At 43.7% G+C, this 65,467-nt stretch overlaps 3 protein-coding genes across 12 annotated transcripts; 2 read left to right on the forward strand and 1 right to left on the reverse strand.

The window, feature by feature from the left end:
- Nucleotides 1-10,300: 10,300 nt before the first annotated feature.
- Nucleotides 10,301-27,968, reverse strand: Zmym3 (zinc finger MYM-type containing 3). 10 transcript variants are annotated; one of them, XM_060375464.1, is made up of 25 exons: nt 27,830-27,968; nt 25,539-26,221; nt 24,538-24,581; nt 24,148-24,214; nt 23,404-23,698; nt 22,992-23,169; nt 22,418-22,636; nt 21,976-22,126; nt 21,650-21,765; nt 21,403-21,489; nt 21,138-21,288; nt 20,719-20,891; nt 20,349-20,514; nt 19,782-19,879; nt 19,515-19,674; nt 19,170-19,282; nt 18,841-19,015; nt 18,532-18,678; nt 17,307-17,410; nt 16,820-16,988; nt 16,353-16,504; nt 15,382-15,496; nt 13,248-13,502; nt 11,847-11,961; nt 10,301-11,747 (listed from the first exon to the last, which is right to left on the reverse strand). In XM_060375464.1, the coding sequence occupies exons 2-25, from the start codon at nt 26,206-26,208 to the stop codon at nt 11,555-11,557; spliced, it is 4,113 nt and encodes a 1,370-aa protein (XP_060231447.1). In that variant the 5' UTR covers nt 26,209-26,221; nt 27,830-27,968; the 3' UTR covers nt 10,301-11,554. The 10 variants fall into 10 exon arrangements, with proteins under 10 accessions (XP_060231447.1, XP_060231446.1, XP_060231453.1 ...); XM_060375463.1 differs by having other exon boundaries at nt 24,148-24,220; XM_060375470.1 differs by having other exon boundaries at nt 26,064-26,221; nt 27,830-27,964.
- Nucleotides 27,969-36,796: 8,828 nt separating this feature from the next.
- Nono (non-POU domain containing octamer binding) lies at nt 36,797-54,473 on the forward strand. The gene is made up of 12 exons (XM_060375076.1): nt 36,797-36,943; nt 37,657-37,716; nt 45,063-45,231; nt 46,107-46,300; nt 47,805-48,106; nt 48,911-49,006; nt 49,280-49,476; nt 50,428-50,512; nt 50,992-51,094; nt 51,567-51,606; nt 52,236-52,345; nt 53,486-54,473. Exons 3-12 carry the CDS (start codon nt 45,072-45,074, stop codon nt 53,618-53,620), a joined length of 1,422 nt encoding a protein of 473 aa, XP_060231059.1. The 5' UTR covers nt 36,797-36,943; nt 37,657-37,716; nt 45,063-45,071; the 3' UTR covers nt 53,621-54,473.
- A 134-nt stretch (nt 54,474-54,607) lies between these two features.
- On the forward strand, nt 54,608-59,615 carry Itgb1bp2 (integrin subunit beta 1 binding protein 2). Its single transcript, XM_021627161.2, has 11 exons — nt 54,608-55,133; nt 55,382-55,431; nt 55,522-55,578; nt 55,657-55,802; nt 57,615-57,709; nt 57,813-57,871; nt 57,978-58,048; nt 58,143-58,242; nt 58,505-58,618; nt 58,859-58,921; nt 59,198-59,615. The coding sequence occupies exons 1-11, from the start codon at nt 55,070-55,072 to the stop codon at nt 59,429-59,431; spliced, it is 1,053 nt and encodes a 350-aa protein (XP_021482836.1). The 5' UTR covers nt 54,608-55,069; the 3' UTR covers nt 59,432-59,615.
- The last annotated feature ends 5,852 nt before the right edge of the window (nt 59,616-65,467 follow it).

Consider the following 65,467-nt stretch of genomic DNA (forward strand, 5'->3'; position numbering starts at 1 on the left):
TGAAAATGGACTAAACCGACCAGTGTGGTAGCACACTCCTTTAATCTCAGCACTTGTGAGGCAGAGGAAGGTGGATCTCTGAGAGTTTGAGGCCTGCCTAGTCTATAAAGTGAGGCCAGGACAGCCAAGGCTATGCGGAGAAACCCTGTCTCAAAGAAAAAAAAAAAAAAAAAAGAAGAAAGGAAAAGGGACTAAACCACCAGGTGGCGATGGTGCACGCCTTTAATTCCAGCACTCTCCAGGCAGAGGCAAGCAGATCTCTGTGAGTTCCGGGGCTGTTACACAAAGAAACCGTCTCACAGGACAAAGGGAAAAAAAAAACAAAAAACAAAAAACTAAACTTAACCTCTACCTCTAAAATTACAGGCAAGCTCCAAATTAAATGCATTCTCTTTTTTTAATTTTTTAAATTAATTACACTTTATTCACTTTGTATCCCCCCTGTAGCTCCCTCCCTCCTCCCCTCCCAATCCCTCCCTTCTTCCCCCATCTCCACGCATGCCCCTCCCCAAGTCCACTGGTAGGGGAGGTCTTCTTTTCCTTCCGTCTGATCCTAGTCTTTTAGGTCTCATCAGGAGTGGCTGAAATGCATTCTCTTTTTAAGAGTTGCCTTGGTGGTCATAGTGTCTCTTTACAAAAATAAACGGAGATCAAAACATGGGAGATGAAACACACGTTAATTCACCTCAGATAGGGAGCCCATGACAGAGCAAAGTACAGACACCACCAAAGTCCAACTTAGTGAACTCATGAATTTTATTGGGGTTACAGGAATATGGGTGAAGGGTTGGTCTCTAATGGAAGCAGATATTAAATTACTCAAAACTGCATCACCAAAGCCCATTCCAGCACAGGTACAATTCTCACAAAGCTGGGAACCCGGAGCACAACTTTTGTGCTGCCAACAGCTCAACAAATCAGAGAGTGACCTTTCCATGTAACTCATTTGGCTGAAGCCTCTTTCACGCAGCTGTTTTCAGAGTCTTTTTTGCAACTTGGCTTGTCTGGGAGTGCCTTTCAGCAGCCTTTCTTATTTATTATTGTGAGCGAAGGACCTAGTGAATCTGGTCAGTTTCAGGAACTTCTTGCAACTAAGTTGAGTTGTTTACCTTCTGGCTTAAGAAGCTTCCAAGGTCAATTTCAGAGGAGACAGCTAAGTAAGAGAGGTATGCTAGATAAACACATTAGCATCTGATACATCCTTAGACTTTGGCTATAATTCTTAATGTAATCTTCATGAAAGCAGTGTGTCCTAATTATTATATAGTCTAAAACTTTATTACCAGATTTAGAAGTGATAGAATGGTGGTCACTAGAGACAGAGCAGAGGAGAGCAGAGACAAGAGGGGTTAGATAACAAGTACGAAAATAGAATTTGATAAGAGAGTTTGATTCTGGTGCTCTGTAGAAGGATAACGACATTCTACAACCACTTCTGGTATATTTAAAAAATATCTAGAACAGCCTGGTGTTGTAGGGCATGCCTATAATGTCAGCACTTGAGAGGTTGAGATGGAATTATTGTGGAAAGTTTACAGACAGCCTGGACTATATAGTGAGTTTCAGGCCAGACAGGGATACATGACAAGATCTTATCTTTAAAAAGAAGAGGCAGCGGGAGAAGAAGCTGTGTCTGGTTGCACAAGACTATACTTCCGGTACTTGAGGTATAAAGGCAAGGGCCAGAAGTTCAAGACTAGCCTCAATTACATAATATCATGTTGTCAGGATGGCTCAGAGGATAAGGGCACTTGCCTACATAGCAGAAAGAAAAGATCTGATACCTACAAGTTGTCTTCTGACTTCCACACACACTGTGGCACATGTGTGATCCACAAACACTGATAAATAAGTGTAATATTAAAAAAATACCTCTCTGTCACTAAAAAAGGGGGCTGACTGTTAGGACCAATGAAATGATGATGTGCACAACAGATTTTATATGAAAGTGGTTTGTTAGATGGAGATGAAGAGAGAGTGTGAAGGAGAGAGCAAGATATGATGGGGAAAGGGAGGGGAGCGCCCCAACAGAGAAAGAGGAGAAAGCAAGACAGTAAGAGAGCAAAAGTGCAACAGAGTGGAGGTTTGGTCCTTTTAAGGAGAAACTTAATCACACCTGCCATACCTGGTTGCTAGGTTGCTAGGCAACCCAGAAGCAGGCTGCCTAAATACTAACATTGACAATGTAGCTCAAATGGTAGTGTTTGTCTAGTGTGCACAAATCCCTGTGTTCAGTCCCCAGCACCCTTTAACAAGGCATTGTGGTGTCTGCCATAATCCCAGCATTTGGGAAGTATAAGCAGGTAGATCAGAAGTTCAAGGTCATTTCTTGATACATAGTTTAAAATCAGCCTGGGATATATAAGGCCCAGTCTCAAAAAATAAACATACAATACAACTCTCAACAGACACACACAAAATCTCCCATATCACAACTTGTCCTCTTACCTCCACACATGCTCTGTGTCAAATGTGAATCCACACATATACAAAAACACGGAATAAATAAAATTTAAAAATACAAAGAAATGACTTAGGTAGATTTTAAAAAAAAAGGGGGGGGGGACTAGGTACTGGTAAGATGGCTCAGTAGGTAAAGGAACTTGCTGCCAAGCATTAAGCTGCATTCTATTGCTGGAACCCACATGGTAGAGGAGAATTAACTTTCTAAAATGCATGACTCACACAAAATAAACAAAAAATTGCTTATAAAAAAAAAAAGAACATGAAGCTGGGGTCAGTGGCACTCCCCTGTAATCCCAGTACCCGTGGAGGCAGAGGCAGCTGGATCTCTGTGAGTTTGAGGACAGCCTGGTCTACAAAGTGAGTCTAGGACAGTTAAGGCTACACAGAGAAAAACCCGGTCTCAACAAAACAACAAATAGAAGTAGGAAATAAAGAAAGAAAGAAAAAACCCTGTCTCAAAAACAAAACAAATAAACAAAAAAGGACATAAGCATGCAGTTTGTGTCATACTTATTGTTAAATTAAGCACATAATCTCATTATTTCAGTTCTGGCAAAATAGTTATTACTATCCCAATACTTAAAGAAATGGTGGCTCAGAAAGGTTAAGTAACATTTTCAAAGGTTGCACAGTTTAAACTGGGCATGGTGGTGACAGGTCCAGGCCTGACACCCCCCTCCCTCCCCCAAAAAAAAAAGATATCAGTCCCAGGAACTAGGCCATAGGTCACCAATCCAGAAATAACAAACCATAACATTCCCTACCCAAGGAACAACCTGAGGATAGCTACAAGAATGGGAGAACATCTTATCTCACAGTGGGGCACTTGTGCTGAGCAGCCCACCGACCTTGTAGTAGAACGTTCATGGCACAGAAAACACCTAACATTTCTGAGCTCTATAGATAACTCACTCAATGTTATGTTATTTAGCCAATTACTTTGTAACACCCTTGCCCTTGCTGAATATCATCCAATAGTGTAACTGCTAAGCTGGGAAGTACCAGTTCTTGCATAAACCCTAATAAAAACCCTGCCATGCAGCTGCTCTGCTCGGGGCTCTCCTCTCTGATCCACTTCATTGGTGATGATGGAGAGACCAAGCTTAAGACTTAATAAAGCTCTTTGCTCTTATATACATGGTCTGGCTCTTGGTGATCTTTGGGGACCTTAATATCTGGGCATAACAGTGGAACACCCTTTAATCCCAGTTCAGGGGAGAGAGAGGCAGGCAGGTAGCTCTCTATGAATTTGAAGACAGCCTGGGCGGCCTACCAAGTTTTGGCCAGGGCTACCCAGTGAGACCTTGTAAGAAAAAAACAAAACAAAACAAAACAAAACAAAACAAAACAATCAAAAGTTTGCACAGTTCAAGACCGTAGAACTAGAACTGAAACACAGGCAGCCAGCCAGGTGTGGTGTTGCTTGTCTAGAATCCTAGCACTCAGGAGGTTAAGGAAGGAGAATAGATGTGTTTGCTGCCATCCTGAGCTATATATAGTAAGACACTGTTTCAAAACAATAATGACAAAACTTTGACCCAAATTTGTACTATTTCCTTTCTATAAATCTCTTTTGGGAGAGAAGGGGTGCTGAAGATGGATTCTAGGGCCTTATACATGCTGAGCAAGTGCTCTACCAGTGAAAGCCACTTTTGCACCATTTCCTCTATCCTGGTGGAATCACTCTTGATGCTTGAAGAGGCACTGCAGTGTGTGGCAGATAACATGCAGAGTCACTACAGTAAAATATCCCTAAGTATTAACCTGTTGAAAAATGTGTATTTGTTTCCTCTAGCTCAAGAAAGAAATGGTGTACCTTAAAAACAAACAAATAAAAAACAGCCACTCTGTTCCCCAAGAGTGGGGTTGCAGGGGAGAGGCCATTCTGGGATGCTCTGCCCAGAGTGGGTTGCAGAAATTATCCATCTCAAGTGAGGTAATTGGGGACTGAGAGAAGGTGGAGAGAGACATTTATTTAAAATCCCTACCTTCAAATGTCTAAGTTAAGATAAGCTTTTCACGTTTACTTTATGTTATGTGTATGGGTGTTTTGCTTGCATGTAGGCACACCACTTTTGTGCCTAGCATCCACAGAGACCAGAAGTGGGCCTCAGATCCCCTAGAACTAAAGTTATCAGGTGGTTATAAACTGGGAATTGAACCCGCAACTCCTCTAAAAGAGCAGCCAGTGCTCTTAACCCTTGAGCCTTCTCTCAAGATAATCTTTTGAAATTCATCCTTTCTTTCCTCAACTGAGTAGTGACCTTTGATAGTCCCTTTTATGCTTTTCTGCCCTCCCACCCCCCTGCTGAGGAAGGAACCTAGACTTTACTCATGCTAATTAAGTGCTCTACTCTTGAGCTCCAGCCTTCCTCTTGTCTTTTTTTTTTTTTTTTTTGGTTCCTCATTTACTTCCCTTGAGGGTACAGAGCCTTTCATTCCCCAGATACCTAGGCTGATAAATTCAAGAAAGAGTGGCCTGGGCAAACTTAGTAAGACTCTCTGTCAACATAAAGGTTAAAAGGAGAGGGTGGGTGTGCGGTGGGAGGCACTGAGGACAATGTCACTGAGTGGTAGAGTGTCTGGCATGTGCAAGGTCCTAGTAATCCTCAGTAATCTTGGCACCTCCGACAAAAATACCTGGGAGAATTAGCTCCAACCTGAAGTCATTCCCACAAAAATATAGGCGATTTGCCTGACACACACACAACACAGGCAGCTGGTAATTCTCTTCAAAACTTTCTCAGATCCCTTTCTTCCTCTTCTCTCTTCTTTTGTAGTCATCAGGTTCTAAATGATAAGGTGTAGCACGGGGCTTAATACTTACTAAATCTGGCGTTCCAGGCCAGGCACCTGTGTTAAATATTATCTTCTTTAATCTTCACCCTTCCTTTGGGTGAGCACCATACTGTTCCCATTTTACAGATGAGGGGACAGGCCCACGCAGAATAGATAACTCATCCAAATCACTCAGCTAAGAAAGAAGGAGCCAAGCTGTGGAACTGGAACTCGAGCTGGACAAAGAACACTACCATTTCTGGGCCATGTACTCCCCTTTGACTGGGCATCAAAGCTTCTTTAGTCCCTGTCACCTTAAAACATGAAGCTACTGGGCCTTTAATCCCAGCACTCAGGAGGCAGAGGCAGAAAACCCAGCTCCTGTGTCACTTCTGGAGAAAGAATGAGAAATGCATTCATTGGACCCTGATTAATTTTGTTGATATGTGAGTCTTTCCCAGAGTTAGAACAAGGGTGAGCGGTACTCTGTAGAATGCAAATTTAAAGGAGGTACTCATTCTCATGGATCAGGCAGATAACAAATCTCAACTTCTGTTCCCCCTCACACACAAGAGCCTTCTAACTTCTCGGCATTGCCTCACCGTTGATCCAGCCTGGTCTTCTATCAGACTAGAGCACTTACAAGTGGGGAAGCCAAGTTCTTATTTAGCTTTCCATCTATCCATAGTGACTAAGACAAGGCCGGCCACCAAGTCGAAATATAGCTGAATAAATGACATCAGATTTGTCCTCCTCTGTTCTAACAGAGGAGAGGGAGATACTGTTGTGAGTGGAGGAAAGAGAAAGCAACCTGAGCAGACTCCACCTCAGCCTGAGCTGTGAAGACAGCTGTCACATGCTATGCCTGTGGCATCTTAGACTTGGAGCTCCTTTTGCTCTCCTCTGTTTCTTTCTTTTTTAATGAGAGTCATTTGTCAATGGTATCATTTTGTTTCAGTTTGGTTTTTGTTTGAGACAGGGTCTCTTTCTGTAGCCCTGGCTGGCCTGCACCTCATTATGCAAATCAGGCAGACCTCAAATTTACAGAGATCTATCTTTCTGGATCTCCCAACTTGTAGCAATCGATTCTCTCCTTCCATCATGTGGATCCTGGGGATCAAACTCAGATTGTCAGGTCTGGCAGCAAGCGCATCTTGCCAGCCACTGGCCTACCCCCACCACTGAGTTTCTAAATGCTTAGTATATATGGTAACATCATAATTTGTTCTTGTATCAATTATTTTTCTTTATATTATTTTTAATTAATTACTCTTAATGTCTAAGATTTTTCTTTCAAGAAAAGGTCTTGCTTTGCACTACTGACTGAACCTCAAATTCAGAGCAATTCTTCCTGCTTCAATTTAAATGCTGGGCCTTCAAGTCTGAGCCATCATACCTGGATCATATCCTTAGCCTCTCTCTTACTTTACATTTGTGTGTGTGTGTGTGTGTGTGTGTGTGTGTGTGTGTATGTGTGTGTATCATTCAAGAAAGCAAGTAAGCAGAGGTTGAGGGCAGCTTACCTTCCATTTTGACAATAAGTGCCCTTACTGGCTAATCATCTTGCCAGCCCCACTTCCACATCTTTCTCTGATCTCCTTAACCCGGGAGAAAACCCAGATAGATCTGGGTCTGCTGGTATGGACACTTGGGAGGGTGAGGCAGAACGGTTGAGTATGAGGCCAGCTTGTGTTACACAGTAAACTGTCATTAAAAACAAAACAAAACAAAACAAAATAAAACACCAGCCGACCGTGGTTCCAGCATCCGGGGAGGCAGAGGCAGACAGATCTCCAGGAGTTTTCAAGGGCAGCCTGGTCTTCAAATTGAGTCCAGGATAGCCAAGGCTACACAAAGAAACCCTGTCTCAGGGCTGGAGAGATGGCTCAGAGATTAAGAGCCAAGGCTACTCTTCTAATAGGTCCCCTGAGTTTGATTCCTAGCAATCACATGGTGGCTCACCACCACCTATAATGAGATCTTGTGCTCCCTCTGGCAAACAAGCATGCATGCAAGGCAGAATACTATATACATAATAAATAAATAAGTCTTTTTTTAAAAAATAATAAGAAAAAAGAAATCCTGTCTCGAAAAACCAAAATAAATAAATAAATAAAATAAAAAAATAACAACAAAAGCTAAAGTGAATTATGAACTCATTTTTTTTAAAGGAGAATCTAAAAAAGGTAGATATGCCCATGTTTTTACGGCACAGCTAAGACTAGGCATTTAAGTTGGGGCATTTGTTCTACAATGCCTTGTTGCTTGACCCATAATGGCTATTTCAGTGGAGTCCCAAACTCAGCATTTATCACCAGTCTCCTCCTGTCCATAACAAAAAGTAAATACAAATAACAATGAAAAACCTGTTATCATGATTCAAGGTCTCTGTCTTAGTTACTGTTCTATTGCTATGAAGAGACTCCATGACCAAGGCATCTTATAAAAGAAAGCATTTTATTTGAAGGCTAATGGTTCCAGAGATTAAGTTCATGACCATTATGCTGGGGACCATAGCAACAGCCAGGCAGCTATGGGGCATGATGCTGGAACAGAGCAGAAATTTTATCTGATACACACACACACACAGAGAGAGAGAGAGAGAGAGAGAGAGAGAGAGAGAGAGAGAGAGAGAAGCTGAGAGAGACAGAGAAAGAGAGAGAGTAACTGGAAATGGTGTGGGCTTTTGAGGCCCCAAAGCCACCCCCAAGTCAATGACACACCTTCATCAATTGAGAACAAAATATTCGAACATGTGAGTCTACGGGGGTCATTCTCATTAAAGCCACCACACTATCTCACATTTTGTTTCAGAGATTCATTTATAGGGCGGGGAGATGGCTCACCAATTCCAGTGTGTATGATCCTTTGGAGCTGGAGTTACAGGCGTTTTTGAGCCACTTGTGTGGGTGCTAGGGTCTGAATTTAGGTCCTCTGATAGACTAATAAGTACTCTTTAAATTTGTATTATTATTATTAGTGTATGAGTGTTTCGCTCACATTTATGCCTGTGTACCTATGTATACCTGGTATGCTCAGACACCAGAAGGGCATCAGGTCCCCTGAGACTACAGTTACAGATGGTTGTGAGCTGCCATGTAGGAGCTAGAAATCAAATGTCAGCCTTCTGGAAGAGCAGCCATTGCTCTTAACCTTTGAGCCTTCTCTTCAGCTCTACTGTTTTGGATATTTTTTGCTATTTTAATGGACAGGCTCTCTCTAACCCCAGTACATCTTGGAATTTGGGGTGACTCTCAGCCTAACTATACTTACTGGCTTTGGTTAAGGATAGCTCACTCTCCCAACCATCAAGCTTCATGCTCAACTCTCTGCCAACTCTTGCTTCCAAACTCATTTACCAGATCCTGTAGACTTGACCTTCAAAATATCTTAATTTTGATGTCTAAAATTTATCTTGAAGTCAGGCACAGAGTTACATACCTGGAATCCCAACACTTGGAAAGCAGAGGAAGGTGGCTCTGAGTTCAAAGCTAGCCGGAGCAACATACGTACATAAAACCCTGTGTTTTAATTTTTTTTTATTTTAAAGTATTTTATTTTAGATTTATTTTATATGTATTTATGTTTTGCTTGCTTGTATATCTGTGCGCCATGTGCACGCCTGTTGCTCTCTGATGTCAAAAGAGGGTACCAGATCTCCTGGAACTGGAAATTAACAGATGGTTGTGAGCCACCATGTGGGTGCTAGTAACCAAACTCCAGGTCCTCTGCAAAAACAGCAAGTGCTCTTCATCAATTTACTTCTCTAGCTCCTGTATTTTACTTAAAATATTTTATTAGTGGTATGCATGCACAAAATGAGGCCAGAGGGAATGGGTGGATTCTCTCCTTTGATCATAGGCTCAGGTCTTCAGGCTTGTGTGACAACTACTTTTACCTAACAGGCCTAAAATTTTATTTAATGTTTTCCCTTCCTCCTACCAAAAAGGTTTCAATCCATGTTTTATCATCCTCATCACTACAGCCCTTGTAATAGTGCAAAATTTCTCAAGCATACTCCTTGTATCCATCTGCAGGATTTCAGGCCTTCCCTTCCACTTTTTCATTGTTCTAGGGATCAATCATCTCCTTGAACAAATCTGAGCCTGTCACTGCCTAGTTGAAAAAATTCCAGCCTTGTACTCCCACCTCTAAACCAGTGTTTTCCCAGTTTCTCCCACTTTGTCTTTAAGGGCCAGGCAAAATGATACCTCCCCAGTGAACTCTTATCTTCAATATAACCTTGAAAGGAAGTCTATAGCACTATTTACTTCATTCTGCCTGTACTATAATTATGTTTGTTGATCTCCTAGACTGAAAGCCTACTGGATACAGGTAAGAGGTTTAATGCCTCCCCCCTCCCCCCTTTTTTTTTTTTTTTCACTGAGACAGGGTTTCTCTGCATAGTCCTGGCTGTCCTGGAACTCACTCTGTAGACCTGGATGGCCTTGAACTCAAAGATCTGAATGCTTCTGCCTCCCAAATGCTGGGATTAAAGGCACATACCACCAGAAGCACCACCCGGCCAATATCTTTCTTGAAGCACATATGCAATCTAAGTTCTTAAACCTAAGAGATGGTTAACAGGTTGTTATTAAAACATCTTGGTTTGTTGTTGTTGAGACATGTAGCCCAGGCTAGTCTGAAACTTGTTTTGTAGCTAAAGATGACCTTTAAAGAATGCTGGGATTATAGACATGTGCTCAGTTTTACGTGATGCTAAGGAATGGATCCATGGATTGTCCCCATTTTGAGACAGGGTTTCACATAGCCCAGTTTGCTTTGAACTTGACTTGTAGCCAAGGATGACTGAATTCCTAATCTTCCTGCTTTTACCTCCCAACTTCTGGGATTATAGACATCAGTCACTCTAGCTCAATAAATGGCTACTGAAAATTTTTTTTGATGTGTCTTAAACTGTACAACAAAAAGACCAAATTCCTGATATTCATTAGATGAAGTAAGACTAATTCTCAAGGATCCACAGTTAGTGTTATTCCTTTTATCTTTGCACTCCTCCAAAGCCAGCTCTGCCTCCCGCAGTGAAAGCAAAGGACAATTTTAACTCTTTATTTGAAACAAACAACTCCAGAGACAGGTTAGTTGTGACAATAGTTTCTCACTACAACACAATGGTGGGCATGTCTCACTGAATGAACAGGCCAGGCACCTCAATACAATATATACATTTTAACAGTGGCTAAACTGGTGACAGTTATAAAAACACAAAAAGGCGGCTTGGGGAACAGCAAAGCCAACAGGGAAAGAACGGGGTGCTCCCTCTGCCAGACACTAAATTTTTCTGGGCCCACAAAGGTAAAATGGGGAAAAAGAGGAGATGTTGGCAGTAGGAGCAGGACCCTTGCCCACAGCTCCTCACTTATCTTTTGACCACAAACCCCCTCCTGGATGGCCTAGGCCCCCATAGGGTGGGCCTGGCTCTGATGATAGGGGAGATCAACATTGGGGAACCCAGCCCCAATCCAAGTGAGGTCATTTTTTTTCTTGGGAGCTATGTTCATAGGGCTAAAGGGAAGCAGTTACATAGAGGCTAAGCATGTTGACACCATGATTCATGCCACCCTAAGATGGCAGAGAGAGACAAACACATAAACCAAGGGGACAGGAATCTGCACAATAGGAGTCTGCTCCCCATACTGAGTCATTCTCTGCCTTTGAGGAAAAGAAAGCATTTGGAACCTTTGAGAAACTGTTACGCCAAGGAGTGGTGCTCAAAGGGTAGGGTAAGGGACATGGTGTAAGGGTGCCAACAATCACTTATTTCAGGGAGGGTAAGAGTGTCTGAGCTCTGTGCTTTAGGTAAATGGTCCCCTCACTTCTTTCACACCTCTCAGACAAGACCCTTTCACATGGTACTGGGGAAGAGGGTAGAGAGAGGACACAGGGCAGAGAAGGCAGCTGGATTCTTCCCTAGGTCAGACCTAGGAACACAGGGCTTCACCTACATATATAGAGGTCAGGAAACCCAAAGTCAACAGGATCACCAGAGCTATCATCACTCCATCAGAGTCAGGCCCCAGCAGATAGGGTATACTGTGAAGCATAATGAAAATGGGCTACGTGGTTCATGTCCATCACTGGGGGACTGGCCCCTGAGTACAGATTGGGGACCCATGATTATCAAGTGGTATGGAAGAAGGTTAAAGGCAGGGGTTCCTGGAAAGGCAGGGAATGAGAGAATAGAAAGAGGCAGTCAGGGCCCTTCAGAATGGATAGCATTGGTTACTGGGCCAGTTACCTCACAGGACAGACACTGATGTGAAAGATGGATACAAAGTACCACATGGGTTCAGTCTAGGTCTTCTTCCCCAGGACGACCAAGTTCTTCATAAATCTCACGCACAGCCAGAATGCGATTGAGCATGCTCTCCAACATGCTTCGGTCCATGGGAATCACAGAATACCAGAGAGGTGACTCAGCAATGCAGGACCGCTCAGGCTGCAAGTAGAACACATCATTTCGAGTCCGGAGGCTTTCAGGGCTGTAACAGTGGGGGTGGACATGGGAAGATGAGCATTAGTAGTACCAAGCCAAAGCAGGTCTTTCAGGTCTACATGTTAAGTCATTCTTATACACTCACCATTTTGAGAGATAGAACTCATAGAATTTGACAGGGCAGCGGAGGGGATTCATGCGATTTTCACGCTGCTCTAAGATAGTTTCATCTTCTCTCTTTCGTTTTCCAGGACCTGTGTCTATAGTAGGGAGAAATGACCCAGCCTCAGTGGAACACAGACCCAATGAGCTACCTCCCAGAGCACAATCAAGCGCATGGAGATAGGGCCACAGTGTCACAAAATATAGCTTCATAAAGAAATAAAGAGAGAATGAAGGAGGGCTAGAAATATAGCTAGGTGGGAGAGTGCTTGTCTAGCATATACAAGGATCTGTGTTCTATCTCTGTTACCACAAAAGAAAAAAAAAGAAAGAAAGAAAGAAACGGGGAGGGAGGGAAGGAAAGCAGAAGAGTTTTAGTCTTTCCATATTAACCAAAAACCCTACAGGTGTACTATTCTGCAACCCTCTCCAGTTCTTCCTGCCAAAGTGTTAACAATCACTCCCAAGTTGATACCTTTAAGAGGTGATCTCACAAGGTAGACAAAATAATTGGTCAAAACAGACTGTTGGAATGTTGCTCTTGCCTTCTAGGTCAGATTAAAAAAAAATGATGGCCACAACTTTTGTACGTCAATCTAGGTAGAGGTACACAGAAAGGACCGGGTATCACATACAGACAGGATAGAATTCCAGGGCTAAAGGGAATGGAAATGTGTAGTTTTTCTCCATCTGTACAGTTCTTATTTTATTGTTCTTTTGGTATGTATATGTGAATTCATTCTTATGTTGTACATATGCACATGAGAGTGCAGGTGCATATGTGCCATGTGGAAGGCAGAGGTTGGCGTTGGATGTCTTCCTCTATCCTCTCTACATTATGTTAAGACAGAGTCTGTCACTGGGCCTGGAGCTCACCAACTAGCTGGGCAATGAGCTCTGGAGAAGCTGCCTACTCCAGCTTTAGGTTGTAGACATAGGCCACCCTGCCTAAGTTCACATGGTTGCTAGGGATCCAAACTCAGTACCTCCTGCTTATGTAGCTTATACAGGTATGTTACTGACTGAATCATTTCTCTAGTCCTTGGTATGCAGGTTTTGAATCATAGAAAGTTTGTTACTTACTCTCAAGTCTCCCTGACAGTCAGACACAACTAACAGCTTACTACCTGCCCATCCTCATTCTCTCAACATAAGACAAGCAAAGTAAACTGCTTAGAAATTATGAAAGTGAGGAACAAGCAGTTAACTGCCTTCCTATTAGGAAATAGCCAGCCACTGTCTACCAGAAAGCCTGTTTTCATCTTTTCTGCAACCACAGAGGAAAGCTAATGGCAAAGCAGAGCAGCAACCTGGCAGGTACTGTGGAAATGCCAGGAAAAAGAACATGCAGAGGCAAAAGCAAAGGATAGGGATAACCTCATACCTCGTCCTTTCCTCTGTTGGACTGGGGCATAGTAGCGGATGCTCACCACCTTTGTGGTGCCCCGAGGAGTGGTACACTTGCGAGACTGCCGTACCACATTAGTGAAAGAGAGCTGCATATGCTCTTCAGCTGTCTGCAGTCCAAAAAACTTAGTGTTGAAGAACATGAGGGTGTTGAGAAGGACGAAGGGAGAATAAACCCCCAGCTGCTTGCACTCCCAGAGGTGCTCTTCCTCCACACGGGAGAATACAGTATCTGTGATGGACAAAGAGAAAAACAAGGGGGATCAGCTTCCCAAACCCACCTGAGTTCCTAACATACATACATCTAACTGTATGCTTCTTATTGCATATAAACCTTGACACCTGACCTACACAGTAGGACTGGGCATTTGGAGGGGGGAGGTGGAGGTCATGAGACAGGGTTTCTCTGTGGAACCTTGCCTGACCTGGAACTGGGCATTTTATATACTTTCCATCTTCATGTAACACTTCTCTGACCATCTCTAACTTATACGCAGGTAGACATAAAGCTAATCCCAAATCTTGCTTTCTTTTAACTTACCACCCAAACTTGGACTGTCTTTTCCTGGTTCCAGAGATAAGTCTAAAGATCTGAGTCTTTTTTCTTGTTTTCCTTTTTAAGAAAAGATTTTCCCACTGGGCAGTGGGGAGGCAGAGGCAGGTGAATCTCTGTGAGTTCAAGGCCACCTTGGTCTACAAAAATGAGTCCAGGACAGTCAAAGCCACACAGAGAAACCCTGTCTTGGGAACAAAAAAAAAAAGGTTTTCCCTATGCAGCTCAGGCTAGCATTGAACTTGAGATCTTGTCTTAGTCTCCCAAGTAGCCTGAACTCTATAGGCTCATATCATTGCACCTAGATAAGAGTTAAGTCTTGACCCATTCCTTAAGATCATTTTTTAGTGTTTCCATTTTTAATACAAAACAAAACAGAATTTTCTTTGTAGCCCTGGCTGGCCTGGAACCCACTCTGCAGACTAGGCTAGCCTAGAACTCACAGAGATCCAGCTGCCTTTGCCTCCCAAGTGCTGGGATTAAAGACATACACAACATGCCTGGATGTCCATGTTCTTTTTTTAAATGATAGTGTCTCACTATATAGTCCAGGCTGTATCAGAACTCAAAATCCTGCCTCAGCCTCCCTGGTGCTGGGATTATAGGTATGCATCACCACATGTGGCTTCTTTTTTTTTTTCCACGCGGGAGGTTTATTAGGTGAAGGGGGTTACAGGGAGGGAGATAGAGAGAGAGAGAGAGAGAGAGAGAGAGAGAGGAAGAGAGAAGGAAGGGAGAGAGAGAAGGGGAGAAAGGGGAGGGGCCCCAGTTCTCTTATAGGGTGATCCAGAGCATGCGTGGGTGGTTCCAGGTGGTCAGCAGGTGGTCTGGGTGTCTTTCCAAATGCCTGATACCCGGTCTGCCAAGCCCCAGGGGCTGCCTGTAGAAATGCCTGCTTGCTGATCCCAACATTCCCCCCTTTTTCTATAATTAAAAATAGGGAGCTTGGGCTGCCTTTTATAAGGTAAGTTAAAGTATATAAATTTAGGCTCATTGGAAGCAGCATTCTTCCTGGACTTGGTCAACACTTCAGCCTTTTGACCTCCCTACATCGCCCCCAGTGTCAGCAGGAAGTAGCCAGAAGAGAATCTACGCCCGTTATCCACCTGTTGTTAACAAAAGGCTAAAGTGGTGTGCTTCAGGACCAGGACAAGCAGCTCCAGGTTCTCCCAGTGTTCCCCAGTCCTTCCCCACTGCCTTGCATGGCTGGCAACTCTCTCTGTTGACAACCCTCTACCCTAAACCCTCTGCCCTAAATTTTCCAGGGCAGAGACTTCTCTTATTCTTAACCTTACAACCTGACCATTTGTTGCTATAATTCCCCTCTCTCTCAACCTCTTACATGACAACCAAGAGCTGCTTCCACATGTGGCTTCTTTACTCAAGTTCAAGGACAAGTACTCTGGCTCCATTAGCTTGAAACCCAGAGGCATCTACTCCTACCCTTGAATTCTTAGTGAATGAAGAGTAACAGGCTGGACAGCACAGGACTCTGTCAGTGGGAGATTAGAAGAAGGGGAAAAATGGGAGAAGGGGTTGCTAAGTTCCTGTCCCTTACTGTTGGGAAGGAGTGTGGGCTGCCAGGTACTCAGAGACTTGTTGAGTTCTTGAACGAAAGTCAAGTAGTAAAGGTCCGTGAAAATGTTCACCATTCGGTTATTTTCCAGCAAATACTAAAGAAAGGAAAACAGACATACATGAAGTCAGACTATAAGTCCTAGACTCTAGGACCTAGAGGAAACAAACAAAAAGATGATAAAAGCCGCACTCATGGTCCTCCATAATTAAAGGAGGATGTGGAACAACTGCTTGAGCAGCTAACCCTGAGTGCTTTCCCTCAGGTGTGTTTCTACACTGCTGATGCACTGAGGCTTGGCTGAAAGGGGTGGAAGCTTGGGGATGTCCCTCTCAAGCCCAAATACTCTTTATCTGGTCAGAATTGCTAACCTCTCCAAGGGAGAACCAAACTCAAAAGAAACTTAGCCCCTGGGGCTGGAAAGATGGCTCAGAGGTTAACAGCACTGGCTGCTCTTCCAGAGGTCCTGAGTTCAATTCCCAGCAAACCACATGGTGGCTCACAACCATCTATAATGAGATCTGGTGTCCTCTTCTGGTGTGTAGGCATGCAGGCAGGCAGAATACTATACACAATACAGAAATACATCTTTACAAAAAAAAAAAAAAAAAAGAAACTCAGCCCTGCCCCAACATCTTTCCTCAAGATACAATTCAAGTGTGACCTAGAACATCCAGAAAGCATTGAAGACTGATGAGACTTGTTGAGTTCAGTAAAGCTGTATGAAAGTCAGAGACACACCAGACACAAGCTACTATTTGAACAAAATAGTACTGAAATGAAGCACCGATTTCAGGAGACCATTGACATCTATTTGTCATAGGAAATTTAGGCAAGCTGCCTATTTGGGGTCTAAGACAAGTAACAAGAAGGAGTGGGCTAGAAACAGTTCCAGTGGAATGCAATAAACGGTGTTGAAAGCGATAGAAAACCAGGTGGTATGCAAAAGTTACCTGCTGAATGCCAAGACACAGATAGTAGATACTGTCAGGCTCGTATCGTTCACCGTTGGGTCGAGTAATTTCTCTCACAAATTGGGCCAGACCATAGTTGAGCTCAGCAGCTGAACAGGCGAGAATATCCTCTTTGATACGCATGGGTTTGGCTGTAGTGATATGTAGTAGAGGTGAATAGGATTAAGAAAACTCCATGTGGAGAATTTCACTTAGCTCCACCAACAACCCTTTAGTCATAACCAGCTCCTGAAAAAAACCATTAATTAGAAAAGGAGCCCTCAGCCTTGAACTGAGACAGGATCTCCTTTTAGTCTACAGCTGTTCACTGTCTTTACTGGATAGGGAAGCCCTAAGCGATCATACCTTTACCACTCTTCGACATCTTCAGTGGATCCTAGGTATAAACCCCTTTCCCTTTCCCTTTCCTTTTCCCTGCCTGTGCCTTCTTCATCCCCAGTACTTACGGCCAAAGCGTATCTCATCACCCTTGCTGGTTTCTCCATTGGCATATTTTGACTGTACCCAGCACTTCCAAGCATTGACACCGTATGAATAGTTGAGGCCAGTACAACTAGGCTGGCTGCTCAAAGAGTCCCGGGAACAACTTTCAGAAAGCATCAGCCTCTTTTGGCCCTGGAAAGGAAGCCAAAAGGTGGACGGTGGCAAAGGCATGCCAGGGCACCATGGAAGCTAGTAGGGACAGTGCTTACCATTGGGGATGGAAGCACTTATATAAAAACACAGAAAGCTTCCATGGCAGAGAGCCCCAGAATAGCTTTGATGACCTTGTGGACTGAGAGAAAAGCAAAATTTGGCTTGATCTCAGTGCTTCTCGTGTTGAAGAAAGGGGGCCAGGGAAGGTTTCATGCACAGCTTTCATGCATGGATATTACAGCTGCCTTCCCCCTTCAGATGTCCATTTTTCTTTTTATGGATATAGTAACCCCTCACCTTCCTCATGGATCGTGGAAGGTCCTGTTCAGTAGACACATCATCAGGCCCTACAAGGCCACAATCAAACAGGAAGTCTACACTTGGGTTAATGTCCAAAGGATCTAATAGAAGGGAAAGGAAGAAGAAATCCAATTTCTTTAGGTCTCAGCTCTTTAGTCCCCTTATCCCATCCTTGCTACTTGCTCATTCAACTTAACACAAACCATGTGGTCAGCTTCACTGAACTCAACAGAAACCAGTAAAGCTGTATGAAAGTCAGAGACACACCAGACACAAGCTACATAAGGTGGCAAAGGACTTTGTAGGCAAAAGACCTTCTAGAATGAGTTCAAAGCCAACCTGGGCAACTCAGACCCTCTCTCAAAATAAAAAGCAAAAAAACAGGGTTGGGATGTAGCTCAGTAGTAGAGCTTACCTAACATACATGGGGCCCTAGATTTAATTCCCCAAACCAACCATATTGAACACAAATATTCACAAATGCAAGCAATATGAATATGCTTAACATGACAGAACTGTACACATAAAAATGGTCATAATGGGGACAGTTAATAAAGTGCTTGGCATGCTAGCATGAGGACCTTGATTCCCTAGCACACATGAGAAGCCAGGCATGGTACCATGCACTTGTAATCCCAGCACTAAAGAGACAAGGACAAGTAGATCCCTGGGGCTTACTGACAAGCAAAGCCTACCCTACTTGGCAAGTTACAGGACAGTAGAGAACCCATCTCAAAAAGGAGGTGAACAGTGCTTGAAAAATGACACCCAAGGATTCCTCTGGCCTCAATGTGGACCTGAACACACAGGAACATCCACACATACCCATATGCGCACACATCCACACACAAGTAAAAATTAAAAACAAAGGCTAGAAATGTAGCTTAGCAGACATATACCCACTATACATGAAGCCCTGTGTTCAATCCCCAGTACCATACAAAGTAGGAGTGGTGATGCGCACCTATTATTCAGTCAGGAGGATCAGAAATAAAAGGTCATCCTCAGCTATAGAGTAAGTTTGAGGATAGCCTGGGTTACTTAAGTGTCTGCCTCAAAAAAACTGAAAACAAAACAAAACAAAACAAACAAACAAAAACAGTACCTTGTCCTATCTTAATGAGAATGCTTTAGAGTCATACTTAGGTTTCTCAAGAAACACTCCTTTCCCAATAACACAAATGCTACTGCATTTGGTGGGTATGCCTTAAATCCTACTTACTCTTGGGGAAATCTGCCTCCAAGTCTTGCCCAGGCTCATCTAAGACATTAGCCATCTTAACAGCCATGGCCAGGACATCATCCCGAGCTGTCCCAAACAGGTCACAGTCTTCCAGAAGTCCCTCTGCACTCTGGTTGCTCACAAGATCTAGGACACAGGGAAGTCAGCTCAGTCACTGCAGCTCTTGTCCAATACCCACACAGGCTTTTAGGGGTTGATCCCAGCCACCCCAACTTAGCACCAAGAGCACACCTCCCACCCTCAGAGGCAGACAGACCGGTAGCACTCTTTCCACTCTCTACCACATACCACAAAGATCAGAAGAGGCCTTGTCTAACTCTTCAGCCTCTGCAATCATTTCTGCCATGGCCAGGATGTCAGCCTCCAAGGGGTTGGATGGGATCTTCACCTTCAGCTCCTCAATGGTCTCCACAATCTTGTCTGTGCTCTCCAAGGTAGTGGGCAAGAACATGGGCACAGGCACCTGGAAGCACAAATCCCCAGTAAATGTAAAGAATCACTAGTGAATAAGGGTACCAGCTTATGAAATGAAAAACAAAACAAAACAAAACAAAACAAAACAGAGAAGGTAGGATTCAATCTTAGAAGTATAAAGAAGGAAGAAGAAGGACACTTACCGGGATAGGCATTGAGAAAGGCACCGGGACTTTCTGGCAGTATAGATGCATAGGCACTGGCACAAATATGGGCACTGGGATGGGCAGCACAATCATCTGTGGCTTCCACTCTTCTGCAAACAAGAGAAGTCTTTTTAACACTCCTTCTAGATGAGTGGCATCTGATCTAGGACCGGATGCTTATGTCATCCCCCAAAGCTCTAAACATGTGTTCAGTGTCACAAAATTGCCCTTAAACAGATTGAAAGAGAGCTCCCTAAGTAATGTCCTGGTCCAGTTCCGAGACATAAGGCTAGAGGCTTAGGACTTAGGAATGCAGTGGAATGGAGTGATCATGGCATTCACCTGTCTGACTTCCTTTGGACTTCATTTCCACCTTGCAGGAGACTCCCCGGTTCTGCATCAGCGGCTTACACATGGCAGCTTTGTTTTTTCGGGGTGTTGCTGGGGGTTGTGGAGGTGGAGGGGTGGGCACAGTTGGAGTTGGCCGAGTCTTCAGAGGGATCTGTTGCATAAAAGGAACATTAGTTCTGCAGATTAGAGTACCCTCCTCTGAAATAATCCTCCCTCTTGTTTTTTTTTTGTTTGTTTGTTTGTTTGTTTTTTCCTGACCTTGCCCAAATTCCCATTTTCCTCTGGGGTCCTCACTGTGTTGTTGTTTTCCACTTTGGTTTGAGAGGGTGTCTGGGGCTTTGACTCAGAAGACTGACCTGTAGAATCAAACAAATAAATACTCTGGCTAGAGGAACTAACTGTTTTCCTCACAATTTTTTTCTAAGGAGAGCTTTATGAAAGAGCATACTAAAAACAAATAGGTAGTCTAGGATTTCTCTTCCTTCCTACCCCAGGTCTACTCTTCTCTGGGGCCCAGAAACAGTAGCCAAGAAGATTCTTTGATTCTGGCTACTAAAAAGAATGAAACACTCTCTGAAAACTAACCATAACCACTGCAAGCCCCATCCTACCTGAGTATACCTTAAACTATATATCCTTACAGGGAACCAGTAGACTCTCACTCCAAGAAGATTTAAACAAGAATACCCAGAAGAGTCCAGAAGATAAAAAGGAGCACAATACCAGGCACTCTGGCCAGGGTAATGGCAAACTGAGGAAGGGGATTGACCCAAAATTGGAAGAGCCCAGGCCAGTTCTAACAGTGTCACACTGTCCCAGACTCACTGTTCAGGAGGCTTTCTGGCCCACTCTGGGTATCCAAGTTGGGCTGGTTCTGCTGGCTGTAGAAGCGCAGCAGACACTGTTGGTTGCAGAAATGACGGATTTGCCCACGCCAGTGGATGGTTTCCAGCAGCTTCCCCTGGCGCTTACAGGCATGGCACCGGGCAGCCTGAGGGCATTGACAGAATAGTCAGACCTGCCACTTGAAAATGTGCTGGGCCCTCCTCTATGACAAGCCATGCTTCTCTCTTTGGAGACAGGACCAGCTTAGAGATTGGAGAGGTTAGCTCCCCTCCCTGGAGATCTGATGCTGATAAAATTATAACAGTTCATACCCCTGCTGCTTTCTTTCTGACATGTTGACTCTCCTTACCTTGCAGTACCATAACAGGTACTTGGTCTTACAGTCCTCACTGCAAAAGTCCCAGGTGCTGCCATCCAGTTGCTCAGTGACTCCACGCTGGCAGGTTTGGGAGCAGTAAGTACAAGTGATACAGCATAAGCCCAGCTTCTTAGTGAAATCTTGTTTGTACAGCAGCACACAGCCTAGAGAGGAGAGAACAGGAAAGAAAGCCTGGAGACAGAGTTACTTTCAGGTATTAGACCCAGTCTTTTCAAAGTGCTAAATCTGAAGCCTCCTCTAAAATTCAGTCCCTTACCTAAAGCCTTAGCATAAATGGGGTGGAGCATTCTGACAAGGCCCTACCTTATACTCTGTAAGCCTTGCTCCTTTCTCTGCCATCCTCCTTGGTCATAAGAGACAGGACCTTGGTCCCTAGCTCACTTCCTTACCTTCACTGCAGAAGCTTTTCTCTACCCCACTGAATCGAAGTTTCTCATGCAGGAGTTTCTCCTGCCGGCAGTGCTCACACTGGGATACCACACCCCGAAGCCGCTTGAAGTCCTCACAGCAATCACGGCAGCAGAACTGGAAGACCTGGTCCTGAGATGGAAATACAGGGCAGGGAGGGCAGAACTAGGACATCTGCACCTGATAGGCACAGCTGGAGAAGACTTCTTCAAACATGTGGCAAGATGTAGGTGGGGGGGATCTTACCTGCCACTCCAAGACCTCAGGCTTGCCACTGAAGAGGCTATGGCAGTAGTGACAGCTCAGGTGAATGCCCCCCTCAGGGCTAGTACGCTAGAGGGAAGGAAGACAGATAAAGGGGCAAGATGTGTGCAGTGCTAGAGGGGAGGGGAGGTCAGGTTTGCTCCTTTTTCTACCCAGGCCTACCTGTCCCAGTTCTCCTACCCTTTCCCTGTGGCCACTCCCTTTATCCCTGCTCCAGGGTCTGGAGTACCTGGAACTTGGTCCAGCAGCTGGGGCTGCAGAACTGGTAGACTGTGCGATCAACTTTGTTGTAGTAACAAGGGTCAGAGAGGCTGCGGCGGCAGAAGCTGCAGGGTCGGGGAGGGCCTGGGGCATAGAGAGAAAGAGAGAAAGAAAGAAAAAAGAGGAAGAGAGAGTACATAGAAGATGTAAGGTAGGGCAGAGATGGAATAGAAAATCCTCGGGAAGGTGTGGTTGGGGCGGAGGTTGGGCAGCAGAAATTACTCTAGAAGAGGGAAATATGGGAAGTAGAAGGAAGGCCAGCAGGGATTCCAGAGAAGAGGGCTTTGCACCTACCAGTGAGCCCTGCCTGCTTCACTTTGTAAGAAGTGGTACAGCACAGGGAACAGAACAAGCTGGTCTTGCCATTACGATCCACATGTGATAGCATCTCAAAGTTCTTACACAGGGTCTTGCACCAGACACATGGGTACACACGTGTGTTTTTCTGTGAGGATGGGGAAGGAGAGGCTGAGGCTGGATTTGTCCCTTCACTTTTATTTTTAAAATTTTTTAAACATGAAATATTTCAGGCATACAAAAAAAGGTATAGATGATGATATAACAAAGACCTGTGTGTCCACCAGCCAGCTTCAAAAATAAAACATAACAGATACAATGAAACCCCCTTTATTTGTTTTATTTTTCCCAGCCCTCGACCCTTCAGGCACCTTTATTTATCACCCAAGAACCACACCCCCTTCTATAGCCCTCTACTGCACTACTCCCTCAGCCCCACCTTCTTGTATGCCCCCAAGCACGTTGTGTTGCAAAACCGCTTTTGTTGACCATCATGGAACAGGAGCTCTGGACCAAGGCTCCCAGGCCTGGCGTAGATGTAAGCCCCACACTGGTCACAACAGTTGGTTTTCAGTCCCTTGTTGGCTCGGAATTTGGAGAAGCAAGAATCACTGCAGAGTCGGTGCACCACGCTCCCGTTGCTGACCTCATGCAGGACCTGCCACACATACATATACACACCCTGAGCTGAGGCCAGGCTACCACCTCCCACCCCAATCAATGCAAGGACAGAACTCCCACCTCACCCTAGACCTTCACAGCAGACAGTGGGCCTAGGACCCCCCAACCTGTGCTTCAGGCTGTAGACTTGATGGTGAGATCCTGGGAGGTAAGGAAGGTCAGCTGCATACATCCTGGAGAAGCTCTATGCTTGAATTTGCTCTCTCATAATGGCTACCTTTTCCACCCAAACCCCCTTTTCCCAGGGCCCAGCCCCTGCAGCTCCAGAACCAGAGGGGCAGGTCAGAGCCAGCTGCAGGCTCTGCAAGTTGGCCTGTGGTGAGTAGTCTCACCTCTCCAGTCTTCTGGCATATGCTGCAGCGAGTGGCATCGGCGGGGTCCCCAGACTGGGGGATTGGACGCTGCTGCTGGGCCTCATACAGAGAGAGACAGACAGATGTGCAGAACTCATGGAAGCTGCCTCCCGAACCAGACTGTACCACAATTGACTCCTTGGTGTTCCAGATCAACCTGGAGGTGGGAACAGGTTTGAGCATTCCCAGAACCGCCCTCTCATTCCAGTTGTAACCACTGCACTCCCTAGGATTCTGACTGATGACCAGAGTCAGATACTCTAACCACATCCCTAAAATTAACCCTGTCCTCTCCATTCTACTTGGTTTTGCCAACATCCTCTCTCTTTTCCTTAACTCCCACCCCTGGCCCCTGCCCTCCTCCCCCGCCCACCCTAGGATCTCAACGCACTTCCTGCAGAAGGTACAGGTCTTTCTGCCCAAGGGCTTCTTGGAGAACGTAGTGAGACAAGATGAAGAACAGAAGAGCTGAGGCAGCCCCTTGCGCTGATAGGCTGTCTGCCCCTTTTGCAGTGGTGTCCGGCAATGTGCACAAGACATCTTGGTGCCCATTGAAGAGCGCCCAGCCCTCTGTGCCATACTTGAGCGCAGGGACATTCGAGGAGAGCGCCGGGGCCGGAATGGCACAAAGTCCTCATCATTGGGGTCATCTACCATGGCATCAGAATCCTCATCTGACACTGGAACTGTGGGAGTAGGGGGAGCAGTGAGAAAAGGGCACCAGAACAGATCTCCAGTCATTTGATGACCAGATGAATAGAAGTTCAGTACTGATTCTGGGATCTCTGTTATTCCTCTTGTTCTGGCTGCTATATTTTCTCTCCCATTACACTGGTATCTTAAGCAACCCATGGTTATTCTACAATATTAAGGAGAGGAAGGAGGGCTCCAAGAGAGAAGACTGGGGACAGAACAGTATAGTTGAAACATGAAACTTTATATTCTTACTGTTCTTGTTTTCAATTTCCCCCCACTACCTCTTGGTTCCCATGCCAACCCACAGCAGGGACAGGCACTTCTCTTTCTGCAGAGAGGAACTACAGGAGCCAGAACATCCATACCCTGTCATAATCCCACCTTCCAATCTTCTCTACACCCGGAATTCCCAAGTGCCACTTCCTCACATCCTACTTACTGCTCTCAGTGGAGTCCACAACCTCAGGCTTTGGAGGCTCTGCTCTTCTAACGCGCTCGCTTCTCTTCTGTACCTTGGAAAGGGGCAGGGAGGAAAGCTGACACTAGTGGCAGGCTAACTGGGGTACAAGGTTTGGGGAGGAATAGGAAATGGAAGGTGGGATGAAGAATTGGGACCCATCCCTGAAGAGAAGGAGGGAAATGGGAGCTGGAATTCATTCTTAAAAACCAGCAGACACATGAGTTCCTCCTCTCCTGACAGCAATCCCCCCCCCAACATCTGGGAAGAGATAACCCCATAGCTTTTCCTTTCCTTGAAGGAAAATGAAGGATCTGTCCTTTTAAGAGATATAGGGGGGAACAAGACCCTGTCCAATCCCCTCCCCCTCACCCTCTCAGGCGGCTTCTCACTCTCCTTTCCAGTCAGGCCATCTCCTGCAAAGGAAGCAAGAAGGCAGCCTAAATCTTGAGCCTGCCTACTAGGCCCAACCCCCACCTCCATTCCTGGGGAAAAAATTTACTCAAAACTGAAAGTGAAACTCCGGGGCCTGTAGCTTCTAACCCTTTTAAGGGTTACCTCAGATTTGGCACTAAGGTGCAAGTGGGGAGGGTATGTGTGTAGCTTTTCTCCATTAAATAAATGTATTATCTCACCCTGCCAATCATTTCTGTACCACTGTTCATGAAGGATTTATATTTTACCAATAAAAACAAATGTAACCACTTAAAGGGAGCAAGAAGGAAAAAAAAAACCCATAAATGTATGGGTAGGTGCCTCTGGACTTTGGGGATATATAAGATATGTTATATAAGCTTATATATCTGAAAACCCTTGTCACAGCCTAGAGGAAGGATACCACTAGGTAGATTACGTTAGAAATTAGAGTCTCAGATCTAGATTGTCCTTCCACTACTGGAGATGCAATCCTAGATTCTTCCTTGCTACCATGCCCCTGAAATCAGTCTGCTATTAGGGACTTCAGAGAGGAGTTGCCATCCCTCAATCCCAGAAACTCCACTCACATTTAGAACCAAACAGCTTTAAAAATCGTATTGCCTAGAAGCCTGCTATTTTCCTTCAAATACTGAAGGAAGGACCCTGATACTGAAACCCCACTGGAATATGAAAAAGGGAATCTCTGCCATCACATCCATTCCCTCATACTACCTCATTCATCCTGCACAGCCCCTCCACTCCTCCCACCCCTATTTTCCATAATCTTCACCACACCCCACTCCTCCTTTCCAAAACCCCAACTCCTCTGTCACATATATCCTTACTCTGATCTTTCCACCCTCCTGGCCCTCCCCTACTTCTCAAAGCACGTAGCCAGCCCTCCTTTCTACCACCCTTTCTTTCCCCAGCCCAGTCCAAATGATTAGGCAACCTACCTGGCAAAGAAGGATGTGCAGCAGGGTTAGAGACCCCAGGTTTGGTCTGAGAACTGTTGATTCCATCCCCCAGAGTATCTCCCACTGAAGGGCTAGGGGGTGCATTTGGGCTCTGCGGCTGCCTTTGGGTATGCTCTCTCTCCTGCCCAGGGGAGCCCCTTCTCCTTGTAGCTATGGGGGTTATCTCCTCCTCTTCAATATGAGGAGACTCCAGGATTATTGGAGAATCCGGAGCCAAAGGTTCTAATAGCCCCTCAGGTAAAGGTGGACTGGCCCCAGCCCCTGGATCAGGTGGCATCACCTCAGGGGTATGGCACCCTGGTCTATGCTCTAGGGTCTGCTCCCCAGAATCCCATGCAAGGGTCCCCTCAGGACCATGGTCCACCTCTAGGGAAGTGGGGGCTTTATAGAGTAGCCCCCCCAGCCCCAGTAGCTCAGTGGCTCCATCCAAGACTACTGCGGGGTCTTTTTCCAGGCCAGAAGGGGTATCAAGCAGGTCCAGGGCTCCAGAGGATGCCGACGGACCTGGGGGGGCCCATCCTCGAGATGGGGCAGTCTGAGATTCCAGCAGATCCTCTCCAAATTCCATGTCTACTGGAAGGTCTCCAGCCAGGGGCTTCACTGGCAGGGTCAATGGGTCAAATGGACTGGGGAAATCACTGGGGTCCATGGCTGGGTATGGGCTGCGGATCAGAAGAGGAGGCAGTAGAGGTGGTCTTAGCCTGAATTTCTTACGTAGGCTATGGGACACACACACCCCGTCATCCACTTGGATTTCTTATTAGCAGCCCCCCCCACCAGTAACCATTTTCACAGGCGTCAGCCCCAATGTCCACTCCCCCCACCCCACACAGCGCCCTCTGTGGGGAGTGGCATTCCCCGCCCTGGCTCGGTGCCCACACTCGCCAAGGCAGTTGGTCTCTAACCCGCCCGACACCTCCAACTGAGACTCTTAGCTCTTTCCTCCCTACCTCTCACACACCCCCCACCTCAGACTGAGCCCCCTCAGAGTCTCCTCTGGCCGCCGCAGCCAGAAGCCTTTCCCGCTGCAGCGACTTCTGCCTCTGGTCCCTCCTCACTCTCCGAAAGCCCGTCAGGTCTCCAGTCCCTACCCACACTGTCCAGCCCCGCCGCCCCTCCCCGCGAAGCCCCGTCCTCCCTCAGCCATTCCCCGCCCCCACAAACTGCCTTTCCTAATCATTCCCCCTGCTTGGTTACCTTTTCGGGTGAACCACTTCCTCAGCCCCGTCCCCCTTCCCTACTGCTCCCCTAGTCGTTTCGTTCTCCTGTTGCCCACCCCCCACCTCAGGCATTTACAGGAAGACATTTTGGAGCTACGATTTCTGCTCAGACCCCCCTCCCGGCTACTGCGAGAACCCGCCTGCAGGTTCGGTTCGGCTTGATTAGGCCCGACCCCTACCTGAGGCAGGGTTAGAGTAATGGCTACAAGCCTAGAACTGCAGACGGCGACGGCCCCGCGCTCCTTCTCCACCTCCCTCCCTAGCAGCCTGGACAGGGGTCGCGGCCCCTTTAAATGGCAGCGCCGCTTGCTGCGCTGAGCGCTCTGCACCAGGCAGGCGGGCAGTGCCAGCAGCCAATCCCATTGGCTGGCTGGAGGAGGGGGCTCGCGAGACAGCGCCGGCCTCCGGCGCAAGACTCCCAGCCCAGTGGCCGCCTGGAAATTGCGGAGTGGATTACCGTCACTGGGGATGGAGCTTGTGCCCCCGCCCGGGGCCCCGTTAGTTGAGGAAAAGATAGCCTCTGGAGCTTCGAAGCCCGCCCCAGGGGAAGGCGGCGCCCCCTTTCTACCGAAGGGCCTACTACACTAAAGACACACACACACACACACACACTCACACTCACACAAACACACGCAAAAAAAAAAAAAGAGGAAAAACCCCACATCTACGCACCTGCTTTCCTTACCTGGCTCAAGAGTCTGGCCTTGTCACACCCGTGCCCGCCCTACCTCCGGAGCCCACTGTATCCGTGATCCCCTCCTCTCATTCAAATGGTTCCCGGTCCCCTCCCCCTCTCCGTCTCTCTTCGCTTCCCACTCGTGTTCGGCGACCCCCTCCTCCGCGATCCCCTCAGCACTCCCTACCTACGCCATGCAGCAGATGCCTGCCAAGATTACCCTCCCCCATCCCCACCTCTCCGGGGCCCGCCCCCTGGGCGACTGTTGGGGTAGTGACAGTGGAGAATGGGGGAGGCAAATACCCAACCCTCAAGTGCCCCTCCTCCCCTTGTCTGTAGCCTCAGCCCCCCTCCAACCCATCTAAGAGTCGTACTTATGGGGTGTCTTAAGCTTGCTCTCCAACCACCCTTGCCAGTTAAATGGCTCTGGCTTAGTGACAACGCCTCTGCAGTAACGGTTACTGCCTGATGACCCCCAAAGCAGGTTCTGCAAGGCTATGCTCCACTTCCTCCATGGCCTTTGGGTAAGTTCTGGGATCGTTTCACTGAATCTTCCTGTAGGAGCTTGAATTATCACTTGAATAGTTTTCCTCACCAGAAGATTCTCAGACAACACCCACGCACAGGCACACATCCATTCTCTGTCCTTCCCTCTTTTCCTGCTCTTGTCAGTCTCTTTCTCACTGTCTCTGTGCCTCTGCGCCTTTAGAGCGCTCAGGGAAACGCGGGCTACAGGGATCCTACTTGATGGTGGGCGTGGCTATGGTTAAGGCTTGAGAAGTAGGGGTAGGGGTCATTAACATCAGGTCTATGGACTTATAAAGGGCAAGTGCCAGCTGGGCACAGTGGCGCGCGCCTATAATCCCAGCACTCCTGGAGGCAGACACAGGTGGATCTCTGTGAGTTCTAAGCCAGCCTGCTCTATAAATTGAGTCCAGAACAGCTAAGGCTACACAGAGAAATCCTGTCCCAAAAAACAAACAAACGAACAAAAAAGAATAGGTGCCAGTATTCATTCTCAGGCCTCCAGATAGAGCACTTTACAATCCTTCTTCCCACATCCCCAAGACAGTTCCAAGGGCTACCCAGCACTTACCAGTTTAGGTACTAGAAACTCAGGCAAGAAGAGTCCAGTGTTGCCCATTGCCTCTCTAGCCAGCTTCTGGACTTTCCTCCTTCCCACTCTTGTCCTTACGAGTTTTACCCACAATTCACAGAAACCTTATTTTTCCTAGCCACCCCTCTCAGCCTTGAAGTTGTTTTTGCTCTCTCCGACATCAGAGATAAATGTAATTTTTTTCAGTGTAGGTTGCCTAAACCCAGCTTTCTATATCTTAAATCAGTATGCTCTGTACCCATCTCCCACTTTCTGCTTCTTTGTCTTTGTACTGCTTCTTTGTATTTTCTGCTTGCTCCTTCTCAGTTGGGCCACTTAGTTGCTTTATTTGGCCTTCCCCCTCAATACATGCCTGGAACCTTGGCTACTCTGGTGGTAGAATATCTGATCACTAATTTTCAAATGGAGTGAAGGCCATCTAAGAGGGAGGGGTGAGTTCTGCTCTGGCATGGTGGGTCCAGCACTTAGAAGACTGGGTCAGGAGGATTATAACCATGAAAATAGCCTGGTCTATATGGTGAAACCCTGTCTCAAAACAAACCCCAAAACTACTTGTGGTGGCAGAGAGAACGTGAGGCAAGAGGATTCCCTGCAATTTGAAGACATCCTGGAATACATAGTAAGACCCTGCTTCCAAAGAACAAAAGCAATATAAAACAAACCTTCAAATACACTAAACAACAACCAGGGAAGTGAGATGGCTAAGCTTGCCACCAAGTCTAAGGACCACCTCGCCTGGCTCCAAAGATGACTTTTAACGTTTGATCCACTTACCTCATGGGCTAGGATTACACGTATGTGACAGAATGCCTGTTTTATGCCATGCTGGGGATCAATCCTTGGGCTTTATGAATTCTGGGCAAGCAGTGACCAATTAAGTGACACCCCTAGTCCAGAATATTTTATTTATTTCATTTCCACGGTGCTGGGGCTTACACATGCTAAGTGCTGTGTAACCCAGCCGCATCCTTTCATTTTATTTATACTTTTTTTTTTTTTCTGATTACAAAAGTATAAACAAGGACTGGAGAGATGGCTCAGAGGTTAAGAGCACTGGCTGCTCTTCCAGAGGTCCTGAGTTCTATTCCCAGCACAGTGGACCACAACCATAGATTCTCCTTCTGGCATGCAGGTGTATATGCAGGCAGAACACTATACAAGACTAGGGGAAGGGGAGATGGGGGAAGAGGGAGGGAGAGTGAGACTGGGAGGAGTTGAGAAAGGTGGCTACAATAGGGATATACAATGAGTAAGTTCTAAAAAAAATTAAAGTAAAAAATATAAACAGGTCAGTCATGGAAAACACAGGTCTGTAATCTCAGTACTCAGGAGGCTGAGAGAAGACTACTGAGTTCAAGGCCAGCCTAGGCTACATATTGCAGACATTTCTCAGCCAGTCCTCTTGGTATAGATGATAAACTAGGCTGCTTGGGAGATTGAGACAGAAGGATAGAGAGCTGAAGGCCTGTCTGGGCTACAGAGTTAAGTTTAAGGCTGGTGATATATGCCTTTAATCCCAGCACCTAGGTTGTGGTATGGGGAGAGAAAAGAGGTAGATCTCTGTGAGTTTGAGGCCAGTCTAGTGTACATCTTTGGTTCCAGGTCAGCCTGGGCTATACAGTGAGATCCTATTTCAAAGGGGGATGGGGGCAAAGAGCAGACACACAGACGCAGACAGACAGACTGTTTCAAAATAAATGACAAAAAGAGGATTGGGAACAGAATTTAATTTTAGAACACTTGCCTTGCATTCCTGATGAGCTCTAGGATCAATCCCCAGTGCTGCTGGGAGTGGTGGCTCATGACACTCAGGAGGAAGAGGCAGGCAAGTCCCTGAGTTTGAGGCTAGCTTGGTCTAGAGTCAGTACCATGACAGCCAGAGCTACATAGAGAGACACTGTCACAAAAGCCACTAAAGCATATATATATATACACACACATATATATATGTGTATATATATGTATATATACACGTGTGTATATATATATATACATATACATGTATGTATTTCTCCCCAATGCTGTAAATAAATACTATGTTTCATCTCTCCATCTATCTATCTATCTATCTATCTATCTATCTATCTATCTATCTATCTAAAAATGTTCACTCATGGGCTGGAGAGATAGCTCAGAGGTTAAGAGCACTGGCTGCTCTTGGTCCTGAGTTCAATTCCCAGCAACCACATGGTGGCTCACAACCATCTACAATGAGATCTGGTGCCCTCTTCTGGCATGCAGGCACACATGCAAGCAGAACAATGTATAAATAAATCTTTAAAAAAAGTTCACTTATTCGCTGTGAAGATTATGGAAAGAGCACGAAGCCTTAAAAAAAGCAAGATAAAGGCAGTGGTGGCACATGCCTTTAATCCCAGCACTTGGGAGGCAGAGACAGGCAGTTTCCAGGTCTGAGGACAGTCTAGCCTTCTCAGTGAGTTCCAGGACATCCAAGGCTACAGAGAGAAAACCTGTTTCAAAACAAAACAAAACAAAACAGAAAGAGAGAGAGGGCTCAGCAGGTAAAGGTACTTGCTGCCAAGCTTGATGAGCTGAGTTCTACTGGCTTCTGAATGTTGTTCTCTGATAGCCACACCCACCCCATTGCACGTGTGCATGCACCCCTCCCCCAACACAAATAAAAAGTAAAAATGTAAAAAGAATATCATAATGCCCTACTACTTAAACACTTTTCTTTTATTGCAGTTTTGGCATTGGGTATCAAACGTAGGGACTTTGCACATGGAAAACATTTGCTCTACAATGGGCCACCCTAGACTCTTTTTTATTGTTTTGTTTGAGATATTTCTCACTAAATAGCTCTAGTTGGCCTGTAATTTGCTATGCAGACCAGATTGGACTCAAACATCCATAAAATCTCCTGCCTCTCAAGTGCTAAGATTAAAAGCTTGTGCTACCATGGCCAGTGTATTTTTAACTACATTTATTGGTGTGTGTGTGTGTGTGTGTGTGTGTGTGTGTGTTGAGCTAAGATCTTACTCTATATCTAATGCCTAATTCTGTCTTTCTTTCTTTTTAAAGATTTATTTATTTTATTATGTATACAATGTTCTGCCTGCATGTACACCTGAAGGACAGAAGAGGGCACCAGATCTCACTGTAGATGGTTGGGAGCCACCATGTGTTTGCTGGGAGTTGAACTCAGGACCTCTGGAAGAGCGAGCAGTGCTCTCAACCTCTGAACCATGTTTCCAGTTCCCACCTAATTCTTTCTTAAACATTTATTTTGGTTTTTCAAGACAGGGTTTCTCTCTGTAGCCTAGGCTGTCCTGGTCTTGCTTTGTTGATCAGGCTGGCCTTGAACCAATAGAGATCTGCTGGGCATTTATTATTTTTTAACGATTTCTTTATTTTATATTATGTGTTGCCTGCATGTATGTATGTGTACTCTTCATGCAGGGCCTGAAGAGATCAGAAAGATGCACCGGTTACCCTTGGAACTGGAGTTACAGATGCTTGTGACCATAACATGCGTACTGGGACTCAAATCCAGGTCCTCTTCAAGAGCAACCAGTGCTCTTTTTTTTTAAATTTATTACAATTTTCACTTTGCATTCCAGCTGTAGCACCTCCCTCATCTCCTCCCAATTCCACCCTCCCTCCCTCTTCTCCTCCCATGTCCCACCCTAAATTCCCTGATAGGGGAGGTCCTCCTGTCCTTCCATTTGACCCTAGCTTATCAGGTCTCATCAGAACTGGCTGAATTGTCTTCCTCTGTGGCCTGGCAAGGCTGCACCCCACAGGGGGAGGTAATCAAAGAGCTAGCCACTAAGTTCATGCCAGAGGAATTTCCTGATCCCCTTACTAGGGTACGTAGTTGGAGAGGGCAACCACTGCTCTTAACCACTGAGCTATTTGTCCAACCTCAATATTTTTTAAGAGTAAATCTTTTTTTTTTTTTTTTTTTTGAAAAAGAGTCTCTCTGTGTAACAAGCCCTGGCTGTCCTGGACTTGTGGACTTGCTTTGTAGACCAGGCTGGCTCTCTGCCTCCTGAGTGCTAGGATTAAAGGCAAACACCACTATGCCCATCCCCAGTATTTATTTTTTTATGTGTATGTGTATGGGCATTCATGTGGCATTGTACCTAGAGGACAACTTGTAGGAGTCTGTTCTTATTTCATGTTAGTTCTAGGGATTAAACTCAGATTAAAAGGTTTGACGCCTTTACTCACTGAACTACCTTGATAGCCATGATCTCAAATTCTTGATCCTACTGCCTTAGCTTCTTTCGTGCAGGAATTATAGGTCTATGCAATAATAAGCCTGGCAATATGTGGTTAAAATTAACCTGTTTAAGCCAGGCTTGGTGGCAGATGCTTGTAATCCCAGCACTCAGGGAGGCAGAGACAGGTGGATCTCTGTGAGTTCAAGACCAGCCTAGTCTAGAAAAAGGAGTCCATGACAACCAAGGGTACACAGAGAAACCCTGTCTTGAAAAACAAAACAATAACAACAAAATACCTAATTAAAATGAACTAGAAACTGGATGTGCTGGTGCAGGTGAAGCAAGGATGATGAAGAGTATGAAGACAGACATAGTGAGGTTGTATCTCACCATTACCTTCCAAAAAGAAAAAGAGTTCTAGTAGATCTGTGTCTGTATGGCAAGATAGCTAAATGACTCCAATAACACCAACTCAGGAGGCTAAGGCATGAAGGCTAGAATCCAGCATATGTAACATAACTTTCTTTCTTTTTCTTTCTTTCTTTCTGTTCTTTCTTCTTTCTTTCTTTCTTTCTTTCTTTCTTTCTTTCTTTCTTTCTTTCTTCCCTTTCTTTCTTTCTTTCCTTCTTTTTTTTTTTTTGTTTTGTTTTGTTTTTTGTTTTTTGAGACAGGTTTCTCTGTGTAGCCCTGGCTGTCCTGGAACTCACTCTGTATACCTGACTGACCTTGAACTCAGAAGTCCACCTACCTCTGCGTCCTAAGTGCTGGAATTAAAGGCGTGTGCCATCTCAGCCAGGCATAACTGGTCTATAGTTTCTTTTAAAAAATTCCGTGGCTGGAGGATGGCTCAGTGATGAAGAGAACTTCCTGTTCTTCAGAAGGAGCCAAGTTTGGTTCCTGACACCCAAATTGGGCAGCTTACAACTAAATACCTGTAACTGCATGTGGCACATACCACACACAATAAATAAATTCTTTTTCTAATACATTTATGTGTATATATGTTGCATGTATACTCGTGGGTATACCACAGCACGTGTGGGGGGTGTCACAGAACAACTTGCAGGAGTTGGTTCTGCGATTTCAACATGTGGGTCTTAACAATTGAACTCAACTAGCCAGGATAGTGGCAGGTGCCTTTACCTGCTAAGTTATCTTACTGGCCCTGACTTTTTGCTTTGTTTTGAGACAGGGTTTCTCTGTGTAGCCCTGGTTGTCTTGGAACTGACTCCGTAGGCCAAACTGGCCTCAAACTCAGAGCTCTGACTACCTATGCCTCCCAGGTGCTGGGATTAAAGGCTTGTACCACTGCTAAAATATTTTTTAAAGTCTTTACTTTAGGGGCTGGAGAGATGGCTCAGAAGCTAAGAGCACTGGCTGCTCTTCCAAAGGTCCTGAGTTCAATTCCCAGCAACCACATGATGGCTCACAACCATCTGTAATGTTGCCCTCTTCTGGCATGAAGGCACATGCAAACAGAATAGTGTATAAATATTAAATGAATATTTTTAAAAAGTATTTATATTATTGAAATGTGTTTGAGTGTGTGTGTGTGTGTGTGTGTGTGTGCTCACTCATGTGCCTAAGGTTTTTGTTCTTTTTTTCTTTCTTTCTTTCTCTCTGAGGCTGTTTCTCTGTGTAGACCACCCTGTCCTTAAACTTACAGAGATCCCTGAGTATATATATCTTGTATATCACAAGACTGCAGGAGCCTGAAGAGGTCAGGAGAGGTGTTAGATCCCCTGCAACTAGAGTTACAAATAGTTGTAAGCTGACATGTGTCTGCTAGGAATGGAAACAGGTCCTCTGCAAGAACAGTAAATGCTCTTAACTTCTAAGCCATATTTCCAAGCCCTGGAAAATCATGGCGTAGAAAAAGTCACAGTGCCTGATATCATGTCACACACCTATAATCCTGGATGCAGATTGAACTCAACTAGCCAGGATAGTTGCAAGTGCCACTCTGGAGGCAGAGGTAGGTGGATCTCTGTGAGTTGGAGGACAGCCTGGTCTACAAAGTGAGTCCAAGACAGCCAAGGCTACACAGAGAAACTCTGTCTCTTACAACAAAAAGAAAAGTCACAACTGAGGCTTTAGGGATGGCTCAGAGGTTAAGAGCACTGTGCCTTCCCAGACCTACATAGTAGCTTACAACTATCTGTAACTCGAGCTGTAGAGGATCCCCCATTGTAGTCTGTCCTCCTTGGGCAATACATGCAGGTGGTACACTTACATCCATGCAGACAACATGTACACATAAAATAAAATACTACATCTTTTGGTTGTTTTGTTGTTATTTTCGTTTTATGTGCTTGGCCTTTTTGGTTGCCTATCTGTGCACCACACATACGCAGTGCCCTTAGAATCCAGAAGAGGGTGTTAGATTCCTGGAAATTGGAGTTACATCGTTAGCCACCAATGGGAAGCTGGGACAGGTACCCTAGTCCTCTGGAAGTGCAGTCAGTACTCTTAAACACTGAGCCACTTCTCCATCCCCCAATAAATCTTTTTTAAAAAAACAGAAAAAGCCACAGCTTAGAAAAGTATATCCATATTTTGAATCATATACACGTATGTGTGCTTTTTTGTTTGTTTGTTTGTTTTCAGCTGAGACATAGTCATTCATACTGGCTGCTCTGGTGCTCACTATGTAGTGGAGGGTGGCCTCCTGGACTAGTCTCCTTTCTCAGCCTCCTAAGTGTAAGGATTAAGGGCTTAATCATTTCTGTTTGATTGGGACAGTCATGCATAGGTAACATATGTCATAATTGGGTAGTGGGTATGTGAGATGAGTAGAAGGAGTGAGACTTCATACTGTCGATCACTTTGATTTTTTCTCTCCCTAAGAATTTATTTCCTTTTTTTTTTTTCATAATAATGTGTTTTTTTCTCTCAGAGTTTGGGAACCATTGGGCTAAATATATCCAGTATAGTAGATAGTAGCCTTATGTTACACACACACCCACACATGAACATGCACATGCGCGTGCGCGCACACACACACACACACACACACACACACACACACACAAGGTGTATGTCTAGTCTCTACGATTATATTGAACGGCACCACAGAACCTTCCTAACATTATAAGAAGTCATTTTAGACAGCACAGGTCTATATCCTTGTGCCCTTTATAAGGTAGGTAGTGCCTGTTAGGATAATCTGCCATCCAGAGTATGAATTAATTAGTGGGAATTAACTACTGATACCTATCCATTGAACCTTGTAATCCTCGGAAAACCGCCTGGAACAGTTAGGCATTATGGAAGAACGATATTCCTAGAGTAGGTCTAAAGTGAAGACCTTCAACAAACTGGCTCCCACACTGCTGAACAACCTGTTGAATTTCTCGGCGGGGATGTTTGGCCTATTTGGGTCTCTGGTTACTATTCAAATAATGCTGGTTAGAGTTCTGGGTAATCACACAGAGATTCAGGTTACAAAATCGCTTGCCCTCCTGCCCCTTTCTATAATCATGACCATTTCAGTTACACTTCCCGAATATACCCGGCGCTGGGAGAGGAAACTAAAACCGTACACGGTGTCAGGGTGCAAGCTTTGAGGAAGTGTGAAAAAAGAAACATGGCGGGGTACTTTTTTTTTTCCACAGTAGCAAACGGCTAGCTCTGCCACATTGAATACAATGACATTGTTACTCTTAATTTTGCACAGGCGCAGTGCATAAACTCTCAGCGCACACGCCCACGCGCCCATTTTCTTCCCTTTTCTCTCCACTTCTCTCACGAGTTCTCTTCTTCCCACCTCCCACCACTAGGTCTTTCAGTCCTTCCCCAGGGCCTGTTAGTCTCTCCTTCCGACCCCCCTACCTTCGGCTGCTAGCTTCCCCTCCCCCTCCCTTTTCCGTCGGTCGCACAGCGCCTCTAGTGCATGCGCATAAGGTACAAAGCCTCGCTCTTTGTCCCCCATCTGTCGTTCACAGGAACCCAAGGCTTTGACAGTCGGTAGCCAATAGAAGCTAAGAAATGGCGGACAAACGGGTCCTCCTCTGGAGATAAACTTTGACTGGCAGTTCACGTGGCCAATCGGAAAGCCAACATTGATTCTCTTGGGAGGCACCGAACTCCGTCGGCTCGTTTCCGGCGGTCGCGCGCTCTTTTCTCGGGACGGTGGAGGCTGTGCAGCGTCGCCGTTACTCTGAGCAAAGAACTGTGGGCAGAGGGTGAGTTTTGGGACGCTTCTGTGGTTGGTTGGGGAAACAGTGTGGCTTGCTGCGACAATTCATGAAGGAAGGGGCTGGGGCGAGGCCGAGTTTGGCCGGATAATATGGGTTCGAAGGCCTCATGAGGCCTCCCCCCCCTTCGCGCTAGGCCTTCGCAGCCCACCCTTGGGGTCCTGCGCCCTCGCCACTTCACGCCTGGGGCTTTAGCCCACGCGTTTAGCTTTATTGCCCGGGCCCTTTGTGCTACTCATCTCGAATCTTAGCTACCCTAAGTTGGCGGCTTGTGAACCGCTTTGGACCAGAGGGTGCGAAGTCTATTATGCTGAAGCGCTGAAGTTGAGGTTAGAGGAGGAGGCGCTTTGCTTTGTTGGATGCTCCTCCTTCCTAGCCCCTCGAGGCCATCAATTCCAAGAGGGCCTGTAGGGCCCCTAGAGCAATGATTTGTTTGTTTGTTTTTTTGTGCAAACAACTTTCAGTGGGAAGTTTGCTAGTTTAAAACCCAGTGGCTTTTGGAGCTAAGTTCATGAAACACCCTCCACCCCACCCTTGTGCGCGCGCTTTTCTTTTTCCAAACCTTGCCGCTTAAGCTTTCCCTAACCATTTGTGGGCATCGCTTTTCTAAATTAAGCTTAAATTTGTGGCTATACTTTCTAGTATTTTTCACTTTGCAGAAGTCTTTCTGTAAGCTGACACCTTTTTTGTGTGTTTAACAGAAGTCAAGGTTAGAGAGGACTGGGAGACAGACACGTTGCTGTGTTCGAGTCGAAATCAAGGTAGGTGCAGGGGGTAGGGGTTCCAGGTAAAGTACAGGATGCTTAGTTGGATACAGATTTCACATAGATAACAGATTAATTTTTGGTGTAACCTAACACTTTTTGAAAATCTGAAAGTAAAATGGGACTGAGCTTGTGGGTTGGTTTTGATTTTATTCCCCTAATTTTGGCTGTTTTATTAGGGGATAGTTCTTAAATTCATGTTTGTCCAGCTTCATTGTTATTAAATGAAAAGTCCCAAGAAACTCAGCAGCAGCCATTACCATGATTGCATTTTATAGCTTTCAGGGTGGCCCACCAGGCACCTATCTCACTCATCCTGGTAAATTCACACTGGATTTCTCTAGCCGTTTTCCACTTAGGAATTTGACTCTTCTAAAAATTGAGATTTCAGATACTTGTGATTAATGTGATCCTAAACATGTGGGCAGTTGTATCACACACAGTAGCTACAGTCCTTTTCTCATGGTTAATCTTAGGACAGGTAAGTAGGGATACATCCTAGGTGCTGATCTCTTTTTGAAGCCCAGTAGTTTTGGGATTGATAAATTTCTTTCTGTATATATCTTGAAGTTTTACATTGCTGCAGTTGACATAGAAAGTACTTGACTTGGTGCTTACTGCATATGCCATTTAGATAATTTAGGTTCTTCAAGTAGTATTAACCTAAACTTCATTGGTAAATGGGAACTTTCAGAAAAGACTACAGAAAGAATATAAAAGGTAGCATCATGGGGATCTTATTTATGGCCAGACATGGTGGCAGAGGCAGGCAGATCTCTGTGAGTTCGAGGCCAGCTTGGTCTACATCGTGAGTTTCAGGACAGTAACCTGTCTCAAAAATAAATAAATAAATAAATAGTTAAATAATGACATTTATTTAAATTCCTTTTTATTTTCTTTTAATTTATTTATTTTTGGCTTTCCGAGACAGGGTTTCTCTGTGTGGCCTTGGGTGTCCTGGACTTGCTTTGTAGACCAGGCTGGCCTTGAACTCAAAGAGCTCTGCCTGCCTCAGCTTTCCTGAGTGCTGGGATTACAAGTATGCGATAACTGTTATTTACCCCCATCTCCATCCTATGAGGTTGAGGAAGTTAGGTGACATAGCTGGTAAGTTTGTTGAAATTTAAAGTGAATTGAAGTCTTATTTGATGCATGATGGTTTTATGTTTTAGAGGTCAACAGATCTGGGTTCCATTCCTTACACTGTTGTGGCCTTGGTTAGGTAAAGTATGTTTTTAGGCTTCTGTTTTCTTTTTTCAAAAGAATTAATAGTTGGGGCCACTAAAATGAAATAATGTAGGTATAGCATGTTGCCTAGATTTTGTTTAGTTTTTGAGTCATGGTCTCAACCACTATAATGTCCTGACCCTCAAACCTCAAAAATGAGACTAGGTTGGCCTCCATCTCAAAGAAATCCACCAATCTCTTTCTGAGAGCTGGGAATGAAGATATTGCACAGCTTGTTGCCTGGATTTTAATGAGCATTAAATAAATTACCTTAATTTGCAGTGTACTTTTTAAAATCATATTTCATGTGTATATGATGCATTCTGGTTACTCTTCCCCTTCATCTTCCTTATTCTCTTCCCCATCTCTGTCAGCCCCAGAATATACTTTTATTTTAAATACAACTTTCCTTGAAATAAATGGTGTAGAATATTTTTTTTTATTTTGTTTTGTTTTCAAGACAGGGTTTCTCTGTGTATGCCTGGTTGTTCTGGATTCACTTTATAGACTAGGCTGGCCCTGAACTCACAGAGATCTGCCTGCTTCTGCCTCTGAAGTGCTGGGATTAAAGGTATGTGCCACCATGCCTGTCTTTTTTTTTCTTCTTTTTTTTTTTTTCAAAACATTGCCAGGCATGGTAGCACCTGGCAATGTGGTGGTGCTGCCTCAGAGCACTCAGGGTGGCAGAGTCAGGTGGATTGCTGTGAATTTGAGACCAGCCTGGTATATAAAGCGAGTGAGTCCATGACAGCTAACAGCCAACACTACACAGAAAACCCTGTCTTGAAAAACCAACAATAACAGCAAAAGGCAACTATGACATATATATATATAATATATATATATATATATATTATATATATATGGCTGATCTGAAAAATTTATGTCTGAAACTCAGATCTACCTACCTGTACCTCCTTGGTGTGGGGATTAAAGAAGTGGGCTACGATGTAGTTTTTGTTTGTTTGTTTGTTTGCGGGGACAGGAACTCACTAGCCCAAGCTTGCCTGAAATCTGGGGTTGTGGTACCTCAGGCTTTTAGACTGTCAACTGTTTGAGGCCTGTGGGGTGCCCCTAAGCTTAGCTTCTATAAGGATTTCTGTTAACATGGAAATACATGTTGTGGATTCCTTTGAGTGATAGAAGCTACTAAGCCTGAGGCTGGGGCTATCAATTTCTATTTAAAAATTGGATCTCCACCTGAGAAAAGGTAAGATTTAGTGGGACAAATGGCTATGTAGATGATAGTTCTTTCGCTGGCTACTTTAGAAAAAGGAAAATACTTAATACCTATACTTAAAATATGAAAAGATTTTATTCTAATACCTTCCCTTATCTTCAGCTATTTCTGGCAACAGCTTTCATTTTTTGTCTTTTTGGGGGAGTTGAGTCTTGATACATAGCCAAGGTTTTCTGAAACTGTCTTATCTCGGCCTATACAGCCCCAAAATTACAGGGGTGTACCATCATATCATGTCTTTTATTTTCCCTTTGAGACAGGTTCATACTGTAGATAGCCTACACTGACTTCAAACAGTAGAGGTTAGGATTATTTTAAAAATTTTAAAACATTTTCTGTAGCCATGCTTGGTGGTGTACACCTTTAATCCCAGCACTGAGGAGGTAAAGGCAAGCAGGCAGCCTCTTGAGTTTGAGGCTGGCCTGGTCTAGAGTTTAGGACAGCCAGGGCTTTACAGAGAAACCCTGTCTTCACAAACAAAAAAATAAGATGCTTTATTTGCCATTAAATCACTACTCCTGTTAATAACATTTAAAATTACGTTTTTCAGGAAAACTGCACCGTCAAGTGTCACAAGGCTAGAATCTGTTTCCTAATAAGTAAACAAAGCTAAAAGCACTATAGTACTGTAACAGAAAAAAAAAAAAAAACCTGAAAGCAGTCTAAATTAGGTAGATTGATAAATTAGTATATATACAGATGCACTTTATGTAGGCATTTACAATCATGTTGACACTGAAGAAAAGAAAAGCTGAACATCAAATGGTGTGTTGCTATTTCAACTAAAACAGTAACACTTCAGGAAATAAATAAGCAGAGATGGAAGAGGTGAAAGGATTACTTAAATGCAATTGTGCTCAAAGATAATATCTATGTGCATTCATTCTAATAGTGAAAATTAGAAAGAACCTAAAGTGTCCAGCATAGTAGGAACTTGATTGACAGTTGAGTATCATCAACTCATGTTAGTGAATTTTTTGGAGGTGCTAATTTCTCTATTAGACCTAGTTATCCTCTGACTTGGTGTGTAGACCAGAGATCCGTCTGTGCCTGCCTCTTTAATGATGGTGTGTACCACCATGCCTAGCAATGTTAAAGATACAGTTACATGAAAATTATGTATCATAAGGAAAAAAGTTTAGAAACTTGGGTTCCTTTTTTAATTTTGGGTTTTTTTTGTTTTGTTTTTCAAGACAGGGTTTCTATGTATAGCTATGGCTGACCTGGACCTAACTGTAGACCAGGTTGGCCAGCCTCCCACTGAGAAAGAGAGCCATATGTCTCTGCCTCAAGTGCTGGGCTAAAAGGCATGTACCACCACCGGCTGGCATATTGTTTAATAGCCATTTTAAAATAGATGTATTCGTTTTTTATGTGGGTGTTTCAGCAGTATGTAGTTTGCACCACATGTGTCCATGGAGGTCAGAACTGGAGTTATAGGTGGTTGTGATGCATGGTGTGCGGCGGGAATTTAACTGGGATCCTCTGTAAGAGCAACTAGTGTTCTTTATCTCTAAACTATCTCCTCAAACCTCTCACAAACTGGTTTCTTTAATGTGCATCAGTTTCTATGATGGGAGCTGGAGAGATGGCTCAGCTACTACTGCTCTTGCCTGAGTTCTTTTCCGAGCAACTATGTCAGGTGGCTTTTCAATTTCTTGTAGCTCCAGCTCTAGAGGATGCCTTGCCCTCTTCAGGTACTGTGTTTGGATACACAAAACTTCAGAGACATACATATAATGGAATTTTTTAAAGTCAATATTAATAACTAGAAAGTTGTATTAGGGTTCTAGAGGAACAGAACTGATAGAATGAATCTATATTTAAATGTCAGTGGGATTTATTAGAGTAATTTACAGGCTGTGGTCCAGATAGTTAAACAATGGCTGCTTACCAAGGAAAAGTTTAAAAATCCAGTAGTTCTGCCCATGAGGCTGGATGTCTCAGCTAGGCTTCAGTATACACTAGAATCCTGAAGAAGTATATCCTAATGTCAGTCAAGGAATGGACTTGCTATTGAGATTGGGGGCAAGCAGGCAAAGAAAGCAAGCGTCTTTCATCCATGTCCTTTATATAGGTTGCCAACAGGAGATATGGCCCAAATTAAAAGTGAAGCTTCCCACTTGAGATGACTTGATTAAGAAAAATCCCTCAGAGGTGTACCCAGTCTCTTGGGTTTTAGTTAATTCCAGATGTAACCAAGGTGACAATCAAGAATCACAAAGGGTGTACTAAAATGTTAACAGTAGCCCTTGGTATAAGGGTTTTTATGTATATCTGTATGTGAAGGTACTCAAGACAGAGACACCTGATGTCCCAGAGCTGTGATTAAAGGCATTTGTGAATGTTGGTGTTGAGACCAGGCTTGCTGCTTTTTCCCTCTTTCCTGGTCTCTAGCTCAGGTTGCTCAACCTCAGCCTCTTAGAGTGCTACAAGTACAGGCATGTGCCACACAATGGCTCTTCGGGTTTGTGGCTTAATTTTTTTGTTTTTCAGAGGCCAGGCATGGGTTCCAGGCCAGCTGGGCCTACATGGACCATGTCTCAAACAAGTATGTGAATGTATGTGAGGTCAGAAGACAACTTGTGAGAGTCGGTTCACTCTTTAACTATAAGGGTTCTAGAGGTTGAAATCAGGTTGTTAATAAGTACCTTATTTCAGTTTTAGTGCTTTGTGGCATTGGTGAGAAATGTTATTGAAATGTAAAAATTCTGGTGCGGTAGCACACACTTAATTTCAGCATTTAGAAAGTAGAGGCAGGCTGACCTCTTGAGTTTGAGGCCAGTCTAGTCTAAAGAGCAAGTTCCAGGACACCAGGGCTACACAGAGAACCTCTGTCTCAAAAAAAAACTAAAAAGAACAAGAAATTTTATAAGAATTCAAATCTAAGCCTAAATGTCAGCTTTTCAGTGAGGTAATTCAAAATCATATTCAGGCCCTGACACCCTGTCTGTGCCTCGTGTCTCCCAGTTTTTGTACTTTCTTGGCACTTAATCTCTTCATCCTGTGTAATTTGTTTATTATGTCTATTTTGTCTTTCATGAAAAAGTAGCCTCTGAAGGCCAAAACATGCACCTGGAATAGCATCCAACAAAAATAGGCATTCACTGAATATTTTTAAAATGAATTGGTGAAATGAAAGATTATCAGTCTATGAGCAAAGCACGTATCTTTATTATTTTTTGTCTGTACACTATTCCTTTATCTCTTGAACAATGTTTTTTTTCTCCCTTTCATATACACACAATGTAGCCCTCAATTTTCAGTGTCACACTATCCCCATTGTGTAGATGTTTCAAAAATTTAATATGACATTCCTTTTATCTTTGGTTATTCCATCTTTTTTTTTCTTTTACTCATCTCCATAAAGGCCATTATAAGTGAATATTTTTGTGACCACACGAAAAGTTTTATTTTGAGTTTTTTAAAAATAATTTGTTGCTGGACGTGGTGGCGCACATTGATAATCCTAGCGCTTGGGGAGCAGAGGGAGGCTGATCTCGTGTGAGTTTGAGGCCAGCCTGGTCTACAAAGTGAGTCTAGGATGGCCAAAGCTACACAGAGAAAACAGAAAATAAACCCTATTATTTTTTTGTAACTTTTTAAAATATATGTGAGTGTTTTGGTTGCATGTGTATCTTCTTTTTAAATAGTAAAAAAAATTTTAATAGTAAAAAATTTTATCCAGTGTATTTTGATCACACTTCCTTCACAGCTCCTAGATCTTCTGCCTACCCAACTCCATACCCTTTGTCTCTGTCCCTGTCTCTCTCTCTACAAAAAAGGAAATCAGGTTGTGAAGCCACCTGACATTGGTGTTAGGAATGGAACTCTGCTAGTTTCCAAATGGCAGAAATGGACATTATTATTTTTTTTTTATATATATATTTGTTTCTTTTACTTTGCTGGAAATTTAGTTCATTCACTCTTGGACTCATTCATAACCTGTTTTCTCAAACCCTTAGTTTGAGTGTCTATGATGTATTGCTTCTTTTATTATAAATCGGGCATTTTACTAAGCTAGGAGGGTGGTGCATGCCTTTAATCCTGGCACTCAGGGAGGCAGAGGCAGGCAGACTCATATATTTTACTACCATGATTAAGAAGGCATGGCCAGGCACATGCCTTTTATCCCAACACTTGGGAGGCAGCAGAGTCAGGCAGATAGATAATCTTTCTGAGTTCAAGGCCAGCCTAACAACAGAGTGAGTTCCAAGATAGCCAAGGCTGCACCGAGAAACTCTGTCTCAAACAAAACAAACCAATTACTAGAGAAATAGCTGAGCCGTTAAGAGTACTTGCTGTTCTTTCAGCAAGTACTGGGTTTGATTTCCAGCATCTGAATGGCATCTTAGAACTGTAACTCCAGTTCTAGAGTTCTCTACTAAGCCTCAAAGGGCGTAAGGCTCACAGTACATGTGTCATGTAGACATATATGGAGATGAAACACCATACACAAAAATAAGTCTTTAAAAAGAACTGCTTGCCCTGCTTAGTATATACCAGTAACGGGTTATTTGTTAATCCTCAGCTATATCAAGGAGCAGATATTTTTGGATACCTGTTTATGATAGCTAAAAAACAATACACAGTATAGCATTCACTATGTAATATATAGTATTAGGACTATAATTCAAAGCTTGGTTTTTAACCCCACAATCCATACTAATCCATACTTTTCTCACTGAATTTTGCAGTATCTATAGTGACTTTTGCTTTAGGTGATTTGAGGAAATCAAGACTTGTACTTTTGTTTACTTTTTCCCTTTTTTATTTTTTTAGATAATCTCTTCATCCCAGGCTGATTTTGTTTATTTGTTCAGAGCCAGGGCCTCTGCAACCCTGGAATATTTTGACATTTCCTACTTTGCTTCAGGGTGCAGAAATGCAGAGCAATAAAGCCTTTAACCTGGAGAAGCAGAACCATACTCCTAGGAAGCACCATCAGCATCATCACCAGCAGCACCAGCCACAGCAGCAGCAGCAACAGCAGCAACAACCGCCCCCGCCAATGCCTGCCAATGGCCAGCAGGCCAGCAGTCAGAGTAAGGAGATGCTTGGTGAGGGATGAAAATGGGTTCCCTTGGAAATAGTTTCCAAGGAAAAAATTTCATGGCATTTAGATAAATCTTCTAGGATTATAAGTGAGCAGGCCTTTGCTACCGTACTTCCATTGTTTTTACTTTTTGCGGGCATGGGAGTTTAAGACAGGGTTTCTCTGTGTAACCCTGGCTGTGCAGGACAACCAACTACAACTACAGCTCCAGGGGTACCTGCTGCATACAAACTTATCCAGGCAGGCACACATAAAATTTATACACATTATAAACTAAACCCATAGAAACAGTTGGGCTCAGCAGAAGACTCACCTCTTAAAATTATAAACCCGAGGACCTTTGTCCTGGAACCCACTGTGAAAAGAAAAAGTCAAGTCTTAAAGGTTGGTCCCTGGCCTTCCACATGTATGCCACACATGTTCATGTCCATCATACAAAATTCACGATATTTTTTTAAATGCCAAGGCTTACTACAAAAACATATATCCTCATTTCTGTATGTACAACCTGTCAAAGTTGTGGAGATTGGTAATTGGTTAAGAAAATAGAGCGATTTAAGAAGCAGACAGGTCTACTTGGAATATTTATATTTATTGCCAAGTTGCTCCATCATTTGATTGATTGTCTCTGATTAGCTAGCTTAGTTGCTAGATCATGGTATTGTCTGTGATTAGCTTAGTTTCTGGATCGAAGTAGGCCTGTTAAGTTCCCTGGTCTCTTCAAGCTGCTTTCACATTCTCAAGGTGCAATTGGACTGATGAGTTGGGTAGGTTGCATTGGGAAGTTTGTCTTCATCACAGAAACAATGTTGAGGATATGACTTAATTTTTTACTGAGTCTTTTGATTGACTGTCTTCTTTCAGATGAAGGCTTGACTATTGACCTAAAGAATTTTAGGAAACCAGGAGAGAAGACCTTCACCCAACGTAGCCGTCTCTTTGTGGGCAATCTTCCCCCTGATATCACTGAGGAGGAAATGAGGAAACTTTTTGAGAAATATGGGAAAGCAGGTGAAGTTTTCATTCATAAGGATAAAGGCTTTGGCTTTATTCGCTTGGTGAGTAACTGTAAGCTTTGGGGCATGTACTTTGAAAAATACTGGGGAGTGAATATGGAAAAAATCGCAGTGAAAATAATTACATTGTCTATATGGTAATAGTTGGGATGTTTTTGTTTTGTTGCTTGTTTTTGTTGTGGTTGCTGTTTTGGTTGTCTGAGTCTGGAACTAGCACTGTACACTTGGCTAGCCTCAAACTCAGAGAGATCTATCTGCCTCTTGCCTTCTAGTGCTAGGTTTGAAACTGCACCACCATTGCCTGGCCTTTGTGAAAATGGTTAATGATACAAAACAAAAGGCAAATTCAGATTTATTTGCCTGGAATATAGGGCTTAAAGTAGTTTTGGGGGTTATGGGGTTATGTTTGGTTGTAGGTCTCATTCTGTAACCCTAGGCTATCCTTGAACGTAACACTTTTTTAAATATTTTTTTTTATTTTATTTGCATTGGTGTTTTGCTTGCATGTGTCTGTGTGGAGCCAGATCCCCTGGAACTGGAGTTACAGACAGTTGTGAGCCGCCATGTGGGTGCTGGAAATTAAACCCTGGTCCTCTAGAAGAGCAGCCAGTGCTCTTAACCCCTGAGCTATCTCTCCAGCCCAAACTTGTACAATTTTACCTCTATTTTCTAAGTGTTGATGCCACAGGTGCACCACCATGCTTGGTTTATGAAAAAAATGAAGTTTATTTTACTGATTATCAAGGCCTATATAACTTACCACAAAGTCCTTGTATGTGTCTTATCTTACTCTTAAACCCTGAGGGGACACAATTTTTATTTTAAAATCTTTTAATCTTAGTCAAGAGGATACCCATTTTTTTTCTGGGGAAGGCAGTTGGGGCTTAAATGTAGATTCTTAATACATATTAGATAAGTGTACTACCATTCATCAGACCTCTCAGTTCTGCCAAGTTTAAATGCAGATCTGATTTTTAAAAATCTGTTTTGATTTAGGGATAGTATATGAGAAAGAATTATTTTACCTCTATGAATGAGCAAAGTGTGACAAGAGCTCCAGAGGATGCTTGGAACTATCACTAACTCAAAACCATAAGTCATTTTCTCAAGATACTTCCTTAGTTCTATGAAGTAGGGAAGAGATGTCCTGTCAGTTTTCTGGTTCTAAATAAGCTTCTTGGTCAGGGGATCTGATGCTTTCTTTGGATCTGCATGGGTACCAGGCACACATGTTGTACATGAATATACTTAGAGTCAAAGAGTCAAAACATTCATACACACAAAACAAATATTCTTCTTTGAGGACAATTAATTCTGTTATGTTAGTGGAAATTAAAATATTCTGAGTGCTGTATTATTAAGTATACATCTGGGACTCGCTCTATGGACCAGGCTAGGGTAGAGATCTGCCTCCCTCTACCAGAGTGCTGGAATTAAAGGCATTTGCCACCACATTCAACAGGGTTCTTTTGAGGGACATTTTATTTTGTTGATGCCTGTTTGGATGATGGCCTTTGTTAAATTCTAATTTTCTTGTTTGCCCCAGGAAACACGAACCCTAGCAGAAATTGCCAAAGTGGAGCTGGACAATATGCCACTCCGAGGAAAGCAGTTGCGTGTGCGCTTTGCCTGTCACAGTGCATCCCTTACAGTCCGCAATCTTCCTCAGTATGTGTCCAACGAGCTGTTGGAAGAAGCGTTTTCTGTATTTGGCCAAGTGGAGAGGGCTGTGGTCATTGTGGATGACCGAGGAAGGCCCTCGGGGAAAGGCATTGTTGAGTTCTCAGGGAAGCCAGCTGCTCGAAAAGCTCTGGACAGATGCAGTGAAGGCTCCTTCTTGCTAACCACGTAAGTAGTTTTCAGACAGTGGTTTTGAGTTTCTTATTCTTTCTTCGGTATGGAGAGTTAACATCTAGTAACCAATAGCTATATGTTTGTGTACAAATGGGTGAGTCAGGACAAATTTGGGAAGGTCAGCATTCTCCTTCCAACTTTACATGTATTCCAGGACAAAGCTCTGGTTACCTAGTGTGTGTGAGTGAGTACCTTTATCCATTGATGACCCTAGATCTTAAATTAATGGAAGTGGTTTAAGGATAACTTTTCAGGCTGGAGAAATGCCTCAGTGGTTAAGAGCACTCACTGGCTGCTCTTGGCAGAGGAAATGTGTTTGATTTTCAGCATCTACTTGTTGGATCAAAACTTTTCTGTAACTTCAGTTCTAAGGGATCTGATGGCAGTCTAAGCAGACACCAGGCACAGAAGTGGTACACTCATAAATAATTTGATAACTCCACCTACTTGCTTTTAACATTTGTTGAGACTATTTCAAATATCTGAAACCAGGCTTCATCTGGGCTATTAACCCCAAATTATATATAATGCTAATAAGAGGGACTTGGTTACTTGGAGTTAGGTATAAAAACCTCTTCAGAAATTGATTTAGATGTGGTGGTTCATATCTATAATCCCAGCTCTTGGGAGGTCGAAGCAGGGGGAATGCCACTAACTTGAGATCAGCCCAGCTTACAGTACGAATCCTTGCCAAATTCTTATTTCTGTTAAAAGTGTTGGCAGTTGTCCAGTTGTAAAGTTGTAGGGAGCATGCTTGTTGAGGTATGGCTTCATTAATACTAACTTTCTTTCACACAGATTTCCTCGGCCAGTGACTGTGGAACCTATGGACCAGTTAGATGATGAAGAGGGACTTCCAGAGAAGCTGGTTATAAAAAACCAGCAATTTCACAAGTATGTGGTTCATATATGTTGACTCTTACGCATTTCTGGGGTAGGGGTAGAGAATGTGTTTGTGTGTGTGATGCTGGTAGCTGAACCCAGGCCCTTAACATATTTGACTACATTTCCATCTCTGATTATTTAATTGTTCTTGAAACTTTAAAAGGGGTGTCTAAAAGAGGCATGTCTTTGCGCGCATATATGTTCACTTGGCACTTAGAAAAGAATGTGATTCTAAGGAATCTTAGAGTAAGTAATAACATACATAATGTTTATTGTCTGTAGGGAACGAGAGCAGCCACCAAGGTTTGCACAACCTGGATCCTTTGAGTATGAGTATGCCATGCGCTGGAAGGCACTCATTGAGATGGAGAAGCAACAGCAGGATCAAGTGGACCGAAACATCAAGGAGGCTCGTGAGAAACTGGAGATGGAAATGGAGGCAGCACGCCATGAGCACCAGGTTATGCTGATGAGGCAGGGTGAGTATAGGCCTGTAAGTCGAAAACTAGAATACAGATCAAATGCCATTTTTTGTTCAGTAATTTCTTTGTTCCTCAGTAGAAAAAGACATAAATCTCTTTCATTCCCTGAAATACTTTGTTGATCCTGGGAGGGACATAGACTTGGAAATTGGGTATAGAATACTGGATTAATTCTATGAAGAAGGTAACAATAAAGTTTGAGTTTGCTTGGATGGGTCCTTTTGACATTATGTATTATCTTAATTAAGGTTTCTGTTGCTGTGATAAAACACCATGACTAAAAGCAACTTGAGTTTATTTTGTCTTAAAATCACAGGTAACTCCATCATTGAGAGAAGCTAAGCTGGGCATGGTGGCGCATGCCTTTGATCCCAGTACTCTGTCTGGGACAGAGACAGGCAGGTGTCTGTGAGTTCGAGGCCAGCCTGGTCTACAAAGTGAGTCCAGGACAGCCAAGACTACACAGAGAAGCCCCTGTCTCAGAAGGGTGGGGGGAGAGAAGCTAGGGTAGGAACTCAAGTAGGGCAAGGATCTGGAGGCAAGAACTGATGTAGGAATGCAGTTTGTTAAGTTGCTCCCATGCCTTGTCCACCATGCTTTCTTTCCTTTTGTTGGGGAGGGTTGTTTATTTGTGGCCCTGACTTCTGGAACTAGTTCTATAGACCAGGCTGGTCTTGAGCTCAGAGTTCCATGTGCCTCTCAGCCTCTAACCTTGAGTACTGGACGTTAAAGGAGTGTGATACCATTCCCTGATGCAGTAAGCTGGGCCTTTCACATCAATCATGAAAATTCACCACAGATTTTGGCCACTCAAAAATCTCAATTGGGGTTTTCTCTTCCAAAATGGCTCTATAGCTTGTATCCGGTTGACATCTTTGCTTTTTGGATATTTATGGGAAATTGTTGTGTATGTGTAACAAGAATCAAAAAGTCTCAATCTGTTGGTAGATTTGATGAGGCGTCAAGAAGAGCTCCGGAGAATGGAGGAACTGCATAACCAAGAGGTTCAGAAACGAAAGCAGCTAGAGCTCAGGTACTTTTTTTTAAACATTTATTTGTTTGATGCCTAGACACACGCTGCTATCTGGTCCTAGGAACTGAACTTGGTCGTCAGCCTTGAGAGCATGCACCTTTACACCCGAGCCATCTCACCAGTCTTTTAACCCTTTTCTTAACTTTTTTCTGACAACTACAAAGAGTCATGCTTCTTTATTTCTCATCACCGTTCTCCCTGATAAGTTGTAAATACTGTCAAGAATTTCTGCTGCTTCTTGGGTTTTCCCTTTGGGTATATGTTTTTTTTACTTACTTTTTAAAGCTGTATTTGATTCTGGGAATTACCTTAAGTCTTCACTAAAAAGAACTGAATGTTGGTCTTTTTAATTCTTTGAATGTTATCCTTGTTCTTTGCAAGCTGTGCTGGTTTTCAATAGGCTTTTCTCTTTGTCTTAACTCTTCCTATTCAAGTGGTCTGGAATGTCTTTTATCTTTTAAATACCTTGATGACTATAGGCAGGAAGAAGAGCGCAGGCGCCGAGAGGAAGAAATGCGGCGTCAACAAGAAGAAATGATGCGACGACAGCAGGAAGGATTCAAGGGAACCTTCCCTGATGCGGTATATCTCCTATGTACCTATGATGTGCCAGGCCAGCTGTGATAAGATAAACCTACCGTGAAGTGTCTATTAGGATACCAGGTTATGATCAATTTTTCTATGCTATAAAATTCCTTTTGGGAAAAAAAAATGTTGGTAGGAATTGAGGTAAGATTTGAAAGAGAGCAAATGTAGGATGAAAATCCGGTATCACTGTTATTTATATCAAATGATGAGAGAGAAATAGTCCTGTAGCAGACTTCACCTAATCCACTGCTACCCTTATAGCCAGATGGTTTGCAACCCTAAGAAGAAATTAGCTATTTTTCCTCGTCACCTCTTTTTGTTCCTAATAGAAAAGCCTAATTTGTTACCTGGAGTCACTCTACACATGGCAAGAGGGCATGTGTGTCATCACTGTTTACTTCCCTTTGTGTTGTCATCAATGAATTGTAAAAGAGTAACTTGTTTTGGACTATTTTTTTTTCCCCAGAGAGAACAAGAGATTCGGATGGGCCAAATGGCTATGGGAGGTAAGGACTAAAGAATTAAATAGTTCTGGTTGACCTTTCGGGGTCTGGATAAAGGATAGTTACAGAAAAAAGCAGCAGGCATCTGGTAGCCAAAGAACTAACTGCCTGCCTGGCCTTTTTTTTTACATTGGCTGCTGAGTTATTCTGATCTCCTTGTCTATGCCTCAGAAAGCCAGGGGTAGCAAGCATGTACAGCCCTGCTTTTTGTTGTTCTTTTGAGACAGGGTCTTATTAACTCTGTAGCCCTGGCTGTTCTAGAAGTCACTGTGTAGATCAGACTGGTCTTGAACTCAAAGAGATCTGCCTGCCGCTGCCTCCTAAGTGCTAGCTAGGATTAAAGGCACGTACTGCCATGCCTGGGTTTTAATGTGTGGACCTGGGATTTAAACTCCTTCTCATACTTACAGAGCCTTTTTGTTTTCATTTTAAAGTCTGATCTCTAGTGAGTTATGGGGCTTCTAACTAATCCACATTTAAGTGGCTTGACCTTTCCAGGAACAATAGGGCTCTTTAGCTGGGAGTGGGGGATTGTTAACATATCTTAGTCTTTAGATCCTTCTGAATTGTCCCTTCAGTAGGGGAAGAGACTGATAATCTTCCCCAATGGTCATCATACTGTTCTGCTTTAGGTGCTATGGGCATGAACAACAGAGGTACCATGCCCCCTGCTCCTGTGCCAACTGGTACTCCAGCTCCTCCAGGACCTGCCACTATGATGCCAGATGGAACTCTGGGATTGGTAATAAATTGAAGGGCTTCATAGCAGTTGTAAATGGTGGTAGGAGGAGCTTCTTAACCTGGGGTTTAAATTTTGTGGGTATGTGTACATGTAAATGTAGGCTAAAAGTCAGCTGCTTGTGTCATTCTTCAGGAGCCATCCATAACTTGGAACTTGCCTATTAGGCTAGGCTTACTGGCTTTCGGGCCCCAGGAATCCTCTGGTCCTTGCATCCCCAATGCTGGTATTGCAAATTCATGCCACCATACCCTATCCCCACCCCAGACATTGGATGCTAAGGAATTAAACTTGAGTCCTCAACAAGCACTTTACTTGACTGTCTGCCCAGCATTTCCTACCTCTGATTTTCTATGATTTTTGGTACAGATACCAATCTTCAGGGCTACTGTTAGTCATAATATGTAACCTAAGATCTTTAGGGGTTAGTGCAGATAATTGAATCCAGGATCTGCCACTTCATATCCTTGGTCCTTTAGTTTTTACTCTTGAAAAAATTCAGTATATCATCTATTTTAACAGTAGTTTCTGTCTGACTGCCAGACTGATTGACTTAAGTTATGGTTGCTATTCTCAGTAAGTTGTTTTTTTTGTTGTTTTGTTTTGAGATAGAGCCTCTGTAGTGGCTGTCCTGGAGCTGTCCAGGATGCTCCTGTCTTTCCTTCCCAAATGCATTATACCTCCATGTCTGGCTAGCAGGTTGCTCATTGGAGGGAAAGTCAAGGAAAGATGACAGATGTGAGTGCAAGGGCCTCGTGGTTCATAAAGTTTGGAAGTTGTTCATGTTGTAATGTTAAAATGGACTAGGCTCAAACTGGATAGATTTAAGGTTGCTAGAGAAGGATAGCCTGTTCTTCCTGGCTCAGGAAAAAAGTACTTGGCTAGAACCTATCCAAACTAGGAATTTCAATTGTATATAAAACACGGAAGAAAGCTAGGTGATTGAATGGAGCCATAACTAGTACAGCCTTCTGTTCCTTTCAGTGTTCACTACTAGAGCTTAAAACAGACTTGGTTGCCTGCCCCTAGCAGTAAGGAGTCGAATAGTTAAGTAGAAATGGCCTCTAGTTGGAAGACCATAGACTAGCCAGAAGCTTCAGACAAAGAGATTCAATTGTTATACTGTTCTCTTTCTCTTTTAAGACTCCACCAACAACTGAACGTTTTGGACAAGCTGCTACAATGGAAGGAATTGGAGCAATTGGTGGAACTCCTCCTGCATTCAACCGTCCAGCTCCAGGAGCTGAATTTGCTCCAAATAAACGCCGCCGATATTAAATAAAGTTGCAGTGTCTAGTTTCCCGCTATTCTTAAAAGAAGAGCCCTTTTGGACTAGCCAGAATTCTACCCTGGAAAAGTGTTAGGGATCTTTCCCAATAGATAGGTCTTCCCTGCCTATGCTACTCTAGGGAGTATGCTTGGAGGCAGAGGGCAAGGGAGGGGTGATATTTAACAAATCAGTCTGGTATATTGCTTTATCAAGTCTGTCTGGTGCATTCCTGAAGTATATTGCTAGTTGAGGGCCTGCAGAACTATAGGAAGATGGACTCAGCTCCGTTAATCTTGATCATTCCTGCTTTCTTTTCCTTTCCTTTGCTTTTCTCCATCATATTTTAATTACTATTTTATTCCTCTCAACCCTTGAGGCACTGCCATATATATCACAAAACCTAAACATCCTCCAATGACCTAGCCCAATTCCTTTGTTCACTCCCAGGTGAGAATTCAGACATGTCCACAGAGGTTACAGCATCCATACGGTTTTGTTATAGCTCATATATAACCCCTTCATGTCCTAAGGAAGACAATTTCTCTTAGAGGTTTTCATTTTAGTATATCATTAAAAATCTTGTTGCCTTTTTTTCTTGGGTAAAGACTAGTCAAGAATGAATGACATTTTGTGTCTATGATGTTCACAGCTTTTCTTGGTAGGTCTGGTACAATCTTGGGAACAGGGTTGCTGTGTGTTGAAGGTCTGACAGTAGCTCTTAGCCTTGCCTATCTTAGGTAGTTATGCTGTGCATTTTTTATTGGTGTCCTATGATTTGTTCCTGATACCTTCGATTTGAAAATTTTCTGAGAAATGGAGCAGTAATGCAGCATCACCTTATTAAAATACATTTGAAGCCTTTTAATTTTCTGTGCTTTCTTTTTGAAAGGGGGGGGGATTCCATGGGAGATGTGTGCAGTAGACTGCATAAAGGTAATCTTAGTAACCTTTAGACTGATATATAAAAACATCAGGCAGACATGGGCAGGGGAGTTTGAGATGCAAGGTGGTGTGGCTAGTACCAGTGCTACTGGCACTACCTTGAGGTAACAGCAATGGCAGGCAAGCTATTCCAAATGGCAGAAAGTGGAGGGGTTGTACCCATACCCTCATAGGGGAGGGGGGAGATCTTAATTAGTATTTTGTTTCTGAGCAGCTGCTGGTATGTCAGAGGCTTGGAATTGGCAACAGCTAAAACTGCTATAGTTACTGACCTCATCCAAGTTCCAAGGGCTTTTTCTGAGCCTCAGAGCTAAAATGCTCTGGAGCACTATCCTATTGGCTGGAAAGACCAACTGAAGTTCCCTTGCCCATGTTTGGAGGTGGACGCCTCCTGAACTAAAGATAGAAACAGCTGGCCCTTCTAGGCAGCTAAAAGCCTTCAGAGTAAGAGGTGTTCCCCACTCAGCAGCCAGACTCCTTGAAATACCCTTTGTGTAAGCTCAGCTAACGCCTCCATGTCTCTGCTCTGTCATAACAAAGGCTGTGGGCAACACTTTGACCCCAATACCAATCTCCCTGGTGAGTAAATGATCTCAGGGCTTGTGAATGGGTGTTAGGGATTGTTCAGCTGTGGGGCTGGCCATTGGGAACAGGGAGAACAAAAATTGGGCATAATTTAATAATTAATTGGTCTGGGTGATCTTTAATCTGCTGGTATACTTTCCACATTCTGTGAAATGCCATTAACATGAACTGGAGAAAATGTGAGATATTATCTGGCATAGTTCTCTTTCCTGCCCCCCCCCCCCTTTTGCTGTTATCTACAGATTCCTGTCACTATCACCCTGGGGTCCCAATCTTTCATGATGCACTTAAGGTGAGGAATAGGTGATGGGGACCCAGCAAGTATATTTCCTAAGGAAATATGCCCAGGAATTCTAAGCTGATCTGGGTTTCTTGTTATCAGGGTTGGTCCTGCTGCCGAAAGCGAACTGTAGATTTCTCTGAGTTCTTAAACATCAAGGTAAACCCTTTACTTCCTTGTATTCAGCTCCCTATTGAAGAATTCTACTTCTAATCCTTATCTCCTTATCTGTACTAGGGCTGTACTGTGGGACCACACTGTGCTGAGAAGCTTCCTGAGGTCCCTCCTCAGCCTGATGGCTCTGCCTCAACTTCAGTTCAGGAGCAAAAACCTCTGAATACAATTCCAAAGTCAGCAGAGACCTTGCTCCGAGAAAGGCCTAAGTAAACATCCTGGGGCTTGTGCCTACATCCATGCAGCTTCCTAGGAATAATGGCTCATTGGGGTTTGCTAATTAGGGGTTAGCAATATGAGGAGGGTCATGTGTTAGTTTTCATAATTCATCTTTTATGTTGGGAAAATTTGTGTCAAGAAAAGCCCTTAGCTATGAGACAGTGTAAGGATGATGGAATACATAGACTCTCAAATCTACTTAAATACTTAGTATAAAGCAGAGTAGTGTTTCATTTTGTTGAGAAAGGCTGTCAGGCTGCTCTTGAACTTGATCCTCTTGCCTTAGCTTCCTGAATTTTGAGATTATAGGTACACTACCACGCTTGAGAATGAAGTGAGATTTTTGTTGTGCATTTTCCATTTTTAGTGATCATTAGTTAATATAGAAAATAATGGGTTTTGTTCTCACATTTTCATGTGTATCATTGTACCTTGCTCATGTCCCAACAACATATCTCTGTTGATCTTTCTCTTGGGAAGAGCTTGAAGATAATTTTATAGCTACATGTTTTATTGGCTCATTCCTGTAATCCCAGTACTTAGAATACTGAGTCAGTAAGATTTTTGTGGATATTGAGTTGGCCTGGGCTACAGAAAAAAAAAATGAATTGCTGTCTATATTGGTTTGTGTCTGTAAATCTCAACACTTAGGAGGCAGAGGCAGCAGGGGGTTTACCACAGGTCTGAGACTAGTCCATTTTATACAGTGATTTCCAGGTTTGCTATGGTTACCAAGTGATAGCCTGTCTCAAAACACAACAGCAAAAGCGCCAGTAACATAGCTCAACAGGAAAAGTTGATTGTACATAATCTTGATGAGCTGAGTTTGATCCATGAAACCTGCATAAAGGCTGAAAGAGATAAGTGACTTTACAAAGTTGTCCTCTGACCTCCACACGTGCTGTAGTATGCATGTCCCTACACTAAACTAATTCCCTATTAACAAATAATAAACTAAAACTAAAAATTTATTATTTTTAATAAATAAAAAGCTCAACATTTTGTTTCAATTTCTTTTTGAGACAGGGCAGCCCTGACTGTAGGAATTCACAGAAATCTACCTGCCTTTGCCTCCAGAGTGAGTGCTACAATGCCTTACTTAAAAAGCTAATTTTTTAAATGTTTTTATTTGTATGTATGTGTGTGTGTTTACAGGTGGTTGTGAGCCACCTGCTGTAGATACTGGGAACTGAACCCAGGTCTTCTGCAAGAGCAATAAGCCCCTCTGCCCCCTGCTTCCTGAACCATCTCTCCAGCTCCCGTAAAAAACTATGTCTTGCCTGGTGTGGTGGTGCACACCTTTAATCCCAGAACTTTGGAGGCAGAGGCAAGCTGATCTCTGAGTTTGAAGCTAGCCTGATCTACAGAGTGAGTTCCAGGACAGCCAGGGCTACATGGGAAAACCCTGTCTCAAAACAAAAATATAAAAAGCTACATCTTACATCACAGAGAGGAAGTAGTAGTAGCATGGTTGCAGATAATAATTTATACAAACAAGAAAGTCGTTAGGTCCACAGTCAAGTAGAGGATGAAGAAGTGATAGCTAGTTCTGTAGAGAAATGTGGGAAGGGTAGAAGCAACCAACCTTAAAGGAAGCCCTGGGCACTTTTCCAGGCTTCTCAAATATGAATGTCCAGAGATGAAAATTGTCAATGGAGTTGCTACCTGACTTTTCTGACCCTGGCTCACCTTCACCAGACTTACTTGATTTTACTACCATGGATGGGTGGGTAGGGGAATGGTGCTACAGCTGGTAATTCTGATGAATGGATCAGAGCTAAATGCCTGCTTATAACCTCTAGGTCAGAGATGCCTCCCAAACTGCTACCACTTACTATATCTCAAGCCCTGGGAGTGGCGTTGGAACAGAAAGAACTAGACCAGGAACCTGGAGCAGGTAGGTAGGTCTTTAATAGGACAGGTCTCAAAGACTGGAATTTCATGTAAGTGGCAGCAAGGTGGGGGAAATAGACAGGTTACTGACTGTTTCATTTGCCCAGGACTTGACAGTAGTCTGATCTGGACTGGTTCCAGCTGCCAGAATCCCGGATGTGATATTGTGAGTGAGAGTTTTGGGGACTCAAGCATGTAGCTGAAAGATACCTAAGGGATGCATGGGTATAGGCATGAATTTGAATGACCTGATTCTCCTTTGGCCTTGTTAGGTTTACCAAGGCCCTGAGAGTGATGCTACCCCATGCATCTACCACCCAGGGGTGCCTCGGTTTCATGAGGGGTAAGGAGGACTGGGCAGGCTTCTCTCAATATGTATGAGAGTAAGAGTTTGGAGTGGGGCACGCTAGAATTCAAGTAAATTGTTTCTCCCTCAGGATGAAGTCTTGGAGCTGTTGTGGGATCCAGACTCTGGACTTTGGGGCATTTCTAGCACAGCCAGGATGCAGAATTGGTAGACACGATTGGGCAAAGCAAGTAAGCCCTCACCTTTCCTAAACACTTGACTAGGATCCAATTACAAAGATACACTCTCCTCCCAGTACCTCATGGTTGGCCTTGCTAACGTCTTCCTTTACTACAAATGAAGTAAGATTCTGCTCTTTATGCCTCCATAACTCAGACTGTTGGCCATATTAAATAGTTAATTTTCCTGAGATTGCTTGTGTCTTTATACTCGCATGAAACTCTTCTTGTGTTAGGAGTTGATTTTTACCATCCTTATTTCACTTCTCTTTAGCTACCAGCATCTTGCCGCCATGATTGGCACCAGACAGATTCCTTGGTAGTGGTGACTGTGTATGGCCAGATCCCACTTCCCGCATTCAACTGGGTGAAAGCCAGTCAAACTGAGGTGAGAAATAAATCTGAGGCAGAATAGGGCCCAGTGAACTCTGGTGATAGTGTAATCTTTTGGGGAGAAATGCTCAAAGCTGTCACACTTTAGGTTTCATGGTCCCCAGAGAGGAATGGGAAGTTACTACATTGGGGTTGTATGGCTAACCTGTGGATCTCACCTCTCATGTGGTTCTATAGTAATGACTTTTTCTGACCTTTTGGAATTGATACTACCCTTATAATTCTTTTCTCTTAGCTTCATGTCCACATTGTCTTTGATGGTAACCGTGTGTTCCAAGCACAAATGAAGCTCTGGGGGGTAAGTGAAGAGAAGCGGGCAGAAGCAAGGGAGGTAGATAGAATAAAAGAAGGGCCAGATTGAGTTGACAATCTTTCAGAGTGTATGCTGAAAGAGTTACAGTGGGAAAATAGAGAGATTTCTCTTTAACAGCTTTGGTTTTCCCTCCTTACTCTCCTCTTCCTTCCCTCCACCCTTCCCCATCTTATTCCTCTGTCTTTTTCTGTTCTTATTCATCACCACTCTGATCCCAAGCCTGTGATTTCTTCATTCTTTCTGTCTTTCCCTCCTCCTCAGGTCATAAACGTGGAGCAGAGCTCTGTCTCTTTGATGCCATCACGGGTTGAAATCTCCTTGGTTAAGGCTGAGCCAGGATCCTGGGCCCAGCTGGAGCACCCTGATTCACTAGTTGAGAAGGCTAGGGCAGGGGTTTTGCTAGACATGAATGAGGAAGAACCTGAGGATTCAGATGATGACCTGAGTTGGACAGAGGAGGAGGAGGAAGAGGAGGAAGAAGCTATGGGAGAGTAGTAACAGCAGACAATTGAATTTCTAGGTAGGCCCTCGGTGACCTCCTTAAAATCTCAGAGACCAGGATATGGTTGATCATGTTGTGTCATTGAGTATCAGGAGGCAAAGGAGGAGAGAACAAATGAAACTGTCCAAACTGCTACTGTTTCCCTAAATAAACCTTATATTCTGTAGTTTCACATAAGTGTCCTCTCTCTCCTCATCATGGAAGAGTGATTCAGCCCTGCCACACCCCAACGTCACTGTGTGTTTGACATGTTTGGAAACAAGCACATGCATGTGCATTCTGTTCCTCACCAGGCACTTACTGTCCAGTTTCACATTAGGTGGTTTCCAAATAGCTGAGAAATAGAGGCGTGTTCATTTCTCCCAAGGCAAAGATGAGCTGGCCATGGTACATGCCTATAACCCCACCACTGAGCAGGTGAAGACAGATGACAGGAGTTCTAGGTCATCCTCACCTACATAGTGAATTGGAGGACAGTGTGGACTACACAAAACCTTGTCTTAGAACCCTCCCCGTGAAGAAAAGGAACAAAAATAAAAAAGAAATGACATTACAAGCTGGCTCTAATGCCTTACACACCTCTAATCCCAGCATGGAGGTAGAAAGATGGCCATGAATTTGAAGCCAGACTGGACTTACAAAGTGAATTCTAGGCCACCCTGGACTAGACTGACTGATCTCAAAGTAAACAAGGACATTCTAGCTAGGTGTAGTGGGTTATTCCTATAATTCTAGCAATCGGGAAGCTGAAGCAGGAGGATTGCAAGTACAGGACCAGCCTACAGTACAATGAAAGTCCAGACCAGTCTGGATGATGTACTGAGATTCTTGGTGACCATAGTGATTTTACTATTGTTTACTCCTACTACATATGAGAATGTATGTATAAAGGAGAAGACAAGAAAGTTAGTGGGGTGTGGCTAGATAAAAAAAAAATTCTAAAATTATGACTCAGGCTTGCCTCAAACTTAGCATCTTCTTCCGCTAGCCTTCTCACTGTTGCAATTGTAGGTTCAAGTCCTTATGCTCAGATCCAAACAATAGGTTGCTTTTGTTGGTGTTATTTTGTAGTACTGGGGATACTTGAAACCAGGACCTCTCCTGTGATGAGCAGGCTTTTTACCACTAAGCCACAATCCCTGGTAAAAGGGAGCTTAAAAGAATGTGGGGGCTAAGAGTGTATGCTGCTTTGCAGAAGAGCCGAGTTTGATTCCTAGTATCTCACAGCCACCTGTAAGGCCAGTTCCAGGGGGATCCAAATCCTGTGATCTCTGTGGGCACTTGCAGTCACATGCACATACCCACGCATAGACACATGAAATTTTAAAAATCTTTTAAAAAGCCCTACACAATTAAGTGATGAAAAGGGTTACAAAAAAACCCAGAAAAATAAATAAATGGTTACCTGACTGTATCTGCAGATTCCACATTCACAGATTCAACAATTGTGAATTGAAAATATAAAGAAAAATTTGTACTGAATGGTTACAGATTTTCTTGTGTTTCTTAAATAATAGGGTAGCAGCCATTTACAAAGCATTTACTTAGTATTATAATCTAAAGATGAATAGTTACAGGAGAATATTGTGAGTCATGTGCAAATACTATGCCTTTTCATAAAGAAGATTTGAGCATCTTCCAAAGTGGTGTAGGCAGGAGGTTCCTGGATGGACCTCCTTCCTTCCTAGTGATATTAAAGGACAAGGAATGATTGTAGAGACCTTTCTTTTGTTTTTATTGTTATCTATTATTCTTACTTTGGGTTTTTTTTGTGATTGAGGATCTCACACTGTTGCCCAGGATGACCTGGAACATACTAGATATAGCCCAGGTTGGCCTCAAACTTGGAATAATCCTTCTACCTAAGTTCCTGAATATTGGGGTGACAGGCACAAGCCACCATACCCAGCTGAAAATGTAGACTTGTAACTTAGTTTTTGAAGTCTCCCTCAGCAGAATAGTCAATAATCTGAAAAAAAATATAATTCCAAAAAACAGTGCTAAAAAGATGGCTGGGGTGTAGGGGGGCAGTTGCTACACGAGATTGGTAGTATTTTATACCTGGAACCTATGTTAGAGAACGAAATCCTGAAAGTTGTTATCTGATCTCCACACGTGCTATTGCATGTGGGTGCCTGCATTCACTTACATACAATAATAATAAATTTCCAAGAAATATCCAGCAAGGAAGCTTTTCAAATCTTAGGCAATCTCAAGTTTTTTTATCTCTTCCAGGTCCATTTCCCCACCCCCTCACCCCCCACCCCCCCGCCCTCTCTTCCCTTCTCCAGGGTATCATTCTATAGTCCTGACTAGCCTGGAACTTACTATGTGGACCAGTTGATTCTCCAACTTGTGGAGCTGCTCCTGCCACCACAGCTGCATCAAGCTCTTCAGTTCGGATTGAGGGAAGCTAGGATGTGATTGGGATCCAGAAATAAGATGAAGTGAGGGAACAAGTGTAGGCAGTAGTGCACACAAGGATTTGGAGGCTGAGGGGAAATTAGGGGATGTCTCCAAGGGTGTGAGTTCCACCCACAGAGAACCTTTATCAGTAGTAAAGGGATTCCCTGGGTTGATAGGAGATGTATCAATTCTCACTGCTTCCATTGTATGGATTCACAGGGAAAATAAACTTTCTCCTTTGAACTAAAGCCTCAAGAATACTGCCTTCTTCTCTTCTTTCCTACCATCCTTCTTTCTTTTTCTTTTCTGGGACAGGGTTTCACTATGTGTCCCCACCTAGACTAAACGTCACTAAAACCTAGATTAAAATTGAAAATGTAGACCCGGATAACCTAACTCAAAAAGATAGATCCACTGCCTCCTGAGTGGTAGGATTTTTTAAAAAAGTGTGTGCCACTCTACTCAGCCAAAACAGTTTACTCTCTGTTTGTTTGTTTGTTTGGTTTTGGTTTTTCAAGACAGGGTTTCTCTGTGTATCCTTGGCTGTCATGGAACTTGCTCTTTAGACCAGGCTGCCCTCAAACTCTTAGAGATCTACCTGCTTGTGTCTCCCACATGCTGGGATTAAAGGCATGCAGTGCTGCCACCACTACCTGGTTTAAATTTTTTTATTTCATTCCTTTTTTTTTTTAAAGATGGGCATGGTGCCACAAGACTTTAATGCCAGCACTTAGGAGGCAGAGGCAGGTAAATCTCTGAGTTGAAGCACAGCTTGGTCTACATAGCAAGTTCTAAGCCAACCAGAGCTACATAGAAAGACCCTGTCTCAAAAAAAAAAAAAACTAAAAATTTTATTACATTTTAATTTATTTTGTGTATATGCGTATGGGGTGGTGTGTATGTAATTATGTGGAGGTCAGAGGACACCTTATAATAGTCAGTTCTTTCCTTCTACTGTGTAGATTGTAGACATTGAACTCAGGCCTGGGAGCTAGTGCCTTTACCCTCTGAGCCATCTTTTCCTTACCTGCCCACGATTTACTCTTGATATTATCTTTCTAAAGTTAAGTTGACATAGGTATAAATTTGGTAATATATTTAAAAGTTAGAGGTGTCAGCCAGGTATGGTGGCATATGTCTTTTTCTAGTTCTAATACATGAGGCTGAGGTGGATGGGTCAATGAGTTCAATATTAGTATAGGCTACATAGCAAGAGCCTGTCTCAAAAGCAAAGTTAGAAGCAAAACAGTCAGGTATGGGCTAGATGTGGTGGCACACACCTTTAATCCCAGCACTTGGGAGGCAGAGACAGGCAGATCTCTGTGAGTTTGAGGTAGCCTGGTTTGCAAAGTGAGCTCCATGCCATTGAGAGGCTATATAATAAAATATAAAGACAAAAAACACCCCCCCATCCCTTGCAAGCCAGGTGTGGTAGGTACTACATAACTGTAATGTCAGTACTTCTAATGTTGTGGCAGGAAGATCATGCGATCCTGGCCAAGATGAGATACATGGCAACTTTGAGGCCAACATGGACTATGTAACAAGTTTAATGCTAGTGTTGGTATCATAGGGAAACTTTTTTTTTTTTTGAGACAGGGTTTCTCTGTGCAACTTTGGCTGTCCTGGAATGTGTTCTGTAGACCAGGTTGGCCTTCAACTCAGAGATCCACCTGCCTCTGCCCCACAAGTGCTGGGATTAAAAGTGCAACAACACCTGGCTTCACAGAGAGACTTTCTTTCTTTCTTTTTTTTCTTGAGACAGGGTTTCTCTGTGTAGCCTTGGCTGTCCTGAACTCACTTTGTAAACAAGGCTGGCCTCGAACTCACAGAGATTCCACCTGCCTCTGTCTCCCTGAGTGCTGGGGTTACAGGTGTATGCCACCACGCCTGGCTCATAGGGAGACTTTAAAACAAACAAAAAGTTTGAGGTAAAATGACTATAAAAATATACATAATATGCATTATTCTTAACTTTGTAACATTTTTCTGTCTTCTCAAAATCAAGATAACAATTGTCCCAAAATCCTGAAGAGAAAGGAGGTGATGATTTGAAAACAAAACAAAACAAAAAAACAAAAAGCAAAACCAAAAACAAACAGGTAATTCTTGCATATAAAGTTTATATATAAAGTGTCAAATATTTACTATTAATAAAGTATGGTACTAGTTCATTTTATAAAGCTAAAGCCTAAAGTGTAAGAAATTTCCAGCCCGGTGCTTTGGTACATGCCTATAATTCCAGCACTCAGGGAGGCAGAGGCAGGTGTATCTCTGTCAGTTCAAGGCCAGCCTGCTCTACAAAGTGAGTACAGGACACCCAAGGCTATACAGAGAAACTTTGTCTTGAAACAACAACAAAAAAGGAAGTTCCAGTTGTGTGATCTGCCTAGTAACAACAGTAGCCACACAGCTATTCTGTGTGTGTGCACATGTGTACATGTATATGCATATTGCATGTGCATGTGTATGGAGGCCAGAGGTCAACATCAAATATCTTCCTCAATTGTTCTTCACCTTAATTTTTTAAAGATAGTCTCTCAAAGAACCTGTAGCTTATTATTATTTGGCTAGTCTGACTGGCCAGTGGTCTTCAGCTGTAGGGATCCACCCACCTCTGCCTTTCCAGTGCTGGGGTACCTTTTATTTTATTATTTATCTTTTGAGACAAAGTCTAACTATGTCACCCTGCATATATTGGAACTTGCAAAGTAGACCAAGCTGGCTTCAAACTCATTGAGATCCTCCTGCCTTAGTCTCCTGAGTGCTGGGAGAGGCACCCAGGCATGTGCTACTGTGCCTAGCTTGCAGTGACTTTTATGTGGGTACTGAGGATCAAAACTCAGATCCTTATACTTGTATAATATACAGGTCACCAACCTAGTCATCTCCTCAGCCTTATTTCTTTATTTTTTAAAAAAGGAAATGTTTTATTGCTCCTAGTTCCAGTCTGTGGGTATATAATGTTCAGTCTAGTCTACTGCTTCTCCATTTGTGGAAAGGTAGGGAAGATGTGACAGAGAAAAGCAGCTCACTTCCTAGCAGACAAGAGCCAGAGAGATAGTGAGGGACGTCCAACAAGTATACCCTTGAGGGTTACAGCCCAGTCACCTACTTATTCTAACTAGGCCTGTCTCCTGCTTTCCATCTCCAGGTAATGATGACAATCCATAGGTAAAATTTCTGATACATACAAACCAACATGCCTGGCCTTATGTTAAGTGCTTTGCAAGCATCCTCTCACCCCGCTCCCCACCCCCATCTCTTACTACCAGAGACCTACATTTGCTCGCAGTAGCACAGATCCTCTTCCCTACTTCCTATTACACTTCTGTGAATAAAATGTATGTTTTAGTCTTTAGTTTTGGGCAGTATGTAAACTAAACCCTGAGCCTTGCATATGGTACCTTACTGCCAACCCCCGTTGTCCCTGGACCCTATACTTCTTTCTACGCATTATTCTTGTATGGGATCTGATCCCCTTATACCTTACTAGAAGCCTTACAGTACTATCCTGTTTAGTCAGCCTTCCCTTCTCATTGGGATCTCTAAACATGGCCAAATCTCTCCTGTCTTAAAAGCAGTTTCTCTCTCAGGTTTACACTTCTTTGTAGCTACAAACT

This window comes from Meriones unguiculatus, chromosome X, assembly GCF_030254825.1.
Source record: "Meriones unguiculatus strain TT.TT164.6M chromosome X, Bangor_MerUng_6.1, whole genome shotgun sequence".
NCBI classification, from domain to species: domain Eukaryota; kingdom Metazoa; phylum Chordata; class Mammalia; order Rodentia; family Muridae; genus Meriones; species Meriones unguiculatus.

Bases quoted from the DNA above. Each gene is read 5' to 3' on its own strand.
- Zmym3 (XM_060375465.1), bottom strand. From the start codon at position 26,851: ATGCCTGAGGTGGGGGGTGGGCAACAGGAGAACGAAACGACTAGGGGA. The intron at 21,289-21,402 runs GTAAGATCCCCC...TTTCCATCTCAG, and splicing joins CTGAGGTCTTGGAGTGGCAG to GACCAGGTCTTCCAGTTCTG. The intron at 18,679-18,840 runs GTATGTGGTAGA...CCTGTGTCCTAG, and splicing joins GGCCTCTTCTGATCTTTGTG to ATCTTGTGAGCAACCAGAGT.
- Nono (XM_060375076.1), top strand. From the start codon at position 45,072: ATGCAGAGCAATAAAGCCTTTAACCTGGAGAAGCAGAACCATACTCCT. The intron at 48,107-48,910 runs GTAAGTAGTTTT...TCTTTCACACAG, and splicing joins GGCTCCTTCTTGCTAACCAC to ATTTCCTCGGCCAGTGACTG. The intron at 52,346-53,485 runs GTAATAAATTGA...TTCTCTTTTAAG, and splicing joins CAGATGGAACTCTGGGATTG to ACTCCACCAACAACTGAACG.
- Itgb1bp2 (XM_021627161.2), top strand. From the start codon at position 55,070: ATGTCTCTGCTCTGTCATAACAAAGGCTGTGGGCAACACTTTGACCCC. The intron at 55,579-55,656 runs GTAAACCCTTTA...TATCTGTACTAG, and splicing joins CTGAGTTCTTAAACATCAAG to GGCTGTACTGTGGGACCACA. The intron at 55,803-57,614 runs GTAAACATCCTG...TATAACCTCTAG, and splicing joins TTGCTCCGAGAAAGGCCTAA to GTCAGAGATGCCTCCCAAAC.